The sequence below is a fragment of the Sabethes cyaneus genome, chromosome 2, assembly GCF_943734655.1.
Source record: "Sabethes cyaneus chromosome 2, idSabCyanKW18_F2, whole genome shotgun sequence".
Lineage (NCBI taxonomy): Eukaryota > Metazoa > Arthropoda > Insecta > Diptera > Culicidae > Sabethes > Sabethes cyaneus.
The window spans coordinates 229,630,851-229,702,939 of NC_071354.1; the positions used below are offsets into that span (position 1 = coordinate 229,630,851).

At 40.4% G+C, this 72,089-nt stretch overlaps 2 protein-coding genes across 2 annotated transcripts; one reads left to right on the forward strand and one right to left on the reverse strand.

Annotated features, from left to right (window-relative positions):
- The first annotated feature begins 8,088 nt into the window (after positions 1–8,088).
- LOC128737889 (neurofilament heavy polypeptide) lies at positions 8,089–30,532 on the forward strand. The gene is made up of 5 exons (XM_053832636.1): positions 8,089–9,954; positions 29,283–29,499; positions 29,573–29,754; positions 29,810–29,953; positions 30,014–30,532. Exons 1-5 carry the CDS (start codon positions 8,104–8,106, stop codon positions 30,122–30,124), a joined length of 2,505 nt encoding a protein of 834 aa, XP_053688611.1. The 5' UTR covers positions 8,089–8,103; the 3' UTR covers positions 30,125–30,532.
- Positions 30,533–41,390: 10,858 nt separating this feature from the next.
- LOC128736733 (protein brown) lies at positions 41,391–53,877 on the reverse strand. Its single transcript, XM_053831219.1, has 8 exons — positions 53,718–53,877; positions 53,595–53,643; positions 53,344–53,530; positions 52,898–53,271; positions 52,636–52,836; positions 52,460–52,571; positions 52,036–52,399; positions 41,391–41,855 (listed from the first exon to the last, which is right to left on the reverse strand). The coding sequence occupies exons 1-8, from the start codon at positions 53,875–53,877 to the stop codon at positions 41,467–41,469; spliced, it is 1,836 nt and encodes a 611-aa protein (XP_053687194.1). The 3' UTR covers positions 41,391–41,466.
- Between the last annotated feature and the right edge of the window lie 18,212 nt (positions 53,878–72,089).

The window sequence follows — 72,089 nt, forward strand, 5'->3', positions numbered from 1 at the left end:
GCGTGTTCCGAACGAGGCTGAGAAACTGTAACCCGGAGACACACTGTTTACGCTTGATCCGTTCCGCACCGCACCGGTTGGCTGGCTGTTGTATCGTTTACCAAGCAAGACGACGAAATGCCAATCCAGACCGGAGTATAGGAGGATATCGCATTTCCTTTCCGTTCCAGTAGAGCTCAAGGTGCGCGCTTCTAGCCGGTAGAAAGGAAACATGCACGCTGACTTGAATCTAGGCCTACATGCAGGAAGAACTTGTTTGTTTTCTTTTTGTCGCTATTACTTGATGGAGCGGTTCTGAACATTCCTTAGCCGCGTTGAGGAGCTTACATTAAAAATGGTAGGATACCTACATGTTAACGTGGATAATTAAAAAAGCGTCCAAAAGTAACCTGGCAGTAATATTACTCACATAATCAAAATTTAGTGATGGTAAAACCCAAAAAGAAAATAATATCTATTGTAGTATGTCAACACTTTACAGCAAACGCTTTTCATGTATTTTGGTTCTCGTTTACTTGAAAATGGTGCAATTTATCTATTTCATTTTAATTACTTACTTTAGCTATTTATTTTTGGTGTAATTTAAAATATACAACCTGCATTTTTTCCAATTAGATATATAAATAACATAATCCAATTTTTGCCTTCTATCACTTTTTATGCGGTTTGATAGCAAAACCCCGGGTAAAAAAGGATCCAGTGTACAGTCCATTATCAACAGAACTTTAATACAAAGTATCATGAGATAAGCCGAGGTATACGATTAACCTTTTCAGACTGCTGGTTGCAGATTCCAAACCCAGCTTGGCGACATCAGTGCAGCTGCATTATTGCATCACTGATCATCTGTGTTTGTGAGTAAATTTGCACTCTGCTAGACGTACATAAATAGTACATAAGTCATTTGAAAGCAAAAAAAATCCTTTTCTGCTGAGATAATGAACAAATATTAACAGAAGTAAGACAATGGTTTTCTGTCATTGTAGCTAAACAATTCAACGTTTACGCCATTGCCGTGATTTTTTGGTTTCTATCAACACTTCACATAAATCTTTCGAAAACTGGAAAAAGAATCCAAAATGTAAATTTGAATATGAAATAGCGCAACTTGCTATATTTATGGAGATGTAGAGATTTTGCTGCAAATATGCAGATTTTGTACGAAAACCACACTGTTGATTCCGAGTCTCGCATTTTGTTAAGTGACGAAAGTGAACCTGAACAAAACCTTCGGAACCGTTCCCGCCGTAATTGTAAAAATTACCGTTATAAAAACCCAATTATTAAATGCCTGACCTTATTTCAAGGTCAAGATAAAAACAATGAGGTTGGTCTGAACGTAACTGTTGATGGCGACCGCTGCAGTTCCATGGTCATCAACTGATTTGTACCACTATTGCGTGCCCTCCATATGAAGTAGCTGTGGTTTCAGGAAGACGGCGCAACATGCCTCGCCGCGTGTGCCCGAATTAATATCTGTATGGGAAGTACTGTTTGGCGAACGAATAATTTCGGTCAATGAAATCATGAATTTGAATCTGAATTTTTGTGTTAATTTTCTGATTTGTTACAAACCGCAGATGCTTTAAAAAAATAACATTCGCCACGGTATAACTAATGTTACGGCAATGGATTGTTGCAAAAAGTGATCCAATATTGCGCTCTCTGATAGTCAGCTGAAATCATTTTCAGGTAGAAAAGATAAGGCATTATCTTTTGAATAAAGCTAAATTTTGAAGTTGCATAAAAATATCCTTTGTTTTGGCTTGCACACTATTCACATTGCCAAAAAAAATTTCAACCCTGTTCGGAATCCCATCAGGAAATGCTGGTAAGCCGCTATGATTTTCGCTTATCTGCCTATGATGCGTATCCTTAAAAAAATAAGAATATTAGACCAGAGTCATACCTTGAAGCTGCAAGATGCAGAATATGCAATAAAAATATGAGTTTTAATGCATTCTTCTTAGAGAATTCTTTGCAGTGCAATTAGCAGGAATCCAGCATAATAACACAGACAAAAGTACATAACACTCACTTCCCATTCTCCGCACGTGCTGTAACAGTCATTTTAAATTTAGTTTAGGTGGAGAATGTCTCCGTACCGTATTCGTCAAAGTTACATTTTTTTAACGAAACGTGAAAAATCAGATGGTTTGTATACAGTACACGACCTCATAGGTGACACAGGATTACGTAAGTCTCTTTATAGTGATAGTAGCATGTAATTATGCGATTTTCATGTATACCTGCGGCATGTGTTGTTGTATTTAATATTTATCAATGTAGTCATTTTATATAGATGATTTCAGAGTTATTTCTATGTGCATTTGGAAACAAAACCAAGAACACAATCTATTGCTTTCCTGCTATCTTACAGAAATTAAAGATTAATTTTAAACCAATGCTTCCCCCACGTTGAAGCGTTTTTGCCAATTTAATCCCATTTTATCAACATGAGTATATAAACAAAAAAAAGAATAATCATCTTTTCACTACACTCCCAATGAAATGGCAAACATGGGTATTTAAACAGAATCGTATTATAACCGTACACTACAGCCGTAGCGCACTTTTCCAACACAGATATCAAATGCGCCTAGGTTTAATCGTCTCATCGTAAAGAATTGGTGATCTGTTAGGACAAGGAACTTTTGTCTTTTTTTTCTGGCACACCTCCCTAACACAGACACCAAATTGGACTAGGTTCAATCGCGTTCGTAACAAATTTGTTGGCACGAGGGGACTTTATCACCATTTCTGGCGTACTTCCCCAGCAAAGCAAAGCTTGGGTGTTAATTCCGTTATCGAAATTTGACCTTCTGTTTTAATACGACTTATACGACTTTGCAACCAGCTGTTAGAATACAGGACAGTGCGGGGTCAGTGCTACGATCCTATTGATAGCCTCTCCCAGCCGGGATTCGAACATACGACGACTGGCTTATTAGACCAGCGTCTTACCTCGAGGCCAACTGGGAGACATTTCCCCAGCAAGAACATCAAAATGGTCTAGGTTTAATCAACGTGTTAAAAAAATCCGAGGGGTTGTGTACAACACACGACCGCATATATAGGTGACGCAGGACCACGTAAGTCTCTTTGTAGTGATAGTAGCATGTATTCATGCTTGTAATCATTCGATTCTTTATGTATACATGCTATATGCAACATATATACATGCTACATGCGTTGTATGTAACATTTATCAAAGTAGTAACATTGCATACGTTCAATTCTCAAAAGATTGTGCATTTGAAAACAATTTAACAAAATCAAGAACACAAACTATTGCTTGCCTGCTACCTTACTGAAATTAAAGATTGTTTTTATTACCCATGGTTCCCCACGTAGAAGGGATTTTACCAATTCAATCCTATTTTATCAACAGCACATCAGCAATGAAACGGTAAGCATGCGTATTCACGGGAAACTAGCAGTCATTGACTTTTCGTCGGAAAGCCCAAAAGCGGGATTGTGTTTATAAAAATTTATATACTGCATTCTTCTTGCCAATCTGAACACAGCGAATATATTTTCATAAACCGAATTTTTGTTTTAAACAAAAAAACTGCTTTTGAAATAGGCAGAATCGATGATGACTAATTTCACCTTCATACAGATTCGTATTATAACCGAACAGTACAGTGTTGGAAAAATGTGCTACTTCCAACACAGATATCAAATTCGCCTAGGTTTAATCGTCTCGCAGTAAAGAATTTGCGATCTGTTGGGACAATGAACTTGTGTCACTTTTTCTGGCACACTTCCCTAACACAGACATCAAATTGGACTAGGTTTAATCGCGTTCGTAAGAAATCTGTTGGCAAGAGGAGGCTTTGTCACTCTTTCTGGCGTACTTCCCAAGCAAGGACATCAAAATGGTCTAGGTTAAACCGCGGTGTTGAGAAATCTTGTTGAAATGAGGAAACTTTGTCACTTGTTTTGGCTTACTTCCCAAGCACAGATATCAAATTGGTATAGGTCTAGATCATCGTAAAGAATCTTCTAACCAATCACGAAGCGAGAATTCTGGTAAAACATAGGTTCATTATTTTCAATTTTTCAATAGTTCAACATCAAGAATCCATACTTTTCTTCATTTGGGTCAATTCTTAGAAGATTTTCCGATCGATTGGTGTAAGAATATTGAAAATCGATCGGAAAACCGCTGAGCCATTAGCGCTCAAAACCTTTCATTTTTCGTAACGATCGCCTTTTTCGATTTTTTGGAATGACACCCTATCTCAAAACTTGCCGTAAGACGTAGTCCTACGTCAAAAGCTTTGATCCAGCAGAAAGACTTGTAATGCCTCTGTAGTTCCTTACGTTCCGCTTTCCTTCCTTCTTGAATATGGGAAACATATAAGACTGTTTCCACTGCGTAGGGCACTTCAGCTGATGTTAAAAATCCGACTGAAGGGTAGGGCAAGAGTAGTAGCGCAGCGACAGAGAATAATAGCTGGAATAGCATCGGGACCCGGTGAGTAGGAGCTCTTCAATTTCTTGGCACCAGCAATAACTATATCTGGAGTGATGTCAAAAACATCCAGATCAACTGCACCATCAGGGACATCCGACGCAGCTATTTCAGCATCAGATTGTGTAGTTCAGCTACTCGCGAACGCAGAAGAAAAATGATGGCATCTTTGAAAGCGCGTTTATTTAGCGGTGTTCGTTGCTTACGAAGTAGTCTCTGTTTGGTGTTACGATGCCGTTTCAATCTGCGCAGCTCACTATTACTCCAAGCAGGTTTTAAAGGAGGGTTAACTCTAGATACATTTCCATTCAGCCAAGTGTCGACAGCATTGCAAAACTGCAATGCCATATCAACCACGTCCATCTCGCCCAATAATACAGCCCAGTCCAGAGAAGAAAGGTATTCATCAAATGCCTCAAAGTTTATACGACGATAATTTAGAGGTGCCATTCCGACATTGATAGCAGGAGCGTCAACGGGATCTACCACTGTGGGCAAAAATAAATCCAGTGAAGGATGGTGAGGATCGACTGGAAACAGCGGAGATATTGCGCAAATCACTAAGATATCTTGATCAGGAAGGCAGTACACGAGGTCGAGTGTTCGTCCAAGGTAATTACTCAGTGGATTTACTTGTTTTAAATTTAGGAATTCGAATCCATCAACCACAGCAGCACTAGCAGCAGGAAGCATGAGGGAATTGTCGTATTGTACTCCATCCTCCCCATTAAACCAGGAAATTTGCGGTTGGTTGTAATCACAGAAAATCAAAATTCTGTGGTCAGAAACCTCTTTCTCACGTAGCTCACGAATCGAGAGGATATGCTCGTCTATGAACCTGACTACCTTGCTTCTATCGGGAGGGATGTAAACTGCTACAAGCGAAAACTTCGTGCCTCTAATAACAGCAGAAACGCAGACTTGTTCGAGACAACTTCCATGGTTTAGATCGACCATCGAACTAGGAAACTGTTGGGCAACGGCAATCAATACGCCACCAAAAGAGCTTTTGTGACTATTCTTTGAGCTACGATCACATCGATAAACGTTGAAGGCGGATCCAAACAGCTGAAGGGAATTGATGCAGCCATCTAATCCGGTTTCAGTTAACATGATTAGATTAGGGATAGTTCGTCTGCAAGTTCATTCCCCTCTTTATCGCAATGACCAGGAGCCCAGTACAAATTTACCGAGTTCACTTGGCTTAGTTGCCGTAAGAAGCAAATGTAATCCCAGACGATTTTTGAGGAACTTTCAGTGCCGCTTGGCTCTCAAAAAAAAATGCAGATATTAGCATGTCTGTATTTCCTTTTAAGACAGACGTTTATACATTCTATTATAGACCAACCTCGAGTTTTTTTAGTATTGACCTTGAGCAATAAAAATTTTTTGGGAATGGAGCGGAAAGAGAGGAGAGGTAAGGGGGGTGAGGGGGGTAATTGGTAGCTACGCTTAACAAGTTATCGTTGTGACTCCTACCTTTTGTCCAAAAATGTTTTCAAAAAATATTAGTTCATTCTATTATAGCTGTTATTTCTGGCTTTTGATCAGTCTCCCATAGCTACAGATATTCTTGTTCTGGGGCCGTACATTCCAGCACCCGTTTTGACTCCCATTTATGACCCGTCGGTATAGAACTTGATTGAACCACTGCCCCCTCCCATACCGAACGTGAGAGTTCGTTTAACTTGTATGGGATGGTTCTAGCTTCCATCCAATCACTGTTCATTTCCGCACTTGGACCAACAGGTAGAAGATTCAGGATACTCAGGTGACCGGTTTTATCCCCGTCGAGTATTGTCTTCAATCGTTTTAGTGTTATGGTCCTTTTCTTAGCTTCTAAGTGAACATGTTCATTCAGGGGTAGCAGGTGGAGGATAGCATTTGAAGTTGTGCTTTTCATTGTTCCAATTATGGCCATACATGCTAATCGTTGAAGCTTGTTCAGCTTTTTAATAGCTGTGGCTTCCTTAGTTTTTGGTCACCATACCAACGAGGAATAAATATTCAACAAAAAGGTAGCTCAAAATGTTCAAAATGTTTACAGAAAGCATTGTGCAGAAGCTGAAATTATATGCAAATCAATAATTAATCATCATCAGCAATTCATAAATATCTTACCCATAAAGTTTATCGGTAACAGGTAACACTGAGTTACTCTATTACAAAACTTTTGCAAAAACATATTGAATTGCATCGATTTTTCTCCGTTGCGCCGGTTGCCATTCCGCGGAGTTCGGTTTCACCGACCTGGCGTCTCCACTGATTGCAACGAGTTGCTTGCATATGCACGTACCTAGATAGGTACGTCTTGTCGCGCACATTTAGCTCTGCCATCAAACCGCACCGAACCGCCGCCCGAGCATTGATTAATGAAATGAATCGAAACGAGGCGGCGGCGGCGGTTGGTTTTCATTCTTGCATTGACATTTACCGCAAAACATCCCGCAATCACTGCTCTGCGCCAGCGAAAAAAAAGGATCAACTTTCCGTCCGAAGCCGTGTTGTTGCATTGCTAATTTTCCGGCAACCGCCGGTACCTACCCGGCCAAATGAAGCGAACGAGCGATCGCACGCATGGCAGAACCGGTGGATTTTGCTCTGTCCCTGTCGTCACTCATCGTCGAGGACGTTTCACTTCTCATCACTAGTAGAGTGGCCCCGGCTAATTTGCAGTTGATAGCGCGGGCAGAGCACGCTTAAAAAAAAGCATAATTGCTGTCCACACCATATTATTTCGGTCGGAAGGACGATGCACTGCATTGTCCCGAGCGCATGTACGGAACTGTGTTTTCGTGAAGTCCGTAGGTCATACGCTGACGTTGAAATTTAATACGTTTTTGGCTTGCGTTAGAAGTTAAAAGCATACAATGTAACAGAGGTTTAACCTCCGGAATTCAGATGCGATAACCTTTGATTAGAATTTTAGCACAAAAAAGCAATAACAACGTACAATTCGGAACTCATTACAAAATTACGATTAGTTGGATTGTCAGACAACACCATCACCAGTGTATGAGTACGACATTTTCCAAAGTACTTGTTTCTTGCTCGCTCGACTTAGCCGGGCGGTTGGTTAGGTCGTTCGGGAAATTCGATACCTTCGGCCGGTCGGTGCATCGGTGAACGGTGGGTGTGTGGGGCATCAAAGCGGGCACCAGACTGGTTCTCGGCGTTTGTTTTTCGCAACTTAGAATGAGATACGTTATTTTTATTATTCTTGACTTATTTTTGCGGTACCCCGACCAGCTTCGAGTAAAGGCCCGCCTCTCGGTGTGACGGCGCGCGGTTGTATGGGTGATTTATGTAACGACTTAGACGACGGCAGGGCAGACGGTGACTTCGGTTAGCCACTGCCGGAGTAATCAAATTAGATTCTCTACGGGTGTGCAGTATCAGTCATCAGTGAGCCACAAAAAACCGAGCCGACTGTACCGTGCCGTGTCGTGCCGTACCGTACCAGTGCTGGTTACTTCCTTGTGGTATTGACTATATTGAGAGCAAAACAAAAACATTGCTAAACGCGAGCTCGCAGTGTTTTCTGGCATTCGAGACAGACGGTCGGTTGCTCGGTGTGTGAAAGCGTTAGCGTCGTCGGCCATCCGCCATCATTAACCTGGAGGATGGAATCTGAGGACAGTCCGGTGGAGCTTACGGTGGAATCCCTATCGGCAACGGCTTCCGATATTGGGTCTATGTCCGATTCTCCGGTCCGTGCCCAGCCGAGACAAAAGAAAAAGAAGAGCGGGTTGTCCTTCAAGAAGATAAGAAGTAATGCGCAAAAGTTTATTCCAGGACGAAAGAGAAGCGATGATGCGGCGGGATACAGTGGGGAAGGTCTACCTCCTTCTCCTCCATCCACACCGGCCATGGACGAGATGAAATCGACCGAAAGTCTGCCGGCCATCAACGAGGAACAATCGGCACTGCAAAGTATCGCTAAATCCAGCGATGAAATTTCCGGTGAAAAGAAGAGCAAAAAGCTTCTCAAAACCAATCGGGCAGCCAGTTTTGTGAAAAAACTTGCCGGCCGAAAAGGTAAGGTGGCTCCCAATCCTACCGGTGTCCCCATCGAGGACGACGTGTCGGGGTCGACAGCCGAAACTCCACTCAGTATCAAGCGGCGAACCCCGGAAGGAGCCAACCTAAGCGTCTCCGAGACCAGTTTGAACGAGGGCGATAAACCCAGCGACACCTTCAAGATCGAACAGCTCGACAGTGAACCGAAAGTAATTCGAACAATTACGCCTAAAAAGACAGAAATGAAAATCACGTTGGTCAACAAACAGCCACTGGTTGTCGGAAGCGAAGGGAGTTCTAGGGCTTCTTCCGCTGCCACCGGTGTTCAGTTACCCGAGATGTCGGTTGCAGTCGTTAAATCGTCGTCCCAGTCGTCGGTGTTGCCTTCGTCATCATCGACAAGCGCCGGTGATAGCATGAAACCCGGTTCAGTCGCCAGTGTTGGTGAGTCGAAGACGGTCGCACTCAGTTCTACCGCTCCGAGTTCGAGTTCTAAGCCAATTAGTCGTCCCGTTCCTGTCCGTTCGCCGCGTGTATTAACGACGGCCATTGAGGGCAACATTGCCATTTCTTCCAACAAGCAGATTATCGAACCTAATAAAATCAAAATTAAAAGTGTCGAACCACCACCGGAAGCGACGGAATCCGACAACGTCGTAGAAACGTTAGAAATTCATGACAACGTCGTTAAAGCTCAATCTACGCTAGACACTAAAGCCGCGGATAAATTCAAAAACTTTTTTATGAAGAAGGAAGCCCAGAAAAAATCCACCGCCGCCACCACCACCGCCTCGGCCGCCGCAAACCCGGAAGTCCCATCATCATCATCAAAACCCGTCGAACCGAAAGTCACCGTTCGAACGCAGGAAGCGGCAAAGCCCTACCAGTTGGGGAACAACCTAAAAAACCCTAATCTATCCGGCTTCAAGGCAAGTGAAGCGGAAGAAAAGTCACCCACAACAACAACAACAAGAACCTCGCCAACAAACTCCCCACCAGGTGCCGCCGGCGGAGGCGGAGGTGGCAGCGGCAGCAATCAGGATGCAATAGTGTTCAACATCGGCAGCAAGGTTCGACCGGATCGTACGTCCAGTGCCGCGAAGCAGCAGCACTCGGCAGCCCTTCTCGCTCCGGTGGTTTCGATCGATTCTGTCCCCGGTACTAGTGCGGGCTACCCGACCGGCTACGGTGCCAGTCAGCACAAGTCGCTCGAGGAGTACAACTCGCTGGAAGGACGCGGCTCACTGGACGACAGTCAGTTGAGCGAGAACTCACGCCGCCGAATCGCGTACGTTGCGCATCCGACGCTGTTCACGCCGGAAGAGGAGGAACTGGTCAGCGGGCGACCATCGCTGCTGCAGTCCGGTGAATACTCGCTGGAATCGGCCGATTATCTCGACTGCAAAATGCCACCGCACGGCGATCTGCTGCTGGAGAAGAACGACAACAACGGGGTGAGTGAGTGTGCAGTGCGGCTGTGATAAGGCGGGATGAGTTGTGGTCGGGTGTTTAGTGTTTTGATTTTAGTTTTTTTATTTCGGTAATTAAGTGAATTGACTGTTTACTCTAAAGGGCTGTAGCAACTACTGACCAATATTACGTCAGTTCTGTTACAGATTTCGAAAAGGAGCAATATTCTAAAAAAATTATTACAGAAAGTTCGGATGCTGCAAATAAGTTTGACAATTTGTAAATAGGTATATTTTCCGATTCCGTTTTTCCGATTTTTTGTCGGAATTTTCCGCTGCTGTGGAAAATTATGTGAAATCTTTTTTTTTAAATGATATTGCTGTATTGCTGAGATTGCTGATGAGATTGCATTACTAATGCAATGCAAAAACAATGCAAAAAGTGTCACCTTAGTTTGAGTCATCATGCTACCCAAAAACCAGTTTAATAAAATATACGGCTACTTTACTGCTAATCCTCTTAAAATGCTAACAATGCTTATTTACATCGGATCATTGACATGAAAAATTTGAATAGAATATAGGATGCCAATTTACGGCCAAGCATCCAAGTCAAGCATTCCTGAAATATGAACTTTGAAGTTGATAAAAGTTCGGCAAAATCGAGCTTTTCAACCATAACGCAGGAACAAAAAGAAAGTTTTCGTGAAATTTTATCACTAAAAAACTTTTAATTGCCAAAATACTTTGAAAATATTCTATTAGCAATTGGTTTTTACCGGCTTTTCATTGGAGTTTCTCGCAGCTGCTTAAAGTTTTATGAAAACTCTTTTCCAAATAATATTTATTCTAAATTACTAAGACAATTTACTTACATTTCCATAAACAACATTGTTTTACAACAGTTGGTTAAAGAATTATACATTTTCTGAATAACCATTGTCTGAAAAAATCATAAATATTCCAAAGAAGTTTTTTTTTGCGAAATTCGGTAATCTCAAATTTTGTAGGGGAATGTCGTCATGGTTGGGCCACCTTTTGGCGTTTGTCCATAACTTCCGTTTCAAAATGAATTTCGGAGATCTAAATACATCGTTGCAAAGGTCTAAGACTAAGGTAGATTTTTGGAAAAGTTCTGAACTGATTGCTTGAAAGAATAATAAAGTACATTTTTGCAGAAATTTTGGTGATCTTATAAAATCAATACTACTACAATCCCCTTTTCCAAAGTGTGCTACTACAATGAAAAAACAATCTAGGTTTTTATCGTATTAATTTTGCTTTATTTCATCACATTTCACGTGACTGACGTTCTCTTGCGAATATTGTACTTCTGCGTTTAAAATTATGGTGGCCCAACCATGACTACACAAGTGGCCCGGCCTTCACAATAAGCGCTTTTGTAGCATTTCGCCCAAAAACGCCCAAAAGTTCACTGCGCCTGGAAAATTTTTTTTTAAGACTCAATCACTAAATTCAGTAGGCGAATAGACGATTGAAACTCACAATATTATGAAAAGTTAGCTGTCACAGTAAGAAGTAATGCCTGTACAAAGATATCACAAGTTACTAAAATGATAAAATCATGGTGACCCGGCCATAATAGTGGCCCGACGCACTATGAGGCAGAACCCGAAAAAGCTCGGACAAAACCTCAAAATTTTTATTTGAGATATTCTATCAAACTTAATATTTTACGTATAGTAGACACATAATCTATAAGAAATATACATAAATTGTTTTAATAAATAGGTTTTCAATAGACATTAAAGAAGGTGAAACACAATGTAAAAAAATTTTGGAAAATGAAAAAATAAATATCATTTAATCTTTTAGTATCTGGGTCCCATGCTGCTTAAAATTCTATACTTTTAAAGGACAATTCACATTAAAGGGATTATAAACTAATAGTTTAGGTGATATTAAGACAGATTTTTTTCTAGTAGGCTTTGTTCTGACGAAGTGTTTTAGAACAAAATATTTGTTATTTTTGTCAATTTTCAATAGTGTGTAGAAAAAGATTTCCGCTCTGACACTACCATAAAATCAACATTCAGGGTGTTAACTAGTAATAAGCAAAAAATTAGCTGCTACTAGTTGCGATGTTCGGAGATGTTAAAGTTTTCCGAATGCATGTTTTCCGGCATTTTAGGCTACAAATTAGTAAATGCGCGCGCCAGTGCGAAGTTCATTCCTACACTCTTAAATGATTCTACCTGTAAATAGGTCGGATTTAATTAAAGCTAGGTTGAAACTACTCAAAATGCTCTTAAAGTGTACAAACTCAAACTTTGGGTAAAAATTTCAACCAATTTTGGCTACTTGTTACCGATAATTGAATTATTCTCTATGACAAATAACGTACTTTAAAGTTCCTACTACCAATTTTTTGGTTGAAAAACTACTCAAAATCTGAGTTTGTACACTTTAAGGGCATTTTGAGTAGTTTCAACCTAGCTTTAACTAAATCCGACCTATTTACAGGTAGAACGATTTAAGAGTGTACTGTACGTTAAACAGTCATGCTTGTGTATGTAAGACATAGCATTATTATCGTTATGAGATACATCGGAGTCGATAACGCGAATTCAGGACATTGTAAAGGCGACCACTTAACAGCTTTTTCCCAATTAGCTCTGTTTCAAGTCAAACTGGCAATAGAATATGTTCGGTTGGACTTTCAGCTCGATTGAACTAGCCTCCGTTTTGTTTATTTAGAGTCGAACATGTTGATACGTGTTTGCAGGATAAACAGATTGCTATACTCTGTCAGTTACTCGTTATTTTTTGTGCCTTCTGCCAGGATTTGGCTGAGGCCGTAACAGCCTATCTCGCCACTCGTATCCTTTTACTGCGTATGGCCAAGCTTATGAATTAAAAAATTTGCATGAATGCACATAAGAAGGGCTCCATATAAAGTAACGGCCAAAATTGCCGAATGTAAAATTTCACATTTTAGCACATGCTTAAACGCGGTTTTGTAGTAAATTGTCTATATTTTTATGATTCGTGAATAAAATTTTGAAAGAAAAAAAATGTCATGTAGAAATAAGCCGTCAAAGTTGCCCATTTCAAAAGTTTGAAAAATGAGTCATTTTGAAAAAGTCAAAAAATTAACTAGTTATCGCGGATGTAAATATTATTGTTATATATCATTTTAAAACTGATATTTTAGCCTATTAAAAAATGAAATGAAAACAAATTTAAACTCAATGTGGTGCGCCATAGGCTACTTATAATAAAAATGAAATTTTCACAAACTTTAATCAAAAAAACAACTCTTGTTGCCTCTTGTCGCCGCAGTTTCTAACAGTGCGTCTGAAAGCTCGAAGTATGTTGTATCAAAACATGAATTGAAAGTTTGCTATAATTTGACGTTTTCCGAAAAAAAATAATTTTAAAATTGTCATATTTTTAGCAAGTCTTTGAAATTTTAAGTACTCTTTCAACAAATTTGATTATCTTTGTTACTAAATTTATTTAGTATCTGAAGAGAGTTTTAATGACAAAATGGGAGAATCCCCGCGAGAAAGAAAATTTTGTTTTGTCAGGCAAATATTTATATCGGTAACATTTGATCATTTTTCCCCAAATCACCCTAAATATGAGTTCTTATATGTTTAAATCATTTCTTTTGTTACAAATATAATCTAGAATCAATTTGAAACTAAAAAATAATTTTGGCCAAAAATCGCAATTTTCCGACTATTGTGGAATGCACTAAAGCAGATAGTAGGGTAAGTTAACCTATATAGTAAACCCTCTACCTGTAATGGTCCCTCGGATACAATTTCGGTATTTATTAGCTTATACTTCTTATTTCTGAGGATATATGACATGAAACAGAACGTACTAGACATAGCACACATTTGAGTTAATAAAATTTTAGCTGCATTTCATTATTAATGCTTTAAAATTGACGTTTTCAACAAGTGGGTTATTCTATTGTAAACCACAAGGGTCCATAAAAGGAAAATGGACATTCCAATCTGTTTTAAAAAATCTGTAAAATATAGAGATTTGGAGCAGAAATTGATATATTTAGGCTTAATCGAAAGTTACTAATATTGTAAGTACCATTGGCTGGGTATTTAGCGTAACGAGTTCAAAATAATGTATAGAAAGGTCCACAAATGGTTGATTTACCCTATACAGGATAATAATACTAACTTACTCTTGATATACAGATTGTGATAATTTGTATAGGAGGTCGTCAGACTACCAATTTCGACTATATACTTAAAAAAATGTGTTTGAGTGTTTAAAATATTTATAACTTGATTCCCGTAAGTCCTACAATTTTGATATGTTCAGTAACTTTACGTAGCTTTACAGGACAAACAACTTTTCTGAAAACACAATATTTCTAAAGTCAGTATTAAAAAAGTTAGATCTCAACGCCATCTAAATAAAATAAAAATAAAATAAAAATACAACTACATAAAATTTACAGAAAGATGCGAAATTTTATAACAAACAATGTTGCTGAAGACAATAAAGCTCTACGAAGCATATGAAAGAAGTTATGAGGTTTTGTCCGAGCGCCGGGTCAATCTGCCCCACTGTGCGACGCCAACGACATTACCCTAATTGTTTTCGTTCATAAACCTAGTTACTATGTCCGTGTATAAAATGTAATAAAATTCTTTGGGCCAAACCTGTACAAAAAAAAAGCAAAGCCATGGGTTTATACCGTCTTTAGACATTACCCTTCTTTATCGACAGACTTCGCAGCCGGCTGTTAGAGTACAGGAAAATTACGGGGCCAGTGCAACAATCCTACTGACTCTAACTAGCAAGCACCGCCTAGCCGAGATTCGAACATACGACGATTGGCTTGTTAGACCAGCATCGTACCTCGAAGCTAGCTGGGCGGTTAACTTGTACAATATTTTTTAAAAATGCCCATGTACTGTGCGAATTTATACATACAGAGGCCGAAGTATAGCCGGTGAGTCTCCTAACCTGTTACGTTAAAAGTTAGATACATATATTTTTTTGTTAGATTATAGTCACTTTAACCAGCTTGGGTCATTCGTGACTTCGGTGCGGTTGGGATTTGAACCCGGATCACACATCCGTCACATGAGATAGTGAAGCCGGTCTCGCCGGTACTTTGATAACTAGACCCATAAAACTAGAGTCCTAGAAGGAGTCGCACGCAGCGGGTAGATGCCGGCGGCAAATAATCCGAATATCCTGCGACATTCAGAAAATGCTCGCTTGTTGTGTGACTGTGAATCGAATGAGGAACGTAATAAATGGTAGTCGGATTGTGTCAAATGTGGCGAGCCTGGCAGATGATGTAAAGCTTCCCGATCACCATTCCTCATGCATTTTTTGACTGTATAGCAGCATGTGGGCGAGCATTGTAATGAAGGAAAATCACAATCTCGCTTAAAATTGTTCCGGCCGTTTTGTTCTTGCGCTATAATCGGTACAAATGATTAAATTATAAAGTTGATAAAGCATTCTTATAACTTGACGTGTGCTCTCGACAGTTTATAATGGAGAGCATTACCACTTCTATTGATGTTCGGTTTAGTCATAAACCTTTTGGTTTTGTGAAATCCGAAAAAATAGGCAGATTTCAATTAAAGCATGATTTTGACACCAAAGGATTCGTTTTTGGTCACACAAAATATTTCACTCCTAAGAATATGCTTAACCTTCTAATATATAGGGCTATCTAAGAAATTTGGTATTACTTCATAACCACTACTTTCCGAATATTTTAGTATGTGGTCGAGCAAAGTCATGATGTAGAATTAGTAACTCGCCCATAATTGCGCGTTTTCTCGTGCTGCACTCTGAATTAATCAAATCTGATTTCAACATAACGAACAGTATTATAATGAATTATAACTTATAATGAAGAGTATCACTCCCATCGCACCACACGAAAAGAACTTTACTTTTATTGATTCGAAATTGCATTTGACGTTCTGTCGAGCCATGAACTTCAAAATCTTAATGGATACTGGGGAAATTTTTACTAGCTTTTGTTGGATTTCGGTAAATTGTTTCTCTCACACATGTATTTCCATGTTTCTAGCCTAGTCTTCTAGTCTATGTCTTCTAGTCCATGTTTGCCATAGAAAATAAGCTAACCATCTCCTGTGAAATGCTGTTAAATCGTTATTCTTCGAGATAAAAAGTTCGAGTTAAAGTAAAATTTAATATGATCTGCAACAGCAGCGTGCGTCTGGTTAACATTCGCTTGCTTCCTTGCTAGTTCAGCATGTTGGATAGACAAAAAGTAATAAATCAGGGAAATTTTAACAATGAGAATGTTATACTACTCCCAAGCAGCAGTAGTCATTTGTTTCGTATTGCATTTGTGCTGGTTCGGCCTTTCATGACGTGCAGTTGCGATTTTTTTCTTGTTTGGACTCATCCCTGCGACCAGTACTGTTGATCTATTGTGATATCGCCCGGGTGTTTGCTGTAACCTGCACTGCATTTCTTTTGCTAATATCGCTATTGAGTCAGCGAAAAAGCATATGAATTTTGATCCGTGCTTGCGTGTATTGCGTATTCTTCAATGCTAACTCTACTTTACCTACCTTGCTCCTTCATGACAGTACTGTCTTCAATTATATCATTTACCTCGAATGGCCTGCCCAGTACACCACAAATCGTATATTGTAACCTTCGTTTACATATTTTTTATAAAATTAACTCTGCCAATTTAACATGCTTTTTTTAATCTGCTCATAATTCCCAATCCAAATTTCCTAAGTCCATCTCTGAGCAAGCTGTCGACTGTGTGATTGATAGCGCTCCAAACCTTCGGGTGGAGCGGTCACTCACACGGGTAAGCTTGTTCGGGCATATCTAAAACAACCTGAGTAAGCTGTCTACTGAGTGGGTGATAACCCTCCAAGTCTCTCGCTTTGCGAGGGGCGGACGGGTCACTCACTTAGGAAAGCTCTCTCGGGCATAGTTCAACAGGTTTGAGTTAGCAGTCAACGACGTGAGCGATATCCCTCCAAGTCTGTCGCAGTGCGACCGGGACGGACGGATCGCTCACTTCGGATAGCTCTCTCAATTATCTACCAGAGAAACGGTGATGCGATCGACTGGGTGAGTTATATCCCTCCACGTCTGGCGTCTCTCGTCTGGGACGGAGCGGTAACTCACTCGGGAAGGCCTTTTCAAATACAACCAGAAGATTCCTCTGTAAGTGGGATAACCCTCCACGTCCCCGATAGACGGAGGGGTCCCCCCCCCCCACAGGGTTGCCCACAGATACCATGAGAAACACAACCAAGGTATTCAGAGCCATAGGGTATTATACAGTAAATAATGGTTGCCAGGACAAAAGATTGTTAAAAATTGAAAAACTTTTAAAGATTCAATTTTTAACTGACCGAACTTATAAAAGGGTTCAGGCTCGATGAACATATCATTTGATGTTTGGAAAAGTAAACGACAATAGTGCGCGAGAATCGTTTTGTCCGTTACTATTTTAAAAATATATTTAAATCGATTTGATTATTGTCGGTGAGATAAAAAGGAAGATTTTGTCGTGTGTTGTGTAAAGTTAAAAGGACTAAACTAGGTAATTGTCAAGTGGTTAAAAAAAAAGTGTATTGTGGAAAGTAAAAAGTCTATTGTAAAATCTATTGTTTATTCTAGTGTTAAGCTATAAAAACACAGAAAGAGCTAAAAGCGAACAATTTACAAACACGTAACGAAGAAACAAACGTGGATAAAAAGAATTATAAAAGTAATAGTGCCGATATACAAGGAAGAAAAAAGGTAAAAATAGTTTTAAGCAAATTATAAAATGTGCAAAAGTAAACTAAGGCTGGTGTAGGAAAAACTAAGGCTGGTGTGTGAAAAAGGCTAATATCCCTCGAAAAGGTCCTCGAGGGACCTTTTTATTCTTGGACTATTTCACAGGCGCAGAACATCAGCGCTAGCAACTGTACCCAGTGAGCCTGCGTGCCCGTCAGCATTCGGCGCAGAGCGAGTTAATCGGTGTTCTTGGCCGTTGGATCGTTTGGTACAGGCCGAGTCGCAATACCATCCGGTGTCTACTGCTGACCGTACCCGCCGCAAAAGCCTCGCTGCGGCTAATTCAACATATCTGCAATTCGAACACCCTTGCTTTTGGTAACGTAGCTGTTGATACACTCATTGCGGGACGAGAACAATACCCCGTACCATCAAGCTACGGTGGCCGAGGCCACTTTGACCACATTAACATCTAAATTGCCGTGTGTGGAAAAACCGTCGTCGGTGTTGAGAGGAGAAGGTCGTTCCACCAGCCTTAGATAAGCAAGTAACCTAGATTTAAGCCAAAATTGTCGGGAGAGGGCAAATAAACCTGTAAATTGTATATATAATCTAGAGTTTTACCAACAGCGTCACCGTCCTCTAATTTTATCTTCACCTTGATTGTAAATTTCGTTTGCGAGCTCGAAAGGAGTTTCAGTCCTGGTCGTTTATTTTTCTCCTGAGGTGTGACCCGAATATAAACTCGATCATTGTGTTTCTGGTAGCATTATTCATCGTGATATTATCCTAATTGTTGGTTGATTTCCATCGGTTTCTGTTTGCGACGGAAACACTTATTGTATTGAGGAATAGCCGTGACGCACAACCGTTTCTATCCGTTTTAGCACCATTACCCTTCCCTTCCCTTCCCGCTGAGCAGTTTGGAGGGCTACAAATTGGCGCCCAACACAAAAAACCTACGAATATATTAATTACTACATCTGATTTCAGCTTCTAAAACCTCGGTAAGGGGAGTAGAAAACAGGGCCCTGTTTTGTGAACTTGGTTTCGTCCTCCAAACGAAAGTTAATAGTTTAGATTACCAATTTTTCATTCAATGCATACCCGTGGAGGTTTCATGCCACACAAATGCATAATATGCCTACGCAGGAAATGCGGCGTTTTGATTCGCCGGAGAACGTATCCAAGCAAACGATCGCCGAAGGTGATCCGGTAGAAAATTTAGGAAAAGAATCATGTAGGTTAGGTAGGATCTCAAGTTCACAGATAAAATTCTTGCACAACATTAAATCATTGTCTGCCGAGACCGTGTCGGCATGGTCGTCGGGAAAGTCGCGTTTGAATCCACGAAAATGTACCCGTACGCAAAACTCGAGACATCGCAAACGTGTATTAAGTCCCAAAGCCGGAACACTAAGGCCAGTACCCGAGTGGAAGCTCATTACGATGGGTCTAATGGCCAATCCCTGATGAAATTCTAAAGAGAAGACGATTTTTACGCGCTGTCTGAGAAGGCATCGGATAGCGAATTGTTCCGTTAACGGCGCGGCAAAAACATGGCAGGTTTTGAAAACGAGGATTTCGGATCGTGGCACAAACGAAAAAACATACTTCAGATGCGCAGGACCGCACTTATTGACGCGTGTTCTGTGCTTATATTTTACCAAAGTTGTCTAAAAGATAACACAATTAAACAAAGTCTAGCAATAATTACGAAATTTTTAAATCCATCAATGGTGGTGGATGGTACGCGAAAGTAGTACCCGGATTTTAAGATGAACTAGTAAACCAATTGAAACTTTCGCATTGTAAAGAAAGTTGGAAAAAATACTTTTCCCGTACTAATTTATTCACAAGATTGTTGCTTATCGTGGACAGGTACCTCCCGAGTTAGCGAAAAACAATACTTGTGAAGGGTATAATGCTGGAACGCATTATACTCAGAAAACGTCTAACATTTTATTCACAAAATTGTTGCATCTGCTGGAATATTGATTCCAGAGATAGCGAAAAAGAAAACAATGTTTGTGAAGGGCACGAGTGTATGATACATCGTGCTCCGAAGGAAAACTTTAAAATCCTCTGGTTGAGGTAGCCAGGGAATTTAGGAGAGTATCATACTTACCTGGCTGACAAACTGCAATTTATACTTACCTGTAATCGTATTTAGTCCAAATGTAACACTTATATGCGCGGCATAACTAATAAAGATTCTTTAGGAATCTCGGTTCCGAAACTAGTCGGTTCCCGAACGTCACGCTATTTTTCCCAGATTTTAAAATCACTGTTGACAAAATACAGATTTACCGAACGACAAACGCGAGCATCCGTTCCTACGTACAACAAAATCGAAAAATCCGGGACACCCGAGTGCCCGCGAGTCTTTAAAGGCTTATTACACTCTCACGCGCGCGACCGGTTATTCGTCTTCCAGGATTTTTCGGGCATGAAAAAATTGCTAACGCAGAAAAACCGAAAAACAGACAGTGGATAGGAATGAGGAGAAAGGGTAAAGAGGAAAGGATAGATAGATGCAGGTTCGTTCTATAATTTCTGCACCTAGTTACTCCATAGGCAAATGAAAAAAAATTCCATCCAGCTTCCTCGGCAGAGGCATACAATGCCAAGAAGATGCAAACGATGTCCTCGGCTGAGTTCTAGCTCGTATTAACTCGCTAATAAAAACGATTAATCCATGGGTATGTTCTCCGGAGCAAACCTAACACTGGGAAATTAAGAAAGATAAAATAATAGTTGAAAGTCCAAAGGAAATATGTAAATACTTACCGTTGCAAAGTCCGGAATCTAGGGAGAGATATTTAATTTTGGCTCGCTGAAAGTAGAGAAAGATAGGGTAAATAATATATGTGTGTTTGTAATTTTTTATATATATATCGATTATCGAAAACACACTCCTTCCTAATAATTTTTCGCTTATGCAAACTGATTAAAACCGCCAAATGTAACGTTAACCGATTAGGGTACATACGACCCAGCTTGCATTAACGGTGCACCACAAAAACTGTTAGGAAAGACCGGTTTTCAATCCATTTTTTTAGAAAATTTTATGAAATACTTACCCGAGAAAATTTTAAGTCCATGATGCTTGCTTGTTTGCTTCTCTTTAATAGAAATGGCACACATTCACTGTTGGCAACTAACGGTACTGTTAGATACACTTAAGTATTGGGGTGAGCTCTTTTGCTTCTGCCAGTGAGTGCAGAAGCAAAGTGAGAACACAGAGATGGAACAGGAACGTATTAAGGGGAGTTGGAAATGATTTGGGTCGCGAACAAATCAATCTCCATGCTCATACATAAACAAAAAAAAGTCCATACAACAGGAAAGTAAAAAATGCTAGTAAAATAAGAGGAAGAGAGGGTTGATAGGGCATTGTAACCTTCGTTTACATATTTTTTATAAAATTAACTCTGCCAATTTAACATGCTTTTTTTAATCTGCTCATAATTCCCAATCCAAATTTCCTAAGTCCATCTCTGAGCAAGCTGTCGACTGTGTGATTGATAGCGCTCCAAACCTTCGGGTGGAGCGGTCACTCACACGGGTAAGCTTGTTCGGGCATATCTAAAACAACCTGAGTAAGCTGTCTACTGAGTGGGTGATAACCCTCCAAGTCTCTCGCTTTGCGAGGGGCGGACGGGTCACTCACTTAGGAAAGCTCTCTCGGGCATAGTTCAACAGGTTTGAGTTAGCAGTCAACGACGTGAGCGATATCCCTCCAAGTCTGTCGCAGTGCGACCGGGACGGACGGATCGCTCACTTCGGATAGCTCTCTCAATTATCTACCAGAGAAACGGTGATGCGATCGACTGGGTGAGTTATATCCCTCCACGTCTGGCGTCTCTCGTCTGGGACGGAGCGGTAACTCACTCGGGAAGGCCTTTTCAAATACAACCAGAAGATTCCTCTGTAAGTGGGATAACCCTCCACGTCCCCGATAGACGGAGGGGTCCCCCCCCCACAGGGTTGCCCACAGATACCATGAGAAACACAACCAAGGTATTCAGAGCCATAGGGTATTATACAGTAAATAATGGTTGCCAGGACAAAAGATTGTTAAAAATTGAAAAACTTTTAAAGATTCAATTTTTAACTGACCGAACTTATAAAAGGGTTCAGGCTCGATGAACATATCATTTGATGTTTGGAAAAGTAAACGACAATAGTGCGCGAGAATCGTTTTGTCCGTTACTATTTTAAAAATATATTTAAATCGATTTGATTATTGTCGGTGAGATAAAAAGGAAGATTTTGTCGTGTGTTGTGTAAAGTTAAAAGGACTAAACTAGGTAATTGTCAAGTGGTTAAAAAAAAAGTGTATTGTGGAAAGTAAAAAGTCTATTGTAAAATCTATTGTTTATTCTAGTGTTAAGCTATAAAAACACAGAAAGAGCTAAAAGCGAACAATTTACAAACACGTAACGAAGAAACAAACGTGGATAAAAAGAATTATAAAAGTAATAGTGCCGATATACAAGGAAGAAAAAAGGTAAAAATAGTTTTAAGCAAATTATAAAATGTGCAAAAGTAAACTAAGGCTGGTGTAGGAAAAACTAAGGCTGGTGTGTGAAAAAGGCTAATATCCCTCGAAAAGGTCCTCGAGGGACCTTTTTATTCTTGGACTATTTCACAGGCGCAGAACATCAGCGCTAGCAACTGTACCCAGTGAGCCTGCGTGCCCGTCAGCATTCGGCGCAGAGCGAGTTAATCGGTGTTCTTGGCCGTTGGATCGTTTGGTACAGGCCGAGTCGCAATACCATCCGGTGTCTACTGCTGACCGTACCCGCCGCAAAAGCCTCGCTGCGGCTAATTCAACATATCTGCAATTCGAACACCCTTGCTTTTGGTAACGTAGCTGTTGATACACTCATTGCGGGACGAGAACAATACCCCGTACCATCAAGCTACGGTGGCCGAGGCCACTTTGACCACATTAACATCTAAATTGCCGTGTGTGGAAAAACCGTCGTCGGTGTTGAGAGGAGAAGGTCGTTCCACCAGCCTTAGATAAGCAAGTAACCTAGATTTAAGCCAAAATTGTCGGGAGAGGGCAAATAAACCTGTAAATTGTATATATAATCTAGAGTTTTACCAACAGCGTCACCGTCCTCTAATTTTATCTTCACCTTGATTGTAAATTTCGTTTGCGAGCTCGAAAGGAGTTTCAGTCCTGGTCGTTTATTTTTCTCCTGAGGTGTGACCCGAATATAAACTCGATCATTGTGTTTCTGGTAGCATTATTCATCGTGATATTATCCTAATTGTTGGTTGATTTCCATCGGTTTCTGTTTGCGACGGAAACACTTATTGTATTGAGGAATAGCCGTGACGCACAACCGTTTCTATCCGTTTTAGCACCATTACCCTTCCCTTCCCTTCCCGCTGAGCAGTTTGGAGGGCTACAATATCAATGTATGAAAATCATTTTAAATATCTCTAAACAAAATCGAAGTCGTACACAAAGCTTATTAAATCGCACCCTAGATTATATTCAATCGTGCAAAATGATGACGACTGATTCACATACGATTTTCATCAAAGAATTGTATAGCATTATGGAGCTAATCATGTTAAGTTGGATCTCGTCGTATACAAATACTTATGAATGTCAATTGTTTACGCATAATCTGCAGTACGTATATTGCCTCCAAAATAGTACGCATATGCTGGTTTCGTGCAATTAATGCGATTTTTCTAGATATATATCAGCACATATTTCTCATATGTTACTTTGATATACGTACGAAAATGTTGGCTGGGTGGTACTGCTAGATTCGAAACCGCAATCATTCGCATATCAAAGCCAACTCGGCAATCTTGCGGCTACAGAGCCCCCAGCGCAATTATGGTAGACAGACCAGACTTCCCGGATTTTGTGGGACATTCCCGGATTCTGATGACTTGTACTGGATAACCGAGTGAGCCGAATTGTCTGGTTTTTCCTGCCAGTTGAGTATTAAAACGTTCAGAGGAATGCTACAGATGCTATAGTATTTTTTTGAAAATTGCAAAGGGTATCACGTCTAACTTTGTTTTGGTTTTTTCACGTGGAATGACCCATATGCTGTCATATTCTGATTATTAAATAACGCAACATAATCTCACAAAACTGTTTTTTTTTTGTTTGCCTAACTCTCTAAGAATTTTTCCTCCTTTGACCATTACAACCTTTGTCTAAACCCAAGTAAAAATTCTAAAGCCGCTTGGTTTTATTTGAATTTTATAAAGGTTTTATAGCGGTATTAATTATTATCTAGTTTTATCATGGTGTTGCGCAGTACAAATATGGCACAATTCAAAACTGCTTATATCAAATTATAAAACCATAGTAATAAATAATAAAGCAAATTTATTGTGGTTGGCTGTAACATATCGCTTATATACTTACTATAAGTGGGGCGTAGCAATGCAATATAGCGCATCAATTAAAGTTAATCTTATTGCGGTTGTTTGTTAAACCGCAATAAACCTGTTAGTTTTTTGGTGTTACTAAAATGGTAACACCTTGACCAAACAGATTTATTACTGTTATTATGAAGAAAAACAGATAACACTGCAATCGAGGCCATATTGCCGTTTTCTAATATTCTTTGTTTCTATCGAACAACAGTTCATCAAGGCAAAATGTAAGTTACAGAAAGCAAGTTATTACTAATCGACTTTCATGTCAAAATGCAACTAGACTTTGCTAGAAACTAAAATTGACTGATCGAATATACTCATTTTGCAATGCAAATTTTTGAATTTTGATTAATTGCAAAACTTTGATGGCGCGTTAATTTTAGCCACTTATCATTCCAATATGCACGATAAATTTTAATACGCTTATGCTGCACAACTATGGAAACTGTCGAAAATTTACTATTGATTCTTTCGGAAATATTATTATGGTAGCTATAAATCAAGTCGTTCAGGATAATTTGGCAGTAAAATTTCAACTTACCTACTTACGGATATATATTTTCAAGTAAATTAAACTGTCTGCATGGCTTAACTTTTTACGCAGCAAACTAAATGCTTTATAGCTTATTAGCACAAGCTTCATTAAATTAAATCGGTTTTATTGCTGCTTCCAGCAAAATGTAATATATCTACTTGAGTTTATGGCCTGATTCTAAAAGAGATTATAAAAATCTTCTAAAAAATGGAGCTCTTGGTCGAAAGACAATTTCATAGCGGTCACTAGAAGGCTCTAGTGGAGCCCATAGTTTTATTAGCGGTTTTATGAAATCGGTCATAAAAACCACTAAAGGAACATGACAAAACTTAAAATGCTGCTTGGGAAGTCAGTAACTCCTCAGCTGCCTCTTTTACAATTCATTTATTCGCGCGACAACCATAAACTACGACCAACATTAGTTTCATGAGAATGTATCCTTCTTACTCTTCGTGCGCGGTTAAAGTGCAAGAACGGTCGCGCCTTGATTCCGGGAGTTATAACATCAAAGCACCAGATAGCTCCCCAACTAACCGTGAGACTCGCATGATCATGCAGCCAGCTGATATTTTTTGAAACGATGGTTCTACAATTGATGAAGGGACGGTAATAGCTACCTATTACTCCAACCCTTGCCTTTCCACTCTTTTCACTGCATTCCCAACAAATCCTTCTTCATTACTTTTCCTTACCGTCCCTTCATCAATTGTAGAACCATCGTTTCAAAAAATATTAAATGCCTGACCGCATTTTAAGGTCATGACTAAAATCACGAGGTTTGGTCGATTTTCACAGGAACGGAGCCTTCCCCCGAAACCCCACGCTGAGAACCGCGGCTAACACGCTGGCAGACGAACGGCGTTCATACGCAGTACCTTGTAAGCCACAAGGGCCTGCATAGTGTCGTTGTCCCGCCAGTAAACACAAAGTTATATCAAACTTCTCGGTCGGTGGTTTCTACAGTAGGTGGAGGAAGAGGCACAAATTGTGTCTAAAAATAGCCTAACCCATGTCGCTACATTAATAAGGGGGGTTGTGCAGACTCCTTTTGTCCAACGCCTCTGTGGTTCATAGGAACACGGGTACCAGCGAGCCACATGCCCTGGCGGGTGTTGTGGGTTCGAATCGGGTTATAATCTCAGATTATAGCTTGGTTCGACCCATGCACCTTCCAGCATTGGACAAAAGGTAGGAGTCACAACGACAACTTGTTCAGCGTAGCTTCCTATTATCCCGCACACCCCCTTCCTTTCCACTCTTTCCCCTCCATTCCCAACAAATCCTTCTTCATTACTTTCCCTTACCGTCCTTTCATCAATTGTAGAACCATCGATTCAAAAAATATTAGTATATGCCTGACCGCATTTCAAGGTCATAACTAAACTAAAATCACGAGGTTTGGTCGAGCTAGCTGATAAAAATGAGAGATTCTCTTTACAAAAAATTGGCTGGGAGAGGCTGTTAGAGTCAATAGGATCGTAGCACTGACCCCGCATTGTCCTGTATTCTAACAGCTGCACAGTGATCCAATCAGCGAAATACGTGATCGTTTGATATAGCGCCGAAACGTGAAGTTTTTTGCATATAGTTTCTTTAGGAACATTTCTTGGTATAACAAGCCGCTTCTTGTGAGAGAAATCTTTGGGTGATTAATTCCCTTAAAAGTGAGATACGAAATTTATTTTCTCGTACATTCGAGATACAAGTTTGGTACTTTCGGCAAGATTGTAGTAAATATCAACGTAAACAACTTTGTTAAAGACACCATACTTATATCTCTTCATGGAAATGGCGTTATTCGTGGACAAACCCTTTAAAACAGTTTTTAAACCCTGACTTATTCAGGTAAACTTTAACGTGTTCATAGTGTTCTAGAAAGTTGTTTATCTTACTAAAATCAATGTATTGTAAAACATTATTATACGCAATTTTCTGCCGTTTCGGAGATTTCGAGCATTTTTGAAAAATAGTACTACTTTGAGCTTAAATATTTCCAAATGGTGGCAAATGGTGGCAGATCAAACAACTCGTACTTAAAAGTACAACAAAAAACCTTTAAAAGCAAGTGTCAATTGTCTGTATCTGTTTGAATCCTCAAAAGTTATAGTTGCTTTAAAATTCCATCTCAGCCATGTTTGTTATGTGTTCGAATTTCAAAAAAAGGATGGGTTTGACGAGATAATTTAATATACTTTCATGTCGTTTTGGATAAGCCCCCAAGCGCCAATCCATGGTACCGCAATTCATGTTTTTTTCGAATGATCATGTTCAAGGAGCCGTAGGGGAGGGAGGGAAGAGGTTCCCATATGTAAACAAAATTGTAAATATTAGTACAAAATACAATGTTTACAATGCAAAAACCCGAATCGATTCGCCTTTCGCGTTATCAAGAAAAAAAAATAAAAAAAAATAATAAAAAATAAGGCCTAAAATATGGCGTAAAAAGTACTATGCCCCCTTAAGTTACCAGCAGTTTTTTCGCCTATTTTAAAGAAATATCAAAGAAAGCCTATCAGAGAAAAGCTTCCAAATAACTAACTTAAGTCTATTTTGTTCAATACCTTCGATTGGTGTCTTTTCAATGAGATCACACTCATAATCGGCTGAAATCCAAATGGCCGAAACACAAATGGTCGAATCACGAATGGCTGAAATCCAAATGGCCGAATTTCAACAAAAGTCACAGAAGGCCGTATTTTCTCGGAATAACTAAATAACTATTCAATTAGAAAACACGAATTCACAAACAGTTAACAATTAACTTTTCTCAAACAAAAAATAAAATAAGCAACACATCTTTTTGTTGTACTTTTAAGTACGAGTTGTTTGATCTGCCACCATTTGCCACCTTGGGAAATATTTAAGCTCAAAGAAGTCCTATTTTTCATCAAAAAAGCTCAAAATCTCCGAAACTTCAGAAAATCACGTATAATAATGTTCTGAAAAAACGTTGATTTTAGCAAGATACACAACTTTCTAGAACATTATGAACACGTAAAAGTTGACCAGAATAAGTCAGGGTTTAAAAACTGTTTTAAAGGGTATGTCCACAAATAACGCATTATAGATAATTTCCATGAAGAGATATAAGTATGGTGTCTTTGACAAAGTTGTATGCATTGATATTTACTACAACTTTGCCGAAAGTACTAAACCTGTATCTCGAATGTACGAGAAAATAAATTTCGTATCTCACTTTTAAGGGAATTAATCACCCAAAGATTTCTCTCACAAGAAGGGGTTTGTTATACCATGAATTTAGGAGCATTTCTATATGCCTATATAGAACACTATATGCGAAAAACTTCACGTTTTGGCGCGCAATTTTACACGATCAAGTATTTCGCTGATTGGACCACTGTGAGCTGGTTGCGAAGTCTGTCGTATAAAACAGAAGGTCAAATTTCGATAACGGAATTAGCACCCAGGCTTTGCTTTGCTTCTTTTCAAAAAATTTATATCAAAAATAAAAATTGCGTACCCAGTAGAGTGTCACAAAATAGCACTATGTCAGAAAACCCGGGGACTCACCCTTCTAATGATAGCTTAGGGTGTCACAACAGAACTTTTATATGACGTCAACATTGGTTGACGCGATTCAGGGGTCGCACATTTGAGTTTTATGAGAAAATGGCATTTTACAGGAGTAAATTCAAAAAAATATTTTTAGAAATGTTAAAGTAGGTGAAACAAGGTACTTTACTATTTTTTCACAATCATTGAGATCTTCATTGCGATTGAGATCATTGAGATACATTCATAAAAAAGTTATGGTGGCATGTCTGGAGTCATATTTGGTTACAAAAATTTATTGAATTCGGCAAAATTTAAAATTTTCGAAATTTCATTTAAATAAATGTCAAAACAGGGTATCGAACAGTATCTCAGAGTAACGTATTGTATAAATGGGAAATTTTTAATATAGATAGCCGTGTTTTTAATTGTGTATAGTATCCAAACAGAGTGTGTTAAGGCGTGAAGCGGAAAGTTAGATAAGGAAGAGGTTCAAATCCAGATACGATTGGCTCCCATTATGGCTTGATACAAACTTAGTAAGCGTTGATTCAATTACCCTTACCTAATTTCCGCTTCACGTCTTGTCACGCTCTGGAGATACGATTAATACCTTTATTTCATTACTTTCTTCTGATGTTCCCCCCGTCTATTGTAAAAAGGCTACTGTTATTAAAAAAAATAGTTCTTTTAGTTTTATTTATTTTTTCAATGGCTTTCTTAGGCCAAGAGAAAGTTTGCAGGTAGGGAAATAAAGAGAGAAATTATCACTGCCACTGATGAATTTCAACTCTGGTCTCTCTTCAAATGTCGAATAAACTGATGAATCTCTCTTTAGATTTTCTGAATATGGCAAAATATTTCAAAAGTGGTTATAAAACCACTTAATAAGAAGATTGCCTCAACGTATTTTTCGATACATGATCGACTTTAATTTTTCAGTCTTGGGCAACACCCCCGCACTTCACATTGCAGCAACCTATTTATGACTGGAATTAGTTATGTATCGGTTGCCGCCACTATTTTTTAACAACTGTGCTAGTAGGGTCAATAATCCACCAAAATGGAATATTCCTACTAATTTCCGATATTTTTCTAAAACAAATGACAAAAACAACGTTAGACATTAACTCTTTTGTGTCCGTTTTGATTTCAGGCAAATATGTCCTCGGCACCGTCCGAAAAGCGGGAGCACCTGTACAAAATCCTTGTCATTGGTGAGCTGGGCACCGGAAAAACGTCCTTCATCAAGCGGTACGTGCATCAGTTCTTCAGCCAAAACTACCGCGCCACGATCGGTGTCGATTTCGCGCTAAAAGTACTCAACTGGGACCAGAACACCATCATCCGGCTGCAGCTGTGGGACATTGCTGGTAGGTTTAATTGCTTTCATTCTGTTTTTGGTTTTCTTAGATTAATTAAAAATAAATGGTTATTCTTTCGTAGGTCAGGAACGATTCGGCAACATGACTCGCGTGTACTACAAGGAAGCCGTTGGCGCCTTCATCGTGTTCGATGTGACGCGGAGTGCCACCTTCGATGCGGTCATCAAGTGGAAGCAGGATCTAGACTCGAAAGTTCAACTACCCGACGGAAAGCCGATTCCGTGTATATTGTTGGCGAATAAGGTGGGTCTCCCAGCGTGGTTCCGCGTGAGGGTTTCAATTTTTATTTCTTTGACAGAGTGATCAACAGAAGCAAGGTATTGTTACGACACCGGCCAAACTGGATGAGTACGTGCAGGAGAACGGCTTTGCCGGTTGGTTCGAAACATCCGCTAAGGAAAACGTCAATATTGAAGAAGCTGCCAAATCTTTAGTCAATAAGGTTTGTTTGAATACGTAGACCAGTTGCAATGTTTTTTTTTAATGTGGAAACAATTTTTAGATCCTGACGAATGACAAGCAGATCAACACGGGAGATATCGTGGATTCGGAACGGTTCGCCCTGGCCGGCGGCCGAACAGATTCCAGTCCAAAGAAAAATTGTGCCTGCTGACCCGTATGCCGCCCCATATGTCTCAGTACTCGATATTTTATGTTATTGATTATTTTTTATGTCTATATAATATATACAGCAAACTGCATTAGAGGAAAAACCGCGAATGTAAACAAGAAGCTGCAAAACAAGTAGGTATATATACATATAGATATATTTCGTTAAACGTTTTACGTGGTGTCGTCGCGCGAGTGTAATCAAAATACCAAAAAAAAAAAACAAGTTACAACCTTCGCAATCACAAAAAGAGGGTGTTGTCAGATGCCAGCATGTATTCTAAAGTTTAAAAAAAACCCGATCAATCTGTCCAATGATACTTAACCGTCTGAGCTACTGCTTTTTTACTGGTAATTGTTGCTAAAGAAAATGTCTGTACAATAAAAAGAATAGGTATGTTGGAATGTTGTTGTAGAGTAAATTTTTAGACTTTATTGAAATCCAAATTTCTTTTAACACTAATTAACTCCCCCTACGGGGGCCAAATCGATGAAATTTTTTCTCCCACCGAACGCAGACGCTTCCCGAATCCCGAATCGAATCAGCACAACACCCAACAGCGAATTAGTGTTGTAACCCCTTTTCCAGGAAACGTTCAATTGCTGTAAGTTGCGCCCAGTTATGTTTCGGCGTTTAGAAGACCGACCCGTGAGCCCAACCCAAGTTGTTGGGTGCGTAAAGCAATGAATGAATGAATGAATAAGTGAACAACAGTTTGGCAAATAATAATATGCAAAACCTGACTGACTGACTGCACAGGCACAGGCAGCTCGGCAACGCACCGGATCTGGTCGATGATCGCCCCGATGGTTTCGCAATTTTCCATCGTCAATAAACTCGCCTGGCATATTTTACAGCTTCAATCTAAAAGCTCCAGTTCGCGGCTAATTACCCTCAAGTACAGTGCACTTCCGGTTCCGTGCGCGCGCAGATAAGCAGCCGTTTTTCCTAAAGTTATGAGAGTATTAACAAGCAATTATAACATACTTAGAGCTTACGGTAGTCGTCCGAATTGCCGAGCTGAGCTCGGCTGGGCTGGGCTAGGCTGGACCGGGTTTGTGGGGTCTTGAACCGGGACGGGAAACGATTGTATGTCGGCAGGCAGGGCGGAGTGAAGAGCGCACACAAGTGAGGAGCAGGAGATTCCAGCAGAAACACTAGTTAATTTCCCCTCGTTGGGAGATCGATCGATTTCTTTTGCTGGCTCAGCTGCTGCTGCTGCTGCTGCTGCTAGAAGGGTATTTATAAATTTTAACTAATTCCCGTTTTCCGCGGAAAAACATAAATCGGTGCTGCTTTTTTTGAACGCGGAATTACGCCCGTTTTTGCACCAGCATCCAGCCAAGAATCGGAGCCCTCTGTTTCGGCGAAACCGAGAGAACCAGCAGTACGTGCGTACGTACGTACGTTCGATTCAAACATATGTAACGTAAATCCCCGAAGGCTCGCTTCGCTAGGAGTGAAAAACTACTTTGCATCCTCATCATCGCCATTATCATCGTATCGTATCGCATCGATACTGATCTGCGATTTGCGCCAACCAGCCAGCCATCCAGTAAGCCAGTGGCTTCTTTTCGGGTCTCTTTTCTCTAATAAAGTAGCACAGTTTAACGTACAATTAATCGATCGAGCACGATACGCGGACGGACCCGAATAGGTGCCAGCTGCGAGGAGCTGGACGAAAATTATACGGTTTTATTATAATGCTGGCTGAATGTTTAATAACATAACATCCGACAATACGTGTGTGTATGTCTGTTTAATAGCGCAATGCTAGGTGTATTATATATTACTTTACCTTAGTCGATATAGTCTTCGAGTTCGTCAATGGGTACGATCGTACGGGGTCCGATTGATGAATGGCCGTAGATTTTTTTTGCCAAGTTCGCAACCAACGTTGTTGGTTCGCGGATGGGATGCGAGGATAGAGATCGCAGTTAAATTTGTGGGCTTGGACCTTCTTATGAATGAAATATTTTTGGGCTTTGAGCAATTGCGTAGTAATCTGATCGTCCGATCCAAACAGGTCAGATCGGTCAATGCAAGTTGCATGTTTCGACGTTACCATCTTTACGTTTGTTTCTTTGAAGTTTACCTTAAGGTTCACAGGTTTATGTTGAAACTGGAAATTTTGCGGTAAATTTTTTTAACATAATCCACCAACGTCTCCATGCGTTCCAAAACGCGTTAGTTGCTCGGTTTAAAATTTAAGGTTTTTTACCAGCTGCAACAGTTGCTGGACTCTTTTTTTAGTAATAAGCTAAGTCAGTTAGTCAGCTTTGTTAACTTGAAAATACATCCATAAGCAGAAAAGTGTAAGTTTTACGTCAGATCTGCCGATTTGGTTTATGCTGACCATAATAATTTACCCCATAAAATAAATCATAAATTTTTAGCAGTCTCCGTTGTTGTGCAGCATATGCGCATTAAATTTTGTCGTGCACATTGGTATGACTTGCCGCATTAAACTAGACTTTTGCTATTAAACTGGTATGCTTGATGACAAAGCACAAATCATGCTGAAACTTTCTTGAGTGACGGCAAATGATGTACATGATACAGAAACTCCTTGTTCCCTCGGCTGTCCAAACTGGAATGAGTTTAAATTTACACTTACAGTTGGTTGTACGAATTGTTTGTGGTCATCATCATTATCGCTACGACAAAGCAGCAATGCATATTCCGACCAATCACAAAGCAAGGACAATGCCTAATATTTATGTTCCCTATTGATTGTTTTCGTTGCCATTTGACGGCTTTTTCCGGGTCTCCTCCTTCCCAAGTAACATTTTGGGTTTTATTGCACTCTTATGATAGCATTCAAGACCAAAATTAGTCTTGAAGACCGCTATAAGAGTACAATAAAACTCACATTGTTACTTGGGTTCTCATTTTCCATTTTTCCTCTGTTAGATGCACTATTTTAGATTTAGATTTTGGTTTTCGTTGGTCGTCGGTTTTCTCCACCCGTCGACGGTAATTATTTTTATATGATTGCTCTTTCTGCTACTACTTTCTGCTACGCTGAGAAGACAGAATATTATCGACTGCGTACAAATGGTTAGACTGGAATGATCGAAACTGGATGTAAGATTATCTAATATAGGGTGTCGTGTACTGATACTTTAATTGTCAAAACTTGGGCGCAAACCGAGAGAGTGTGGGTTACTCGAGTCCCACTCAGTAATTGAACTACGCAATATATTTTTGGCCTCACATCGAAGTTTCACAATATCATCCAGTATTGCATGAAAGTTAGGATAATAACCCCTATGTCGCTATCTTAACAAGCGGGTTGCGCAGTCTTCTGTTGTCCAGCACCTCTGTGGTTCAAAGGTACACGGGTACCAGCGAGCCACATTCCCCCGCGGGTGTTGTGGGTTCGAATCCGGTTATAATCTCAGATTATAGCTTGGTTCGACTCATGCACCTTCCAGCATTGGACAAAAGGTAGGAGTCACAACGACTACTTGTTAAGCGTAGCTACCAATAAGCCCCCCCCACACCCCTCACCTTCCCGCTCTTCCTCCTCCATTCCAAAAATTTTCATTACTTTCCCCTACCGTTCCTCCATCAATCGTAGAACCACGGCACAGTGGGCAGAATCTACCGAAAAAACGAAACTTTTGTTGCCGCTGTTTTTAAGGGGTAAAAAGTAGTTTTTCGTATGTAAAAAATCACGAGAAATCGATTGGCGATGGTCTCAATGTGCAGAAATGACGGGAAGCAGCCCATTTTGCCCCATTCACCCATATTTTCTAAAAGTTTTGAAGGAATCATACACAAATTTTATCTAATTTAAGATTCTATGGTTAGAAAAGAAAAAGAATGTTAGGAAAAAGGTAATGAACAACTTTATTTTAATGCAAGATAGTCTAATGGTCTGTTTTGCCCTATTTTACTCAAGGTTTTTGTACCACAGGCAAAATGCCAATTCGGTACTTTTACCAGAGATTTTCCAGAAGGCATCCTTGTTGGGAAGGTTGAAAAAGTCAGATTAGGCCATTACAAATATATAAAAAAGTTTTTGTCCGTCCGGTGTTGGCTGAACTGCAGGGAAGGAGGGGGGAGCGAAAAAAAACAGACAGTTTTTTAATCGAGCAAAAACTACTGCGTTTTTGGCATTTTTACTTAAAGTTTAAACGTGAAAACTAAAACTATTCTTGCTTTTTATATAGCCGTTATTATTTTCCATGCTTAAAATATGAAAAGAAAGACAAAATCTAATGAAAATTTTTTTGCCCATAATCGTAAATTCCGTGTTTTGAAATTTCCATTTCTGTTTCGTGGTTAGAAGCGTTAATACTCATTGTTCGAGTTTTTTAGGCTGTTTAGCCAATTGATTGCATAAAAATATTTTGACTTATATCCGACAAATTATTTTTTTGCCCCCCGATTTTTCATGCCAATTTCAAAGGGGACGGTGAGGGGGTGACAAAAATAATTTGCAATAAATAGCCTTATTGAACAATGATCAAACTTTTCACAAAAATGCCGTGTAAGGGAATGTTTTGCCTTGTTTTACCCTACAACTTTTACTGAAATATGAGAATGTATTAATAGGAAAAGGAGCAAATGTGAAAGTGCACCGATTTCGTTCAAATTTGGAGTGTTTCTACCTAGTTAAAAAAATGTTTTTTTTTCCATGTGTGGACTCATTACTGCGACCAGTATAATTGATCTATTGTAATATCGCCCGGGTGTTTGCTGTATGACCTGCACTGCATTTCTTTTTGCTATAATCGCTATTGAGTGAGCGATATGCTTATTTAATTTATGCGTGCTTGTGTGTATTGGGATTTACCCTTCCTTCAAAGCTTGATCTCCTTTACCCACTTATTCCTCGCTACCAGCACTATCCCATATTATAGCCGTCCCTGGCGAGGACTCATTCGTACCTCTGACCAGTACACTTAACTATAGAAGGGACATTTGCACTGTTAGGAGGCTTCAGTGGGTAAATATATAGAATTCAGCATGAAGGAAGGGTATATGGAGGGGCCTGAGAATAAACCCATGCTAAAGTCACTTGACATCGAATGGCTTGATTCTACTAAGATTCGAACCCACGACCACTCGCTTGTCAAAGCAGACTCGGTAACCTTGCGGCTACGGAGCCCCCCTAAAAAAATGTTAGACTCATATTTTTTTTTATTCGACGCTTAGGGTACCCCTTTCTGAGTTAGCTTAGCCACAAAAATTGTCATGCTCTCCGATTTTATTTCATCCAAAACTTCATAAATTTTGAGGCACTTCATAATATTCATAAATTTTGAACCACTGAACCGATTTTAATGATTTTGGTTCTAAATAAGATATTTCAATCAACTTTTCAGAAAATATATTCAACTGGTAGCTAAAAGCATTCCGGACTGCGAAAACTTTGAAATTTGTATGATAGAAAGAAAGGCAAACATGATGATTTTTGAAGCCACACTAACTCAGAAAGGGTCAACCTAAGCGTCCAGTGAAAAAATATGGGTCTAAAATTTTTCGACTAGGAACAATCACATCAAATTTCAACGAAATCGGAGCACTTTCACATTTGCTCCTTTTCCTATTAATACATTCTCATATTTCAGTAAAAGTTGTAGCGTAAAACAAGGCCAAACATCCCCTCACACAACATTTTTGTGAAAAGTTTGATCATCGTTGGATCTTCTAACTTTTTCAACCTTCCCAACAAGCATAACTTCTTGAAAATCTCTGGTAAAAGTATCAAATTGGCATTTTGCCTGTGGTGCAAAAACCTTGAGGAAAATAGGGCAAAACAGGACATTACTCTATCTTGCATTAAAATTAAATTATTCATATACTTTTTTCCTAACATTCTTCTTCTTTTCTAACCATAGAATCTCAAATTAGAAAAATTTTGTGTATGATTCTTTCAAAACTATTAGAAAATAGGGCTGAATGGGGCAAAATGGGCTACTTCCTGCCACTTTTTTATTTTTCAGTCTTTCGGGACTGACTTCTGCCGCTCGAACCGAATCCTGGATTAGAAATCTTGTCTAATAATCGGTCAGAAAACATCCTTACAGTACGTGCCGTCAGCAAATTGTCGTAGAGCAAAGCTTTTTCGAGCATTTTGTCGCCACTAGATTTTGCTTCGCGTTACGGTCCGCTAACTACAACTTGTGCCTTTGAACTTCTTAAATCAGACCTCTTCTTTGCAGACATATGATTACGATAATCCTGCCATTTTTACTGCGTTTCTTGATGACAATTTCGAATTTCGTTTGAAAAAAGTTTGGTATCAGCTGCTTTTAAGACATTCCAGCGTTAAGGGACACAATTAGCATCATTTTTACAGTGCGAATTGGTTTCTGTTTCACCTAATATCTTGCAAAATAAGTAATTAAAGAAGACCATATTTTCCAGTCAGGGATTTGGTGAAATAGGAACTGATATGTGTAGTAGGGATGGAGTCTCGCAACGCTGGATTGTGGCCTTTGTATCACTGCCACTTACGAATTTTCTTTCGATGGTTACACGTTCTCCAAATTGTCGTTTCAGGACATCACACACAGAATATTTACGTAATTCAAAAATTCATATCTCATGAACCAAACAGAACTTAGTACCAACAAACAGTTTCTTATGAAAGTGTAAATAAATTTTCTTAGCATATTCACAGATGGATTACCGAGTCCGACTCTTGCTGCTGGTGGCAGAAAAAACAGAATAGAGCAAGGGGGAAAACGTGATAAAAAAATGGACAAACGAAGCGAAATAGAAGAACAGCTAGCAATAACAAAAGAAAAACGAAACAAATATCGTGACGGAATGGGACGGAAAACGGGACGTAAAAAGAGAAAGGAGTGGCAAAGAAAACAAACGGGAGAAAAAAGGGAAAACGATGCAAAAAAGAGGAGACTGAACATAAAATGAGAAAGAACGGAAGAAAAAAGTATAAAAATGAGTAAAATGAAGGAAAAACAATACACAAAACGATGAAAACTTGCAAATGCATGGTATTGGTAGCTACGCCTAACAAGTAGTCGTTTAGACTCCTACCTTTTGTCCCTTCTGGAAGGTGCATGAGTCGAACGAATCTATAATCTGAGATTATTTGTTTATTTGTTTAATTAGAATTCAACTAACAAAAATGTCTTATTGAATATTCTAAGCCATGTTCATAAAAATCTTACACTATTTAATTTTTGTACAAACTTATACGACGGTTCGTTGAACTCAAAAAGGCTTTCAACGGCGGAGAAAGTTCCCATGCAGGCCGTTATTGGTTCGTAAGATCCAAAGGTTGTCCGGTGGAATCGCGGCTGCAGTAATCCGGTCGATCGAAGTGAGCGTTGCGACGCACGAAAGTTTAAGACACTTAAGCTGTTAAGTTTAAGAACTTCATCAACTCTAGTGAGTACATGCTCATTTATTTGATAATTGTAGATGATTGGATTGGCAATGCGGTCATTACTTGACATTTCGGGATGCTGATCACAAGCCAGTTTTTCCTGCACCAGTCTACAAACAAATCTAAAAGCCTCTGCAGCCGGACACAGTCATCTATAGAAAGAATAACCGAATATAATTTCAGATCATCTGCGTACATCAGTTTACATCCCACTCCAAGCAGCGTCGCAATATCGTTGAAAAACAACACAAACAGGAGAGGTCTCTTGTTGCTGCCTTGAGGAACACCCGAGCAGTTGGTGAACTGAGAAGAGAAACAGGAGTCGAGCTGCGCACGTAGAATTCTACCGCACAAATAGGAACTGAGCCGAGCGGAATAGGAAATTCCGAGATGCGCCAAGCCGTGAAATTTTCTGCAGCAGTATTTTATGGTCAATACGATCGACCGCGGCTTTCAGATCAGTATAAATCACGTCAATATGCGATTTTTGTTCCATGTAGGTTATACAGGTGGACGTGAAATGCATTAGGTTCGTGCTTACGGACCGACCAGGCATAAATCCGTGTTGGTCGGTAGAGATATAGCATTTTGTTCTAGCGAGGATGAAGTTACTCACTACTATTTCAAACAGCTTGGATGCATCAGACAGGCTAGTAATACCATGATAGTTCCGTACATTCCGACGATCGCCAGTTTTGAACACAGGAAACATGAATGACTCCTTCGAGATATCCGGAAATTTTCCATGCTTGAAGGATTTATTGAAGATAAGCCACAAAGGCTCCACTAGCGCCACTGCGCAACGGGCAAAAACTGCAGCTGGAATACCATTAGGTCCAGGACAGCACGAACGTTTGAGTTTTTAGCAGCTGACAAAATCATAACTGAAGTTATCTCGAACGAACTTATGTCTACTAAATCAACAGGAACACCAGCAGAAGCGATCACAGCCTCAGAATCAGATGCGTATTTCGGATAATCGGATTCGAACCCACTACACCCGCCAGGGCATGCGGTTCGCTGGTACTTGTAGCTTTGAACTATAGAGGCGCTGGACAAAAGGAGACTGCAAAACCCACTTATCAAGATAGCGACGCGTCTAGTTGGGTTATAGACACAAATTGTGCCTCTTCCTCCGACTGTTATAGATAACCACCGATCGAGAAGTTTAAATCTAACTTGTTTTTACTTGCAGGACGACGACACTATGCAGGCCCTTACGACTTGCAAGGCACTACACGTGACGTTGTTCGTCTGTCAGCGTGTTAGCCGCGATTCTCAGCACGGGTTTTCGGCGGAAGGCCCATTTCTAGCACATTTCTAGCAGCATTTCAGCACATTTCTAGCAGCATTGCAGGTTAGGATCGGCTCACAATAGCGTCTGATTCTTAGTGGGTGGTTCAGCTTTACCAGAGCCGTTGCAGCTTTACCACAAACTGTGAACGGACTTTGTAGTGTTGGGCAGAAAGCTGCATCGCGTGATAGATTGGAAGGTGCCCAATGGGAGGACGTTTCTTGAATTTCTACACGAAGGTAGACCCGACAATGAGAAGGAAACGTTCCACGCGCGCGCCTTTGGAGGCTACCTACGACAGCTGCTTGCCATGCGACATCAATTATGGCTGGTTCTTCTCTACGCGGTGCAAATATCGACTCTGACCATCACCTAGTAGCAGTATATTTGCGCTCAAAACTGTCAACCGTATACCAGGTACGTAAAAGTCATCCTCCTCTGTTGAGTATTAGGCAGCTAGATGATCTAAAAGCTGCCAAGAACTACGCGCGAATACTGGGGATCACGTATATCTCGAGGACAATTGGCCAAAATGCGCTGCGCTCGCATGACATATTTAATGACTTCAAAGCAGCATATGATCCAGTCGTTTAAGACCAAATATGACAGATAATGCAAGGACAAACGCGAGTCTCCCACGGACGGTAACCGTTGACGGCGACGATCTGTATAATGCCCGGGGCTGAAAAAAAATCGCTTCTAACGATCAAGATCATAGGAGCGGTCAGATTCGAATTCATTGACTTCACTACTTGTAAACGATAAATACTTTGTCGTGGTCTGTACAGATTATGATAAACTTCATGTCAGATCATGTTCGTTGAATGATTGCGTTGAGAAACATATCAGATACAGACGATCGGTTGTGTGCATCGTATGAATGACAATACGAACAACAAGAGTGACCTTTTTCTCGCGGTTAGGTAAGATGTAACACTGTTGTCGACTGCTGAGACTGTTGTTGATCTTGTGATCAATGCTAAAAACTCACTGCTTGTCATGATCTGTACGGTTCGTGATCTGTGCGCGTGGCGATAACTCACAGATTTGGTTAAAATCACCGATTTTCCATGCCTGATATTACCTATGGCTATTTCGTTATACTAAAGGTATGGACCAAGATAGAACTACTAACAAAGTGGTTAGAAGGTATCATATGCCCTATCTATAAAAAAAAGAACCGTCGGCACTAACTGATTTTACGACTGGTCCTCGATAAATTCCGAGAATTCAACTTGCAGACTCACTATTTGTTCATAGACTTAGAGGCGGCATACGATTCAGTTAAGCCGCTTGAACATGGTTTTTCAAACCAAACTTATTAGGCAGATATGTGCTACGCTTGAAACGCTATCAAACTATAAATTTTCTCAACCTTTTAAGTTTAGTTTTTATTTTGGAAAGTTTAAGATTAATTTCGATACACTCCTTAGTTGATTGCAATTGTTAATCGAAATTCGCTTTGCTAAAGTATTCAAAAATAAATTGCGATTATTTTTAATTCATCGTTTTCAATTTTTAATACCTTGTTTCGAACCTCCAGGCCAACAGGGAAGCCAAAAAAATAGACAAAATAATTAGAAAATGAGGTTAACAATAAGAATGTTATCATATTATATTAATGTTATATTATACTAGGTCGTGTCGCGTCGCAGGTCGCTTTTACTTTGGCGGTTCCCTAAGACTAATCCAAATATATGTATTACCCAACCGTTCAAAGTCGCTTGATACATCTTCTTGCGCACTTAGGAGTTACTAGCTAGCGAAGTGAACCAATCCAAAGAAAAATCAATACTGAATTAGCCTCTGATTACGCGAACAATATTTTGGTTCGATTCGGCTGCTGGGATCTTTTGTTCGATCAGTAACAGCAGTACTATACTATGAACGAACCGCCATTAACTAAAACCATGAAGCAAGTCATGCGCTTTTCTGGGCCAGAGAGGGAACGCTAACGCACGGCGAGTGCAACGACGGGGCGGGGGTGAGCTTTTTATCTTCATCCCAGGCCTTCGTGGCTGGTCTGGTACCTCGATTTTCAGACTATAATTGTTCGTATTTCTCTTATATCGATAATTGTTTTCTCGTTTGATGCCAGCGCAATTTTGGCCGAAAATGCTGTATGAGACGACGAGTGGCCACTATTGCGCTGCAGCATGCAGCATCCAACAAAACCGCTGTTGATTTTGCATGTTGATGGTTGATCTATCGACGCTTTAAAGGTGGACATGCCCACAAAGTGTCCGAAGTAACTCATACTTACTTGCTGGTGCGCGCGATATTGTGCCATCATCGAAGGTGAGATTGGTTCATTTGAGTAATAATAATTACGGGTACTATGACGCATGATGCGCTACAAATTTGAGCCGATTTGCTTCAAACTCACCACTTCCACTGTTATTTCAGATTCGTTTTTGGCACTTCGTCTATTTCCCCTTCAGGTTTCCAACCACTTCTTGCGGCTAAAACTTGCAAATTGATCTTTTTCATTTTAAGAAGCTTCTGGCTTGTTTTTTCAATCATGGTTTTATTTTTTCAAATCTAAACGTAAAACAAAATGCAATTGTGTTACCTGAAAAACGGGAATCCTTTGTTCAATCGATTAGTTTTGCCTAGTCTAAGCATAAGTAGTACGTCCGGTAGGATAAAACAGAGGCCCTTTGTTTCGCCGGTTCGGCTGCGCTAGTAGAAGCCCACTCTTCGAACGAACCTTCGCAGGCTCAGAAAGGCGATAAAATGCACGAACAAAATCTCGACCACCATCAGCAGATAGTTCACGTAGACGGCCTCCAGCGTGGTCCGGTAGCCTGAGTCCTCGAGGACGGCTTGACCGTTCGGCAGACAGGTAGTGCTGTTTCGTCCTGACTCCGGACAGGTGATGCTACCGACCGACCGCCAGTAGTACACCGAAATGCCCTCCGAGGCGAAGAAGAAGAACGAAACGAACTTGCTGACGGGGAACGCTCGAACGTTTAGATACAACCCGCCGAGCAGGGCGTACAGTAAGAAGATTATGTTGGCATACTCGATTGAGAGTTCCACCGAACCGCAGATGCACGAGAACAGGTAGCCTGCCAATGCCAAAAGAAAAAAAAAATTAAAATGAGGAGGACTCGAAACGAAAATGTTTGGTTTAATGTGGTTTTGTCTTATGTTATGTTTTTGTTTCATTTAATACTTTCCCATTCGCATGAAAATCGGATGGACAAATGCGTTGCTGCTAATGCACTGGCTAATGGATGAATTCCGTTTTCAAATGCAGCTTTGGAAAAACCTACCGTATAATTCACCTGACTGGCCTGTGCCGTTTTTACTCGTGCAAAACTAGGATACCGGAGTGATAAAAAAAGCAAAGCAAGCAGCCACGTTTTTGTGAGAACAGGATCAATGATACTTTTTTCTAGCCCCTCTAAAGCCTATGTCACTGTTATGCACCGCGAAATTGCTAAAACGGTTTTTTTTGTTAACCAATATTTTCTCACAGAATTTGAAAAACTTCCCGAAAAACTGTTCTATATTAAAATTCCTAAGACTTGTGTTCATATGGCACTTGATTCCGGAGTAATTTGATGTTTCTTGGGAACCGCAGCATAGCTTTTCCAGCTATAATCATTCGTCAGAAATTCTGAGGTAGCGTCCGTGTCCAAAATTGATGTTATTTGATGTGTCATATCATATACATATGTTTATTTCATTTCTGAACCAAGCCCGCAGTGGATTTTAATACGTCGTTATAGGGGTCAGTCCCGGCGTAGTGGTAAGCATTCACGCCTCTCACCCGGGTTCAAATCCCAACCCCGCACAAGTCACGAATGACCCAAAGCTGGTTAAAACTTTCAACTTTGGCCAAACTTCCAATGGCATCAATGCCTAAGATAAAAAACCTAAGGCTTTCGTACTCAAATCCCAAACAAATATTTTTTTATTACTTTGCACGCGGCCGGTAAGCAGAGAACCAAGACAGCTTGTGTTATTTCAGTTAAATCTACATTTCTAGATCGCCCTGAGTCTCGTCGTCAATTTTTCAAACGACACAACAGTCATTAAAGTTACTTTTTCTGAACGAGCTACGCTAGCGTGTGGCTCTTCTTGTTCCTGGCCGTTTTTGGGGGAGGAAAAAACAGTTTTCACCGCACTACTGTCCGACATCCTCTTGACGTCTCCGATCTTTCTGAGATAACAGAAGCGTACCCGTTTTGGTGAAATGGATGTGTCATAAATACATTACTAATACCTCCAGCAGAGATGCTCCATCATCTTTTTCCTGCTGCTTGTGAGTATTTTGCTACGCGAAAATAGCACATAACGATGGGGTCAGTATGTCTAGCCTGACCGTCAAGGACCTGCTGGTCCTTGGGATCGACCGATTCAATATCTACAGAAATTTGGCCAGCTGGTTAGAGATGCCGTGTATGTAACATTTGTAGAACTGAGTCTAATCCATAACCTTTCTGAAAAGAGTACTACACTGTTTTTTTTTATTTTAGCTGTTAAAAGTCAGTAAATTTAATTATTGATAAATGAACGTTCGTCTTCCAATTAAAAACTTACACCATTCTACTTCGTAAATACAACAAATAAAACAGCACTCTATTCAGAAAGATAGTAGATTATACCCAACCGAATAAATGTTACAGACATGACTTCTACAGATTTTGCTTCTATGAGGCAGTACAGTCCAATGAGCGTACCTTGGTCCTGACCCCTGCAGTTCACAGTGGTCCAAAAGGGCGAAAAGCGGAACTTTTTTCCTAGTGTCTTTTGCTTTCATTTTATCATTTATGGTCTTCAACACTTTTGTTCGTATGAATATCCCCCTTAATCTAAAAGTTCGTCATTGCTTACTATAATGAAAATAAAAAAATAACTTTTTTGTTTTGGGAAATATAGACATAATTTCTTCGGCAAAGTTGTAAATATTATGAAAACAAACAACTTTGCTGAAGAAATAAAATTATTATCTTTATCCAGTGCTCAACTATAGAGCATATTCTTTAAAACATCTTTAAAAATACTTAGTTTAGTACATACTTAGTTTCAAATCTCTCGGACCTTTATTTGCTGAGTTATCGCATATTCAAGCTTTAAATTTCCATAGCTTCACGAGCCCATGAGGTAAAATGGGGCAAGCGAATTTATGAAATCAGCGCTTCATCTTAAAGCTTAAGTCGAGTACTATAAATTTGTATGGGTTACGCTTGTCCCCAACCGCCGAAATGAGAGTACGGCAAGCATTCGTTGTATGTGTTTCGCGCTCGCTAAAGGCTCGATACACGTCCATTTTTTTGTGTTTGCTAAAGAAAACAACTTTGCTAAAGAAATGACATTTTTATTCCTATCGAGTGCAGAGCTATAGAGCATTTTCCTTGGAAATTATTTAAAAATTAGTTTTTCATACCTAGCTTATGTTGGTTGTATTTTACAGCTTAGGGAAAACTAGGATCTTTCCTTGCAAATTTATCGCTTTTGGCTCGTGAAATTAAAAATAATGCTTAAATAAGCGATAACTTTGTAAGAAAGTTCCCAGAGATTTGCAATCTTCTGCAAAAATGTGTATTTTGAGTCCTACAATAATCGCCCAGAACCATGCATTCTTGTAAAATGCAACCAACATAAGCTAAGTATCGAAAACGAATTTTTAAAGAATTTTCAAAGAAAATGCTCTATAGCTCTGCACTCGATAGGAATAGAAATGTCATTTTGTTAGCAATGTTTTTTACCTTTATATTTTCCATAACTTTGCCGAAGAAACCATGTGTCCATCTACTAACACAAAAAAATGGACGTGTCGAGCCTTTAGCGAGTGTGAAACACATAAAACGTATGCTTATCGTACTATCATTTGGGTGGTTGAAGACAACCGGAACCAATACAAGTTTATAATATTCGACTTAAGCTTCAAGATGAAGCGCTGATTTCATTAATCCGCCTGCCCCATTTTGCCCCATGGGCTCGTGAAGCTATGGAAATTTAAAGCTTGAATATGCGATAACTTAGCAAGTACATGTCCAAGAGATTTGCGGTCTTCTGCAAAAATGTGTATTTTAAGAGCTTCGATTATTGCCTAGAACATTGTATTCTTATAAAATGCAACTAACAAATGCTAAGTATGAAAAACCAATTTTAAAAGAAATTGTAAAGAATATGCCCTATAGCTCAGCATTGGATGAAGATTGAAATTTAATTTCTTCAGCAATGTTGCTTGTTTTCACAATATTTACATCTTTGCCGAAAAAACTATTTCTATATTTCCCAACACAAAAAAGTTATTTTTTTATTTTCTTTATACTAAGCGATGACTAACTTTTGACAGTTTTAGATTAAGGGGGATACTCATACGAACAAAAGTGCTGAAGACCATAAATGATAAAATGAAAACAAGAGACACTAGGAAAAAAGATCCACTTTTTGCCCTTTTGGACTACTGTGCAGTGGCCAGCTTTCATATGCGAGTCTGTATATGCTCTCGATGCTGTACGCAATTGGTTATTAGGTTATTTCGAATTCCTGGATGGGGTTAAAGAAATCTCCAAGTGAAGTGTCGAGTTTTCTTATGCTGCTCAAAAGTTCACTTTATAAACACCAGATCCTAAACTGTTCCTCCTTTAATTCAAGATTCCGCCGCAGTGTGGTATGCTGGTTCTTTTTATCTATATAAGCTAATCGCCATCTAAATTCCTAATAAACGTCATCGTGATCCATATATCTTCATCCCCGCTCCTGTATATTTTATCTAAATCTATTGGAATGTAAATTTTCAATGCAATTTACTGATGCTGAAATTCATATCGATTTCGACAGGAAATATATTTATCTTCGACAACTTTGAAATGCATCATAAACATTACTCAATGGATGTATCATGTATGCACATACAAAGCTCCAGTGCTATGTCATTGATATTTAATGGCCCTTTGAAAAAAAATTGTTACCAACCTAGTGTTTTTGTCTAGACTCATTATAAATGAGGTCAAATATTGAATTTATTTCTTATTTTTTACGGTATTTTTAACGGAGGGGACGATAGAAGAAAGTAATAAAACAAAGGTGTTCATAGTATCTAAACTAAATGGGACAAGGCGTTAAGGGAAGGGAATTAGGGAAAGCGAAAAATTAAGTAAGGGAAGGTCATTGAAGCAACGCTTAATGACTCCTCCCCATTAGGTATGTGTATCGTTCCTCTTTATCCATTCGATCAGCGGATCCACCAGCTTGGCTAAAGAGGAACGATACACTTACCTAATGGAGGGTCATTAAGCGAAGGTCCAATGACCGTCCCTTGCCTAACTTTCTGCTCTTTCGCCTTCACGTCTTATCCCATTCTGTTTGGATACTATAAGCACCTTTGTTTCATTACATTCTTCTACCGTCCCCTCAGTCAATTAAATAAACTACCGTTTTAAAAGTTAAGTTTATTACTGTACATTGGTTCAAAATAAGTCATGTTTGATAACGTTATACATTGCTGTTACCGATTATAGCATCACACTTTTCAGAGCTCATAAAAATCACTGACGTGCACAGATACAAGCAGGAGATGGAGCATTGACCTTTCGACAATTTATTAACTTAAAAACTCCGAGCTTCCACCCCTAGATTTTTTAAATTAAAAGCTATAGGCAATTCGGTGCCACGTGCCACAGCTTGGTCAACTCATCTTACTTACTTTACTTTAACCAATCAGGTATCAGGTATCAGCATCTTTGGCTCGAGTAGCACGTTCCGCACAATCATGTGGAAGATTTGTGCCTTGCCCATCTTGCCCGTGTCATCATTTACCTGATGAGGACGGGAAGGAAAACAGGAGGAATAGGAAGAGGTGGATGAGGAATTTGGACAAACACAAACATATATATACCGAGAGATTTTTGTACCCCCGAGGAGATACTGCAATCCTATCAAAAGTACACCCCCTGGGGGGTATACTCATGATAAATAAGAGCTTATAGCTCAATACCGCTTTCGGTAAGAAACATCAAAATGTATCGTAATTTTAGTTTCCTAAAATCCGATTCATTTAAGACGTAGGATCCAAAGATCCTATGACGCAATTGTGCTACTGCAGGACAGTTGCAAATTACGTGATATGGTGTACCGTAGTCGGACTTTGACCAAACTCGTGTTTTTAGTCTTTGACTTTGAAATGCGGTCAGGCATTAATATCAATATTTTTTTTTTTTTGAAACGATGGTTCTACAATTGATGGAAAGACGGTAGGGGAAAGTAATGAAAATTTTTTGGGAATGGAAGGGAAAGAGTGGAAAGGAAGGGGAGGGGGGCAAATAGGTAGCTACGTTTAACAAGTTGTTGTAACTCCTACCTTTTGTCCAATGCTGGGAGGTCCATTCGACCTATGAACCGTCCAGCATTGGACAAAAGGTAGGAGTTACAAGGGGGGGCCCTTCCTTTCCACTCTTCCCCCCCCCATTCCCAAAAAATTTTCATTACTTTCCCCTACCGCCCCTCCATCAATTGTAGAACCATCGTTTCAAAAAAATATTACTTTACTTTACTTTAATGGCCGACAATCCATATTAGCGGATCCTAGCCGAATTAGTAATTTCCAGAATTCTCGGCTTTGGGCTGCCAGTCTCCAGCCACCTTGCACTCCTGCTGCGCGTACATCTTCCTCGATCGCATAAAGCTTGCTACAGATAGTATTGGAACAAAAACAATTCCGAGTTCAAGATTCTTTTCTTACACAAATGTAGCATTTTCTTGACACGTTAAAGAAAAAATATGGTTAAAATTACTCGTCACGGTTTCGAAGGAATTCTCGAACTTTTCCTGTAATATGACAGCTTGCCAAATCTGGCCAAAACAGCACGGGATGGTGGTGGGATCGAATGAACGGCAAATTTCGTTTTTGGAGACACTCCTTTTAGTACAGTTCCGACGACATTGTCTTATTTGTAACGAAAACTTTCGTTTTTCTGCCACAGCTGCAATTGCCCTGCCAAATCATATATTTTCGTGCAAATTTAATTTTACTTGGAACATCCCTTGGAACAAAATTTCATGTTGGTAGTGTTTATGATCAGTCGGATTCTCGCAGATTCTCTTTTGAAAGGCACAAATGCCTCTGACGCTTGATTTTGATTTCTCTAGTGTTGAAAGACACACTTTTATTAGCTTGGTCGGAAACCCGTGTTCAAGCATTATCTGCCATAATTCATTTCTTTTTACTGAATCGTACACTGCCTTAAAATCCTCAAAACAGATGGTGAGTCCGCAAGTTGTATTCCCGAAATTTGTCAAGGATTTGACCGCAGTCGATCTTCCTTCTCGAAAACCACACTGATAATCGCCGGATTCTGATAACGGTCTCATTCTGTTAAATAGAATACGGGAGAGTACCTTATAGGTGGAATTTAGATGTGTTATGCCCAGATAGTTATTACAATCGAAACGGTGTCCCTTCTTATATATCGGCGAAATGAGAAGGCATTTCTTCTTCCATCCAGATTTTTTCGATCGTGGCATGGATTGCTTTGTGCAGCTCACTCACCATTTTCAAAAGTTCGACCGGAGTTCCGTCCATCCCAGCAGCCTTTCCATTTTTAAGCTCTTTGATCACCTTTCTAACTGCAACTAGCGTGGGTGGCTCCACAGGTTGATCATCTTCCTCAATTCGTATTCTGTGTCTGATGCTTTCTCCATTTTCTGGCAGCCACCACAACCTTGTCAGTCAACAGGTTTTCATCCTTGTCGTTGCACATCACTGGCATTGGGATGCTCTTATTCGCCGTGATTCCGCATTTTCTTCCACTACGGATGCTTCCAGCTCTGTAGTCTAATGCTCCTTGAGCCCCCTTCGATCACTTGGACTACGGTTGAATGTGCGATTCCGAGCTGTTTACCGATTGTTCGATAAGAACCCAAAACTTTTGTGATTCGTAGTACTTATGCTGAAAAAACAGTGAAGCAGGTACGCTCGATGGTTTGTTCGTACTGCCAGCCAGCCACGTAGCCAGAAGTGGGGGCCAGGAGCCCTATCTTGGCTCCCAATACATTATATGCATATCTTACTGCTTATAAATATAATACATCACAATACATTTAATGTATTGTAGTTCTAAACGTAAAAATATGCATATAAAACAGTTAAAATCAAAATTGGGCCCCCTGCCCCCCCCTTCTGGCTACGTTGCTGCTGCCAGCTCCACCCCGTAGCGTTGAAGTTGGACATCGTGAGGCACTGAGGAGCATCCTATCCCTTCTGGAAAAAGACGAGTATGTCTAACAGGACGTAAAGTGGTGCAACGGAACATGAAGAGGAAGACCAACAGCTGGATGGCTTCATTATTTTACGTCTTGGGTGGCCAAAAAGTGAAGAAGTATCTGGTTAAAGTGGTAATTTTTAGGCGAAAGCGTCAGTCGAGGTCGGTCGTATCTGAGCAACCAAACTTCTGGGACAAACTCAGCGGCTGAAGGTACTGGTGAAAAACGTCGTTACATAATGGATCAAAAGACCTACTTGACGCTAGACGACAGGGACTGTAATAAAAGAGTTCGAGCACCATTTGTTGACAGACAGAATCTGCATCGGAAGGAAACCGAAAGCCGGTAACTGCAGCGAGGGCAAAAAGGGTAGTCAGCACTTTTGAGCGAACCGTTAGTCTCCCTAAACATCTGCTGCTTTTTTATAGCAACATCCCTACTAGCACGGTTATTATTATTATTATTATTTAACTTAATTCCAACCGACCATAATGGTCTAAATGAAATATTGTGGCTGGGAAAAGCCACTTTGAGTAGAATTAACTATTCATCCTCAAAGCGTCATAAAAACGCAGCATCTTTTAACAGCACAAATTACAAAATATAAAATAATTACAAATTACAGATCAACACCGTAAATCATGTCGACAATCCTGCAAGCAAACTTCAATTGAAGCTGGTAATTGTTTCAGCTGACGGCGCCGAAAGTCGGGCACGATTTTCCTATGTTACACTAGATTACATTTACATTAAAGGATATATGTAAATCATTTTCAGTTCATTTGCAATCAAAGTTTCTAGCCTTTTACCAAATATTTGATAGACAAGTACAAAATAAACTTTAAAAGCTATCGTTACGATGTAGTGAAACCTGCCTCGCCGATGCAGATTGAAGCTGTTTTAAAGCGGAGTGGTGCTCTGCACCAGTTGATACCAAAACTTCATTTCTTCATTGATTTGTGACGATTTGCAATTGAAGGTTGTTAGAGCCTTTGTTCGCAATTCATAAATCGTGCCCATAAAAATATTTTTTACCAATAAAATTACATATAGCAATTCGATAAAAAAAATCAGTAAAAGTCTACTCTCTGGGTGGAGAAAGTTAGCAAACCGTGGAATCTTTTTATAATTTCGTTAAAAAGATAACTTTAAATCAGTTTATCCGGAAAAATCAAGAAATTTAAATTTCTTTTTTTGGAGAAAATACGTGACTGTTATTTTCTATGATTTTTTAATCTTTCACTACTTCTTAAAAGATTAAGCTATTTTTATAAACCATGTTTTTACTTTTAACACGCTTTTTATTTCTATTTTAGGTTTGTGTGACGTCCAAAGGGGGTGGGGGAGGTTGAGTTTTGTGACACAATCGGACAGAGGGGGGAGGGGAGGGTCTAAAAAAGCAGAAATTTGGTGGACGTCATGTTTGAATCGTCAAACGTGTGCAAGGGGGGATAAGTCAGTTATAAATAACAAAAATAGTAAAGGTCCTAGAGTGCTACCCTCGGGTATTCCTGAACCATTTCCGAACCAGTCAGACTAACATGCACCTAATTTCACAGCCATTTTACGGTTTTGTAGATAAGAGACAAGCCATGTTACAAACGTTGTTGAAACTCCCAGTTTATCAAGCTTAGCTAGTAGAATACTATGATCAACCTGATCTAGCTGGTCCATAGTTCGCAAGCACAAAGAAGTAAAATCGAGCAAATTTGTAGAAACCGATCTACCGGGAAAAAATCCATGCTGTGATGTGGATATATAGTTTTTCACGTGAAATAAAAGATAATTGTAAACAATTATTTCCAAAATCTTCGAGCAAGCACAAAGAGACGTAATTCCTCGATAGTTTTCCACGGTACGCTTATCACCTTTCTTGAAAACCGGACGACTTCCAATGATTGGGAAATTGCTGGCTATACAGAGAGATATTGAATATTGCAGCAATCGGTGATTTTAAGACATTGCCACATTTCTTCAGCAGTACAGCAGGAATACCATCCGGGCCAGGGCTGTAGGACCGTTTCAATTTACAAAAAGGCCACGTAAACTTCATCTTCAGTCACCGTAAAAGTTGTGATCCCAATCTCGTTGCTGGGTGCCAACCTCAATGCTTTGACGATACTATCATCTTTGGCAGGTTCACTGTTGAAAACTCCCGAGAAATGAAACGGTTGTTACAAAGTAGTTGTGGTAACTGAATTATGACTAATTTTAGTCGTAAATCGGTTGCTTCAACAAAATGGGGTGCTACTTGGGATGATAAACTTGGGATTGCGGATAAATTGGGATAAATGCATTTATTCTTAAGGGAGTATATTATACTTGATTCCCATGTTTGGATGATAGGCTTTTGATCCCATTTTTTTTCTATTTTTGTGACCTTTCGGAAAAGCTTTGTCGACAAATTTGACAAACTTTCGAATTAGCTGCTTGGATCTTACACATGAAATTTGTGTTATTGATTTTAAACTGCAATTAAATGTAAACTATATCTAATTATCCTACACAATCAGTGTTATAAACCGATAGCGTGCTGCAATCAAATAGAGCCTTCATTTGGTGACACAAAAGATGTATCGTATATTATATTCAACAACATAGTAGATCATAATTAGCTCTACAAGTGTTCCATACAACAATTTTTAAAAATTTTGCTTCACTGAATTGATATTGATAGATTATCTTTCACCAGCCGGTGAATAGACGGTTTTAGCACAATCCAAATAGACGCAACAGTGAGGACAGAATGATACGTAAATTATTGATAATTTAATAGTGTAAGTATACATATACGTCAATATTTGACTAATAAGCGAAACAATCAGGATCATCGAGTTTCATTATCACGATCGTGAGGTAAAAGTGCTTTGCACATCGGAGCGAAAGTCGGGAAAACTCCAACCTGACCGATCAATCAAATCATCATCGAACATCGTCCCCCACGGTAGAGAAAGCAAACGTGAAAGAGCACGCGATCGATGTGCAGAAGTGTTATTCTCCTATAAACGTATACAATACCTACGTACATACCGTAAGCGACGGCCAGCAGGCTGGCGAACGAGCAGACGGTGGCCATCCCGAGGTAGGTGGCAAATCCGGTCGCAAACTTTACGCTGCCGTAGATGATTCCGACGAACAGGAACGATTCGAAGAACGCTTTCGGCACCGTCAGCAGCGCCTTGTGGGCGTAGTATGCCGACAGGCGGTACGTCCTTTCGCCCACCTCCCGGCGCAGCAGGGGCAGCTCCTGGGGGAACATATAGAACACCGCGTAGCTGATGGTGTACAGCAGCTCGCAGATCATGAGGAACAGTGCCCCACGGATGTCCTGAATTGCCGTCTGGTTGGTCGGGGTGACTTGAAAGTAAAGTGTCGAGATGGTTACGCTGGTAATCTGAAAAGCAAAATAATTAATCAATAAATGTAAAATTATAAGTTTTCGAAAGGAGCTTACTAGGAACAACATTGTCACTGTCACATACTCTCGAATGCTGCGTGCACTATCAATGATGCCACGGTGCAACAGCAAGCTTAGTTGTGTTAACCAGCGTGATTGGTGATTTTTTCTAATACAAAAGTAAAGTGGAAATTAGCTACTTGTCACCAGGATGGAAACTAAATTATACTGACTTGACTATTTTCCTAACTACATCACATTGAAGATTATCTAGCGTCGAGCACTTTTCCGTTATATTTCTAGAGTGAAACTCTTGTATTAGCCTTCGTCGAGCTTGTTGGGCTAAACTAAGTGCAGCCTGATTTTCGGTATCACAAACTAATTTAAAATAGTGGTCAGCAGGATTAGAATTCAGTGGCAGTGGACACTGAATGCTGCATTTTAAAAATTTGATGTCAAATTCAAGAAATTCTGTATTAAAGGAACAAACTCAACCCTTCGAAAAATGTCCTAGCTCCCGACGTAGGTCCCTGAAAGGTAACCCGTCCTTGCCGTAGTAGTATAACATCACTGAAACACTCGAAAACAGCCGATGTTGGATGGTGAATGGTGCAAATCACAGCTTTGCTATGCTTCGTAGCCAATGTGTGCAGGGACTTCAGTACGGACAGTGCGCTGAAACTGTCAAGTCCGGTGGTTGGTTCGTCACAGAACAGTATAGGCGGTCCCGTCAACAGTTCTCCCGCCAAATTTACCTTTTTCCGTTCACCACCGGACAGATGCGAGATCCTTGTGTGTTCACAATTCTCTAAATTCAGCTCGTTGATTATGGTTCGCATTTGTGCCGGAGGCACTCCCTTCAGCTTCGACTGCAAGCAAACGCTACATTGTTGTTAATCAAAACCAACTTATCAGCGGATTTTTTTTTCTAAACGACCTACCACAAATGTAAGATGCTCTCGTACTGTTAACGAATTGACGGAAATCTCAAACTGGGGCACGAAACCCGACAAGCGCTTCATCTCGGATTGACCCACAAGCAGCCCGTTAACGAACACTTGGCCCTGGACGTAATCGGCAGTCATGCGCATCGACAAAGCGGCCAACATTGTTGTCTTCCCTGATCCGCTACAAATTAAGTAATAGTTGATTGCAAAACTTACACCATTTGTTTACTATACATCCTACCAACCTTAAACCCATAGCGGCCATTAAATCTCCTGATCGAAGCGCGCCGTTCGCTGCAAAAGATCAACAACACAAACAATTACTATACGGTTACTTGATAACGAGAGTGAGCGAAAAAACCCGTTACCATCTTTCAAAATATAATTCTTTTCCTTGGGTTTACTTCGAAACTTCCAAAAACTCTGATCACTGGCTACGCTCACGGAGAGGTTTCTCCACTGCAGCAGAACTGACGAGTCACCGGAACTTGCGCCAGCTGCCTGAGTCAGATCCAGGTTTAGCGTCATCGCTTTGCTTTGTTTTCACGGCACCAATCAGAAAAACACGGCTCAGGATCGCGGCATGTCTTCACGTTGGAAGGGAGATAATGTGACTAAACGATTATGCACAGCCTTTCTAAATTCGTAAAGACGCTTCTCTCCGAACTGACGAATGAACGAACGAATGACTATGAGGCTGCGAGGATCTCTGTTGATAACGCTCGGCCGAACAAGGGATGTGCAGGTTTTACAAAAATTATGCTGCAACGCGATATACCGGTAATGTTGACAAGAAAAATCTAGTTTCGAAAAGGTTGTGTAAAAAAGACGGATAAAAGCCAAGTAGGGCAAAGTTTCAACCCAATTCTAGCAAATTCTTTGAATTTTTTTTTTAAATAAATCAATATTCAGAAACATCAATAATTAAAAGCGTTATAAAATGCGTAAAAATCGCAACAAAAACTAAATTAGTCAAATGATACAATAAAATTTTTAAATTACAACTTGTTGAATTTTTCGACCATCAAACAACGCATACTAGGTCATTTATATAACCAGAATAGTAAGGCTCCCAAATTACTCCCCTGGGAAACCTTCAGGTTTATTTGAACTTCTATGATTCTCTGTTGTAACGAATGGTAATTCTCAAACTGCTTAGTGGAGGTTTTGGAGGGATTACTTGATTACTTGATAACTCAGAGGTGGACCTAGGAACTTTATTGGCTTAAAGAAATTAGAGCAGATTGCGATCTCTCTAGTAAAGTGGCGAAGTCAATTTCATTTGAGATTTGTAACCAAACTGCAAACTGTATTCGTCCTTGTAAATATAATCTTAACAAGTTATCTTGAACATCCCGAAATTCTAAAAAAAATCTTTGAACACAATATCATCGTTTAACGTCGTTGTCAGCAGCATAAAGCCGGGGTGGCTCGTGCTCTTTCAAGCAGCCGACTTTATTCGACTCGATCTTGGGCTACTTTCGACCTGGTCGAACCATCTTACAACAGGGGAGCTCTTTCTGGTGCCGGTGTGGTTGTTGAAGAGAACTGTTTTCGTCGCACTATTGTCCGGCATCCTTACGACATGTCTAGTAGGGATGGTCGGGTAGCGGAAAATTTACCCGCAACCCGCACCCGTACTCGTATCCGGTGGGTTCGGCTTTTGAAAAAAAAAATTTTTTTCGAGTTCCGGTCGGGTACGGGTTACCGATTTTTTTTCTTAACCGGGAAAGGGTCGGGTTAGGGTATTCAAATTTTAATACCCGACCATCTGTAGTGTTCAGCCCACCGACTTTGGTCAGATGTGCGCTGGCAATCTCTCCAAGCAGTGCCTGTGCGCTGTGCCTGTAGCTCGTGATTTATACACCTCCGCCACTCTCCGCTTTCAGTCTGTGCTCCGTCAAATATCGTCCGCAACACCTATCGTTCAAACCCAACTCTGGAAGGTAAAAAAAATATGAATTTTCGTAAAAAAAATTTCGACAGCTGATAAAGTAAAGTGTTAAGTGTTGGGGTATTTTGTTTATTGCTTCAGGTACGTGTGTGTTTATCAGCCGAGAGCCGGGGTGGCTCTTGCCGCATCAAGAATTCCTCTCCGTTATACTCGGGCAATCATTCGCCAGTCGCTACTCGTCGCCAATTCGTTGCACGTCTCGACACACGCAAGTCGGCTTCAACCTGGCCGAGCCATCTTGCACATTGGGCCCCTCCTTCTATCCTTGGTGCCGGTGGGGTTCTTGAAGAGAACGGATTTCACTCGAATTTTCTCTCCCCCCTTGTTAGGGAACCCCTCTTTTGTCAACTCCCCAGTACAGATTCCCTAATATCAAGGAACGAGTGTTCCAAGTTTGATGAAGAATTGTCCAGGCATTTCGGAGTTATGACCTCCCCCGGTTATGAACCCCCAACCACCCCTCTCCCCTTCTTCTTGTCAAAACTACAGTGCTGAGTTCTGCTTTCCTTATGCCAAGGAACATGTATACCAATATTTTTTGAAACGGTGGTTCTACAATTGATGAAGGGACGGTAGGAGAAAGTAATGAAAAATTTTTACGTGAGATTATATCTTTGTTTACTATACAGGGTAGGGTAGCACTTTGTGAAAACGAAAATAGAAGTGTAACGTCAGTTCGGTATGGGAAAGCAGAGAGATCGGACGCTTGTGTGTTTTTGCGAGACATAGGATCGAAAGATCAGTAGTTTTCGCTTTGATTTAATATTGGAATTCCTATAACCAAGAGTGACTAATGATGAGTTTATACCCCGCGGATCGAAATAAGTGATGTTTTGGGCTAATTGTGATGAAAAGTGCGATTCCGAAGCAAGCTATTTCAACTTTTTCCTTTATCGGATATGCATGGCTCAGTTGTGTGCGTCTTCTTTACAGAGCGCAAGAAAATTTCCATTTCGGCAGTTCGTGTATAATGTGTTTCAAATGCAAAGTGCATGTGTGTTAGTGAAGCAGCTGGGACTGGGAGTATTAATTTTTTTGCCAGCCCATAGTTTCATGCTTTCCGTGTGAGCATTTCGCTGCTGCGTTACTTGGCGTTGATGCCGGCGACAAATAAATCGGATTATCGCCGTTTGTCTTTCGTGTTTTGCTTGCTAGTGGTGGGAATAAAAGTGTACGGGTACCATGCTTCCCATGTGTAAGAAGTAAGATCTGATCTCTAGAGTGGACAGAGGACGTCCCGAAAAGTGCTTAGTAGTTGTTTGGCTGTTTGTTTTTTAGGCTGAAGACTGATGTGTGGCTATGTCTTTCTTGTGTGCTGTCCGTTTTAAACCTTACACAGTCACAGACTTTGCTGGCCCATCGGGAGGCTGACTCGGTTAATAATACATTGTACAATTTTATACAATTGAATGTACTTTTAAAATATAGTTTATTAATTAGTATATGACTGCGATACATAAACAAGTGCCACTATAATAGATATTCTTTATATATATTGTATATTATTTAATACATTTACATATACATTCTTAAAAGGGAGGGAAGGGAGCATCAGGGTATCGAATGAATCAAATACTGGATGAGGTTACAAACTTTTTTAATAAACCCAAGCTGGCAGTTTGCTTTTTGTATGATGATCGATCGATGCGCATCAAAAGTCAATTTATTATCCAATGTAACGCCTAAGTCTTTTACTTCACGGACTCTTGCCAAACAACTTTCTTCGATGTAATAGTCGTGAAGTATTGGATTTTTACAACGCGTGAATGATATAACACAGCATTTCTCGACACTTATGATAATACGGTTCCATTTGCACCACTCAACAAAACGATGAAGAATTTTCTGAAGCTCACGGCAATCTTCAGTGTTTCTAACAACCAAGAAAATTTTCAGGTCGTCAGCATGCATACAGCAAGCGGCACCCATCGGGAAGCAGAAAACAAATATCATTCACGTATAATAAAAATATCAAAGGACCAAGATTACTGCCTTGCGGAACTCCAGATAAGTTCGTGAAGGCCCGGGATTCAACACTGCCGAGCTTAACGCGAAGCGTTCGTACAAACAGGTAAGATCGCAGCCATTGTGTGAGACATGTGTCGGCTCCGAGCTTAGAGATTTTGACCAAGAACAAATCGCGGTCGATTCTATCGAATGCTGCTTTTAAATCCGTGTAGATAGTGTCAATTTGTTGGTGGTTTTCCATGGCGTTAAGGCATTTTAAGGTGAACAGTAGTAGATTGGTGTTAACCGAGCGGCTAGCGTAGAAACCGTGCTGATCGACCGAGATATATCGCTTACACTTAAAGAACAAGTAGTCATAGACAACCAGCTCTAACAATTTGGAAGCACCACATAGTGACGTATGTTTCGCTTTTCGCCTTTTTTGAAAACAGGAAACATGAAAGACTGTTTCCAAAGAGTTGGAAAAACTTCACTGGACACCGACTTGTTAAAAATCACGGAGAGCGATTTTGACAACTCGGAACAACACTTTTTCAAGATTACAGATGGTATGCAATCCGGGCCTGCTGTAAACGACGATTTAAGCTTATTCATTGATGCCATGACAATGTCCTCTGTTATAGTAAAAATTCCTAAATCCACGTAGCCTTCTGGTACAAGCGTCGTTGCTATTGCACTTTTCAGTTGAGAAGGAGGTACAGCTGAATCAAACACACTTTCGAAATGAGTGGCGAAGAGATTGACTATGTCCACCGGAGTGGACTCAACGGTATCACGCAAATACATGGATAAAGTATAACCGTAGCTTTTACGTTTTGAGTTCACGAAATTCCAGAACGATTTTGGGCTTTTCCGTAGGTTTTCTTCGATCCGTGCTACGTATCTCTGATAGCAAACTTTGTTATATTGTAGATATCTCATACTAGCATCAACAAAGCTACATTGGTTACTACGATTTCGAGTGCGCCGATATTTGCGTAAAGCTGAGTTTTTCCTTCGTTTCAGTAATTTCAGTCTTGAATTTCCCCATAGAGGTTTGGCAGGAGCACTACGTTTAGGGACGTTTTCCATAAGCCAATTCCTGATCACCGAAGTAAATTGTTCGACGGAACTGTTAACGTCAGCTGCATTCGTGACGACTGACCAATCAGTGGAACGCAAAAATGCGCGAAGATCATCAAAATTGATTTTTCTGAAATCAATGCTCTCTTGATCATTTAATGACGTACATTGTGAAGTGTGTGCAAAAGATAATTCGATCTCAAGAGGTGGATGTAGGTTGTCTTCTAGCGATAGAACACAATCGGCGTTTTTCACAGCACTAGATAAAGTATCAGTAGCATCAACAAAGACTAAGTCTAACGTTTTTTCCTTGGCGATTGCGTAAGTTATTAATTTGCACCAAATTTTCACACGCAATACTGTCGGTTACCATTGTGCTAATTGGTGTGAGTTGAGAAGCAACAACATCGATGTAAAGATGACTGTGGGCACTACTTTCCCAGACAAGATTGGAGTAGTTATAGTCACCGCATATAATTATTCTGTCTACGTCAGCAGCCTTGGACCTGACATTTCGTATGGAGGCAATGTGCTGGTTAACAATGGACTGATTGAACTTGAGGTCAGGTGGTAAGTAAAATCCGCACAATTACATGTTACTGTTACCTGCACCGATGCATACCCAAACTTGCTCAACGCAAGTGTATTCTCCTGAAAACAGCATGTCGGAACTGAATTTCCGCTCAACTGCTATAAGGACTCCGCCTCCATGCCTTTTCGAACTGTTCGATGGATTTCGGTCGCACCAGTAGACATCGTACCCTGGACCAAAAAGCTGTTGAGAGTTGACCGAGTCATCTAACCAGGTCTCTACAAGGATGAGTGACAAGCGTAGTGGGAAGTCGAAGACGCCAGCAGGAAATCATTGAGCTTTGTTTTCAATCCGCGTACGTTTTGGTAGTAGATGTAATCAGAAGTAGCATCAGAAGACAGTTGGCTATGAGAATCATCATACTTGCCGCAGAAGTCGCGGTGAGCCACTTCTATTAAGCCTTAATTAGACAAAACTCCATTTTTGGCGCAGAATTTCGGAATTAAAACGCGTTGGTTTGGTGTGTCGAAAATTCGTGGGCGTGGCTCGGAAGTTTGCCATGATGTGGTGAGACCAAAATTATGAGTTACTAGAATCTAGCGATTCTATCAAGGGCGATCGGCCCAAACTACAATCAGTTCGCTTAAGTAGTGTATTACACGGAAAACTACAAAAACTCTTGAAAAGACATAATAAAGTTATTTTGTTGCATGATAATTCTCGGTCTCATGTTGCAAAAGTCGTGACGACGTATTTGGGAACACTCGCCATTCTTTCCGGGTATCCTCCTGATTGTTGATTTTTCCGACAGATACTGCACGACGCACTTTATGTCGAATTTTATGCCAATTTAAAGTTCAATCTCACGTTTAATTTGAAGTAAAATATGAAATTCAATTTCAAGTTCATTTTCAGGTCTAATTTAATTCCGATTTTAGGCTTATTTCAAGTCCTAATTTATGTTGAATTGCAAGCCGAATTTTATGTCCAACTTCGAGGTCAATCTGAAGTAAAGCTTTATGTCTAAATTGGTCCAAATTTAGACCAAATTTCACGTGGAATTCAGTTTCAAGCCTGATTTATTTCAAATTTCAAGCTTAATTTGTAAGTGCTGTAAGTGCAATTTCTTGCCCCATTTCATATTTAATTTCAAGTTTAATTTAATTACAATTTGAAGTTTATTCTAACTCCAATTCCCAATATTAAGTCCACTTTCTCATCCAATTTTAAGTTACATTCAAACCCAATTTTTAGCGTGATGCCATGTTTAATGTTAAATTCCGTGTCACTTAAGGTGAAGGTCGTCAGAGTCCAGTTCCGTTTTTACTGATTTCAGTAGAGCAGGGCAGGGCATAAGTGCGATGTTTCAAGTTGTCATCAATTTTCGTGAGATATGTGAAGAAGGACAACAACATAATATATGTTATAGTGATGCAGTAACTCAATGTCTTCACATTTAACTATAAATCATCTGCGGTGATAGTGTTTTGCAAAATAACTTCTTTCTTCTGATCAAGTGCCGATTCGCACTTTTACCCCACTAGCGGGCTGCGAAGCTCGAATCCATGAAATTAGCACAACAGTAGCTAACAAAACCATATTATCTTCAATCTGCGTTATGTTTCGGTAAGGAACATTCTCAATTTGCACCTTTCCTATTTTGCGCTCGTGTATTGCAGCCTCCGTTAGATCGAAACTTTTCCAGACGTTCGTTTTTTGTTTCACCAGCGGAAAACCATTGTTTTCCTTCGGCCAACATCTGTAGAGCACACAGTTTTCTGCAGATCTTCCATTTCCAGTATCTGTAATATAGTGCCTAATAAGCCGTATATAATTAGCTATACATTTTTGCCTCGTTTATGCATCGCACTTTTGCCCCATCCGTGAATCGCACTTTTACCCCGCTAGGTGCTTGACGGTTAGATCAAATTATGGAAAAGCGAGATATATTTTGTAAATTCTTTTCACCGTATTTTCAAAACAGATATGTGAGTGATATAAAACGCTGCTACAAATTTTCAACAAGTAATTTCCTCCTGTTGATATCGTATTTGCCGTATAACGAAAAATTACATCAAAACCGCCCTAAAATAACATTTGCACTTAACTCAGCAACTATGCTTCGTAAGCAACCAAAGTTTACGTTAGATTCAAGCTGTCAAAGTAGTCACCAATCCATGCCAATGTAGTCAATTTACTCGGAATTTGCACCGATAAATCATTGAATCGCACTTTTACCCCTCCTTACTCTACATGTTGCCACTATCGTTTTGTGGAGATTAGAGTTGCTAGTAGTAGGTAATAATCTGTTATGAACAATTATGAAACGTAGAACCGCGTAAGGTACCCCGGGGCAAGTGGGAATACGGGGTAAGTGGGAACGGAGTTCATAACTCTCTTCAACCTCATTTTCTCCAACCGAACCTTTATAAAAATGAAAGATACAACTCAAACGCATGTATTAAAATTATAGATTATTTATAACAGGCATTCCAAACATCAACATTGGACTTTAAATTTGAGCGTTATTTTCAATTTGGGTTGTAAGTTTGACGCACCTTTCTATAAATGATATTTGGCCACAGGCTTTACGTAAAAGTACATGTTTTTCTGATAGTAGGTAAACATAATGAGTGTATTAACAAATTACACCCGAAAACTAGTTGTTTAATTTGACAAACGGCATTAAAAAAATGGGTCGAAATAAGGTCGGCACTTAAAAGAACCCTGGGCAAGTGGGACCTATTAAAAATAAAGTGTTTCAGCGCAAAACTTCCTGTCTTAATACATTTTTTAGATGTACTACCGAACATTTTCAGTTCAATTACATAATATTTATATCATTAAAGCTTAAAAATAAAACCGAAAAGGACTAAACCAAGGGGTCCCAAAAAAGAAACCCATATGCACAGCTTGTGAGGGAACAAACAGTTTGGTCACGATTTGGTTACACCTAAACGATGTTAATTGAATTTGGAAAGGCAATTTTGATATAATCAAGCAAATCTGCAACTGGAATTGAAACAATAAAGTGTTGTGATTATTATAGCGTAACTATCTCTTATGAGTAGCTCTACCGAATTGGGCATGGTAGACCAAACAGATCATAGACGTGTTTTTGAGCTATTAAACAATGGTTAATCCTAAATTACGTCTCTCAAGAATTGGATACAACGACATATTCAACTACATTTCATTACAATAATGCTTTACAGCGTAATTGCTCACGATATGTGTTTTATATAAATTATAAAGTCGCCCGTTATGATATGATTTTGTTACGCTATTTTTGAATGAACCTTTCGTACATATATTGGTTTTGATTGCTTCTTGCAATGCTTTAACATTGCTGTATATTAACTTACACAATTTACCATTATTTTATGCTTTTTAATCAAATTTGAATGTAGGTCCCACTTGCCCCATTCACCCCATTCAAAATTATCGACATAATTTTGAAAATTCTCCTCTAGATTCATTTCATGTAAATTGATAGGCCTTTTTCGTAATTAACCCTTCGAAGTGATACCACTGAAGAGTTTCAGTGCTGAAAGAATTTTGAAATAATCAAAGGTATAGAAAACACAGTGGAATTAACCCAAACTATGCATTTTTTTAGGTCCCACTTGCCCCGGTGTACCTTATCTATTTTTGTTGTGGAACTAGATCCGACACTAATTCTATCACCTAAAATGTTGTTTACGGTGAATTTTATTATCAGTGAATTTTATAAATATATTATCGGCACCCTACGACCTTTATTTTAATAACGAAAATAATTGGTCAATTTCATGCTCAAATGTTTACGTTGGCATCACTCTATATAAACGTCCGTTCCCTTGGCAACGTAAAACAACGACAGTCGCGGATTCGGAATTGCAATCCAGACGAAGTGAAGTTTTTCCTATCAATTCAAGTGAACAATTTGAACAAAATGATTATAATATCTCTCTAAATAACTGTTCGGGTGGTAAATTAAAGTTTTTTGTGCCTCAAGTTAAGTTTCGCGAGTGATTTGACGACTGAAACGGCTGAAAAAATTAATGGAAAACCGACGGCGAAAAGTGAAAATATAGTGATGAATATTAATTGGTTACTAATCTCGGTATTTAGTGTAATTAATGATCGAAAAAGTAATAGAACTTATAGAATACAATGTTTAGTGCTTCGAGTTGCAAGATCTTATTACGGCAAGCGGTTACTTGAACTAATTTTATATTTTTGTGATGATTTCCCGAGTATATGGGAGCATGCTGGTCCACAGAAGAAGGGAAGGGAAGGGTGATATTCGGTGCCATGCTGACTACCATAAATGGACCCTGACAACCTTGTCGTTAACACTTGCTCGTGCTCGTCATTTCAATCAACCAATCAAATAGCAGCTGCCCATGGCAGGTTCTCCATACGGACGGACGTCCGTCCGCTTGTATCACTTCAAACGGGCTCGTGTCAAAATCGAACATTTTGAAAACATCCGATAAATGGAAAATTGCCCGGTCGCTTGTGCCGCAGCATATTTATTTTACACGAAATAGGAACAGTGCCGAATTAACAGATAACAACGCGCGCCAGAAAGGATGCATCTGACGGCTGAAGCACTTCACTGCGGACTAATAGCTTATAAAAATCTGTCTAACAATAAACAATTTCGCCAACAATTAACAGGTGAAATTTGGCGCAAAAAGCATTTTGAGTGATATGGAAGAAATGGCTAATGAGCCTGTGTATGCATCGATATCAAAGATGATTGCGTTTGTATGCCGTTACATCCGGCCTTGCCTTGGTTACATTCCACTACTGCTGCACTGCCCACAACCACCCAACACGGACGGACGGCACTGGTAAAGCTGCCGACCGACCGATCGAACGCTATCACGGTCCTAAATAGGCACAACAAACCGAGGCGAGAGTCGATTAACCATCTGCCAAGATCATATGCCAAGCTATTTATTCAGCAGCTTCCACTTTGTTTGCGCTCTAAACGTTATCAATTTGCTCTCAATACATCCGGCCCGGGAAAAAGCCCGGCGGTAAAATGACGCACATCCTCCGCGTATGCACCGCAGGCGCAGGTCAAGTACTCGTATCGATACCACACGAAGGCATTTATCCCACTTCCTATATCGCTATCAAAGAGCAATAACAGCAAAATTAAGAAAGCAAAGAAAAAAAAAATCTGGTGAAAGAACTCGGATATTAGAGCCACGGGCAGCCTAAAAGAATGCTTAAACATATGCTCGAAGAAACAATTACCCAAAACTTTTGGAGATGCGCCACTCACTAACCAGAGGGGACCGACCGGACCGGACCGATCCGACCGGCCAGCTGTGTGGAGTGCATGGGGCATCATGCTGCTGTTTACTTATTGATCCCGATTATCGCCCAGATGGGAGCTGCTGCATGGGTGGGTTATACCATGATTGCGAAAAGTTAAGAACAAATCGGAGCTACTTCCTAGCCATGGGGCCATGGGCCATGGGAAACAATGAATTCGAGCTGCGCAGCATTTGGTCAAATATATTTGATTTAATAACCTAAGTAACAATTGGAGTTTTATTGCACACTTATAATGGTATTTATGATCAATTTTGAGCATAAAAGCCATCATTAGAGTCTTATAAAACCTACAATTACTTGGAAAGTTTTCATGGAGTTGTAAATTCAAACCTAAATTTTGTATTGTTAATATTTAAAAATGAAAAAAAAGTGATGATAATCTAAAAATAGCGTCGTCCTAAGAAAACAAAAAAAAGATCATCTTACAGCAATGGTAGCGGCTAAGTTCTGACCAGCTTAAACCCCACAGTAAAGTCGAAGGCAAACGAACCTGATAGACAGACTGGCATGCAGGCAGGCAGGTACACAGGTAGAGCAGAGGCAACCGCCATAGACGATAAGTTTCCTTCCTTACTTACTGCATTCCTACTGACTGGTTGCCACACACTCACGCACGGGCTACGAGTTCGGATCGGAACCGGTTAAGAACTATTCCACGTAAAAATCATACCAATTTCCCAACCGTTCTAAAAGCACCTGAAACATTCAGCACAATTAAGCTTAACTAGAGGTTGCTTAGCAAAAGGTGCAATTGTTTTTTTTATTTCTGTCTTACCCTCGCTCCTTTCTTTATGTTTTTCTTTCCTTTTCTTCGCTACTGTATCCGTCAGCCTATCTTTCCCTTCTTACGTGTATTGCCGATTCATTCACGTTTCCGTTTTTCACGCTTCCCGTTTTGGTTTAGACTTACGATTAAGTGCACCATTTAGAAAGAGTTTTTTCTATCTCACTCACTTGCTTGCCTTTGCCTGCCACCCGCCTCGGTTGGAAAAGAAAAGCGAGAAAAAAAATGATAATTTTCCTCTTGCGCAAACGATCCGAAATCGTTGTTGCTCGAAATAGAGTAGGCAAATTGTTTCACTTTAGGAACGAACGAACAATCCGCGCATTTAAATCATTTCCCAATTCGAATTCCGTGGCAGCCAATCTGGCAGCAAAACATCCCATTCATTGATCCGTTCATTCATGCTGGCACTGGCACACCGCGACCGTTCCACGCACCCGCTCGGGGGGCGCATGTACGCACTCCGCAGCATATGCAGATGTGCCCGTATCCCGGACAATCCAAAAATTGGGAGTGTTTTGTAAAACAATTAACGATTACCGTGTTTTCCCGGCAGATGCATTTCCTTCCTTTTTGTGTTTTTGAATTTGCAATTTGAATCCATTTTCATCCTCCAAGGAGAAAGGGGGTATCGGACGGACGGAACTGATACGATCGCTCCACCAACCGGGCAGCCAATCTGCCTATCGCGCACACGCTCCATTATTCGGTGGGAGTCGAAAAAACAGTCGGGACGAAAAAAAATGCGAACCAAAAAGAAGACAAAAAAAGAAGGGAAAGAGTTAACGTCTTTATTTTGCTGATTACACGGCAAACGTAAGGAAAATTTCAACAGTGTACCGGTAATTAATAGCATAAATAGAAACGACTTTAATTTTTAATAATAGTTCGGTTATTGTCTGCCTGCTATATGGATGCTCATGATATCGGATCGGATGGCTCGCGTTATGTTCAGGTGTGTGTCCGTGGACACTGGTGTGGGTGTGGGTGTACGGGGAGGAACTGAGTGGGGGCAAATCATATCTAGCAGGGCAATACTGATGGTCCGGTTTCCCGGTGGGAGTGTAATAAGGACGGGAAGCAAACCAATTCATCTAGCAGTGAACCAGTGAGTATGGTACAAACAAAAGTGTGGCATGTAGGAGTGAAACCATTATGGTTTTCCAAAGAAAGCTGAGTTATGATCAATCGTACTTAAATTTCGGCGAATCTTGACGGATTGGCACTCCTCAACCTAGTAAACGTCTGCACTCCAGGTTAGAAGCGGGTTACGACAGCGTCTAACCCGGAGTGGGTATGTAAATTAAGAAACGGGATGTCTCGCCACTAAAGCTAAGCTGGCAGCTTTATCACGTGACCTAGTACGGCAACCTACTTAAACCCACCTTACTACGGACATTCAAGCAAACATGGATCGCAATATCCGGCATTGACCTAGGCGACGAAACGAGAACGACGATTGGTCGGTACTTAAAACTGCAGATAATTGAATTGCGTGTCTATTGAGGATGAAGGGCCGTTTCTTCAAACACGAACGTACGATAGCTGTTCGCTACGGGATATCAGGATCGTCATAGGAGATATAAACGCCCAAATCGGTAGGGTGGAAATGTATAGACCGATGATACGGTTCCATAACCTGTACACCGCCGCGAATGAAAACGGCCAACGATGTATAAACTTGGCAGCTTCCGGAGACCTGAGAATCCAAAGCACCTTTTTCCAATGCAAAGATATTCACAAACCGACTTGGAAACCACCTGACCATCGTAAAATGAACTAAATAGGACGCCAGACGAACCGTTGCTTTCCAAGAGATGGCGCTTTTCTAGTAGTAATAAAATCAAAATTTTTCACTTATCTATGTTTACCTGCCTAAAAAACAATTACTAATCACATTCTATTTGGTATAGTTACTCTGTTATGCTTAATTTTTATAACTTCTTCCGTGAGCCCAGGCAGGTGATTTTGAACCGTGTGAGCGCCGGGAGCTGAATATTTTTGCGACATTTCAATTCGAAGAAATTGAATTTCGTGACATGGACGCGATATATAAAAACAATGTTTACCATCTATTTGTTGGTTCAGGTGTCAAACGTTATATCGTCTCTAGCGATAAACACAAAAGAAACTGAGATGAACGAGAGAGTGCTGTTGCCACGCTGAGTAAATTTATTGTCGCGCAGAATGGTTGTTTTCAATATGTACAATAGGCGTTACCAAGTAACGACATCTGTTGTATTCAACAGAGAAATACTGATGGTTTCTAGCATACTCTCACGCATGGCGTATGATGAAACACTAGCGCCAGCTTGTGTTTTTTATTTTCAGAAACCAGAGGCGGCATCGTATTGGCCACGTTCTCATAGATGGCCGAGTCATCTCTAACATCCGTGGTCGACAGGTGGAAGTCGTTCTTCGATAATCACCTCAATAACGAAGTTGCAGAAGGAGGCGGAACGGAAGCAACCTGGGAAAGCCCACGGAAGGTAGTAATGTCTTAGCACCTAATCTCTAAGAAGTCAACCGAGATGTTGGGTTGCTGAAGGCCAACAAAGTCACCAGTAAGAATCGCCTTCCAGCAGAGCTTTATAAACATGGTCGAAAAATGCTCCAAGATTTGGGAGGATGAGAAGCTCCCAGCGGAGCGGCTAGAAAGATTTGTTTGCCCCATCTACTGCAAGGGTGATCGTCTCGGTTGCTGCAACTATCGTGGTATAATGCTGGTTATCGCCGTCTATAAGGTGCTCTCCCGGATCCTGTTACGCCGGTTGCACCAGGTAGCACCAGCTTTCGTAGGGAAGCAGGTAAGCTTCATGGACGGTCGCCCCGCTACGGATCAAATTTTTACCATCCGACAGATCTTGCGGAAATATCGGGAGGACATAGAAGGTGGTTCGCATATACACAGCAAAAGATTACTAACGCCATCTCTTATCCCAAAGCAGTTACTACTGCTTATAAGGGTTAGTGATCGCAACCATCTGAAAGAATGTATTGTTGTTGCAGTTGAAAACCATAATAATCGACGTGCGACATTCGGTTTTATTCTTGTTGTGCGTATCGCAACTATGTCGCACGTTGTGCGCTGTATAGCGCATCAATATGCGACTCTCAGAACGACCATAGATGAATTAAATTATTCGGTACGATCATTGTCGAATAATGTACATGGCTCGGTATGCCCATAGATAAACTAATGAATTTGATACGATCATGGTTGAATGCAGTATATGGTTCGGTACGACCATAGATGAAGTAAATTATTCGGCACGATAATAGCCGAATGATCTATATGTGTCATTCCATGCCAAGTGACCGAGAAAAAGTTCAAACGTGTAATCGCCCTTCACGGATTTGAACTAAATTTTGCCAGATTGTTCGTTTTCGGCCAGGAAGTAAAAATCTAAAATTTGGTGCCGATCGGACCCTCGATTAGTGGGAGCACCTCCATTTTTAAGCTACTGTGTTACCTGACTCATAACGAATATACGTTATATACGGGGAATGGTCTCGTAACTTTGTGGTTTTTCGATCAACTATATAACATAAGAAATTACATGTTTACTCCAAAAATAAAAGCATGAGAGATTTTAGAATTTCGGAAATAGGGGTGCGCTATGAGACAGGTAGTACAGTAGGAGACCCTTAATTAATGTAACTAATCATGCAGGAAATTGAAGAACTGGCAACACTGTTAAGAAAAACTTTGCTATATATTGCATAAATGCTTTCCCGATATGCCAAAGTAGTTTTACATTGCGAACAGCACCACTGCTTAAAAAAAATTATTTTGCTTATAATTTTACATAAAAAATGAGGTATTGCTTGATTTAAAACGATATATCTCGGCATCGGCAAAGAATACCTCGGGGCGATAAGTGATTTTTATGTACAAAAATCAGCGAAACACAAGGAATTGAAATTTTTGAGTTAAAATTGTCTTCATTGAGAGAAAAATGTAAATTTAGTTTTCAAATGAGTTTTCAAATTGAGGCTGTCTCCTCAATGTCTGCTAACCATAGTGAGGCCATCAGTGATTTGAAGCAGGCAATCTTGGTTAACGGCAAGCAGATGGAACAGCTTTCTAAGAAAGTATAAGAGACTGTCTCTACACCACTAGCCCCTAAAATTACTGTCGGCGAACCTCCAATGAAACGTCGTCGTGATGAACGCATTATGATTGCTTAGCCGCTCCTTGGAGGGACGAAACTATCCACCTCTGAAGCCGGAAAAACTGTTCCCCCTCCGAAGGAATTATTCTGGCTCTACCTGTCCAGAATTCACCCTAGTGTTAAAGCGGATGCAGTAACTGATTTGGTTAGAGAATGCTTGCAGTGCGATGGACCGTTCAAGGTCATTCCATTGACCAAAAAGGATGCAGATTTGTCTGCAATGAACTTCATCTCGTTTAAAATCGGGATGGATACAAAATTACGAGACTCCGCATTGAACACGGGGACCTGGTCACAAGGTCTTCTCTTTAGAGAGTTTGAGGGTACCGTCTCAAAAAACTACTGGGCACCATTAAACCTCCTCTCATCGCCTATTACTCCAAGGATCGCAGTAACTCCTGCGACGACCTCAGAACCAGCTATAACTCCAGGATCTTCGGTCATGTAACTGCTTCGGACTCTACTAGCACCACTACCACTTCACCGTCGGCCATTCGGAAGCTGGGACGCAACGTTTCTAGTATCATGGAGGCTTCTGTTCCCCTTGCCACAGTCGAGCCTTTCCTGCCAGCGCACACCAGTCGTCCCGGCCCTGTGTGCGATTGTACGGAACGAAGCCTCCAAACCGGAAATCCTGGCAAGTATAAGTGTGTTTGTTTCCTCACTACCGCTGATACACACTTTGTTCCCAGTGAGCCTTGCGTCGCCTCACACGTCGATCTCACCATTAATCCAGACCTGCTTGACGTAGCACACCATTCTAGGCAACTCACCGCGACTCTACCGACATCTGATGCTGTACCGGGATGCAATGATTACGGTATTATGGTAGCCCCCGACCTCCCCACCGCAGTCGAGTTATTCCAGCCAGCGAACAACAGTTGTCCCGGGCCTGCGTGTGGGTGTACGGAACGGGGCTCCCAAAATTTCACAACAGGCAAGTGCAACAACTCCTATAACAATTCCTTCGATGACGCGATCCCCGTTTCCAGCTCTGTGTCAGACCCGCAGCCGAACTCGAGTTCTCCATTGCTGATTTATTACCAGAACGTGTGCGGACTTCGAACCAAAATCGACGACTTTTATATTGCTGTAGCTGAGTCAAACTTCGACATGATTGTATTAACGGAAACCTGGCTCGACGAGAAGATTCACTCCCAACAGTTATTTGGGAACGCATTCTCCGTCTTTAGATGCGATCGCAACCAGCATAACAGCAGAAAGTCCCGTGGCGGTGGTGTGTTGATCGCGATCTCTAATAAGCTGAGTTGCTCCACCGACCCTTCCCCGATCTACGAAACACTTGAGCAGCTATGGGTGAAAGTCCTAGTAGGCGATCTCTCTCTGAGCATTGGCGTAATCTATTTACCCCCCTACCGTAAGGACGATGTCATGAGTATCAGCGAACATATCGACTCACTTAGTAGTGTGTTTTCCCACCTAGCGTTGAGTGACCTAGCGCTGCTGTTAGGTGATTACAACCAGTCCAGTTTAGTTTGGAATGTTCCTGCAACGGTTGTCCTAGCATCGAATACCAACGCTCTCACGCTTCCGCAGCTTGCACCGCGCCTGACGCAAATTAATCCAGTATTAAACAGGAATAATCGCTTGTTAGATCTGATACTTGCCAATGATCCAGCCATACAACTTTGCTCGGTTACCGTGGCGGCCGATCCTATTATCACGCTTGATGCCGATCACCCCGCTCTTGAGGTTACATTCAATTTGCCGAACCCTGTCGCGCACTTTAAACAGTTTGATCACCGATTTCGTTCCCACACGCCGACCCGCTCGCAAGCCTCCATGGGGAAACGCGCATCTCCGTCGATTGAAACGTGCTAGATCCTCTGCTCTACGCGCATTTCAAAGATCACGCTGCCAAGCCACCAAGCGAAACTTTAACCGTGCCTGTAGTGATTTTCGAGCGTACAACCGTTCTTTGTATAAGCAGTATACTCTACGAATGCAAGGATACCTCCGCAGAAATCCGAAGAAATTTTGGTCATTTGTCAACTCTAAGAAAAACGAAGGCGGCCTACCTGTTGATCTGTTTCTGGACGATCGTAAAGCCAATGTTGCTCGCGATAAATGCAACCTCTTTGCTACTCACTTCAAGCAGGCTTTTAATCGTGCTCCTGCTTCCTCAGAACAAATTGCTTATGCTGTTAGAAACACACCTAACGAAGTCATCAACCTCAACATCTTTCGTGTAACGGAGGAGATTGTGAAAACTGCCATCGGAAAATTAAAATATTCGTTAGTGGCCGGACCTGACGGTATTCCATCTTGCATCCTGAAAAAGTGTTCTACTGTTCTCGCTAGACCTCTCTCACTGTTGTTCAATGCTTCAATTCAGCAGTGTAAGTTCCCTACTCTATGGAAAGAATCAGTAATGTTCCCTGTACACAAGAAGGGTGATAAGCGCAACGTACAAAACTATCGAGGGATTACATCGTTACGCTCAAGTTCTAAAGTGCTCGAGATAATCGTGAACGACGCTTTGTTCGCTAGCTGCCAACACTACATTTCCTCAGACCAGCATGGTTTTTTTCCAAAACGTTTAATCTCCACGAATCTCGTTGATTTCGTCTCGTTCTGCCTGCGCAACATGAATGAAGGGGTGCAAATTGATGCAGTGTATACGGACCTGAAAGCTGCGTTTGATCGGGTGGGTCACGGCATCCTCCTTGCTAGGCTGGAGAAGCTGGGAGTTTCCGCACCGTTCTGTAAGTGGCTACGTTCGTACCTAACACGCCTACGGTGCACCGTAGGCTAAGTGTGAAGATCGGATCAGAGGTCTCCGACTCGTTCAACAACATCTCTGGCGTGCCACAGGGGAGCAACCTTGGACCCTTGCTCTTTTCTCTTTTTAAAAACGAACTATCAGCTCTTCTGCCACCTGGCTGTCGATCTTTCTATGCTGACGAT

Coding starts and splice junctions, on each gene's coding strand:
- LOC128737889 (XM_053832636.1), top strand. CDS start 8,104: ATGGAATCTGAGGACAGTCCGGTGGAGCTTACGGTGGAATCCCTATCG. Junction 29,755..29,809: donor GTATATTGTTGGCGAATAAG/GTGGGTCTCCCA, acceptor TTTCTTTGACAG/AGTGATCAACAGAAGCAAGG. Junction 29,954..30,013: donor CCAAATCTTTAGTCAATAAG/GTTTGTTTGAAT, acceptor AACAATTTTTAG/ATCCTGACGAATGACAAGCA.
- LOC128736733 (XM_053831219.1), bottom strand. CDS start 53,877: ATGACGCTAAACCTGGATCTGACTCAGGCAGCTGGCGCAAGTTCCGGT. Junction 53,644..53,717: donor GAATTATATTTTGAAAGATG/GTAACGGGTTTT, acceptor GATCTTTTGCAG/CGAACGGCGCGCTTCGATCA. Junction 52,400..52,459: donor CAGTGACAATGTTGTTCCTA/GTAAGCTCCTTT, acceptor TTTGCTTTTCAG/ATTACCAGCGTAACCATCTC.